At 46.5% G+C, this 72,089-nt stretch overlaps 4 protein-coding genes and 2 pseudogenes across 4 annotated transcripts; 1 reads left to right on the forward strand and 5 right to left on the reverse strand.

The window, feature by feature from the left end:
• Nucleotides 1–298: 298 nt before the first annotated feature.
• LOC146342794 (olfactory receptor 6E1-like) lies at nt 299–1,240 on the reverse strand. The gene has a single exon (XM_084807993.1). It carries the CDS (start codon nt 1,238–1,240, stop codon nt 299–301), a length of 942 nt encoding a protein of 313 aa, XP_084664119.1.
• A 12,107-nt stretch (nt 1,241–13,347) lies between these two features.
• LOC146342795 (olfactory receptor 6E1-like) lies at nt 13,348–14,298 on the forward strand. Its single transcript, XM_084807994.1, has one exon. The coding sequence runs from the start codon at nt 13,348–13,350 to the stop codon at nt 14,296–14,298; it is 951 nt and encodes a 316-aa protein (XP_084664120.1).
• Nucleotides 14,299–21,398: 7,100 nt separating this feature from the next.
• Nucleotides 21,399–22,349, reverse strand: LOC146342796 (olfactory receptor 6E1-like). Its single transcript, XM_084807995.1, has one exon. The coding sequence runs from the start codon at nt 22,347–22,349 to the stop codon at nt 21,399–21,401; it is 951 nt and encodes a 316-aa protein (XP_084664121.1).
• Nucleotides 22,350–36,887: 14,538 nt separating this feature from the next.
• On the reverse strand, nt 36,888–37,835 carry LOC146342797 (olfactory receptor 6M1-like). Its single transcript, XM_084807996.1, has one exon. The coding sequence runs from the start codon at nt 37,833–37,835 to the stop codon at nt 36,888–36,890; it is 948 nt and encodes a 315-aa protein (XP_084664122.1).
• Nucleotides 37,836–51,348: 13,513 nt separating this feature from the next.
• LOC146342798 (olfactory receptor 6M1-like) lies at nt 51,349–58,905 on the reverse strand (annotated as a pseudogene).
• Nucleotides 58,906–67,278: 8,373 nt separating this feature from the next.
• Nucleotides 67,279–70,148, reverse strand: LOC146342799 (olfactory receptor 6M1-like; annotated as a pseudogene).
• Between the last annotated feature and the right edge of the window lie 1,941 nt (nt 70,149–72,089).

Raw genomic sequence — 72,089 nt, forward strand, 5'->3', positions numbered from 1 at the left:
TGCCACATTGTCTGTTATGGCTTAAGAATGTTGTCTTATATTTATATCTCTGGGTAGGGATCTTTAGTATACGTATAGGGGAGGATCGCTCTCACACCTTTAAAGGACAAGTGACAAGGGCACAGGGATACATGGGATCCTTCCACCAGCCAGCCCTCATGTGCCTCTGGGCCATGAGTTCATTGACTGAGGATGGGCACTGTCCACACATATCAATATGAAGGAGTAGTTAAGCCCTGGAAAACCCTTTCAAGAGCTTTGCATTTCTGCGTCCCCAACCAATATATTTCCTCCTCCATCATAGTCTCCTTTTGGTGGTGAATATCATCCTCCTAGCATCTCTTAGCACTTCCTGTACTTGCTTGTTCCTGAGGCTGTAGATGAAGGGGTTCAACAGTGGGGTGACCACAGTGTTGAGAATGGCTACCCCTTTATTCAAATCAATGCCTTCACTTTGCAAAGGCCGCACATACATGAAGATGCAGCTGCCGTAGAAAATGGTGACAACAATGATGTGGGAGGAACACGTGGAGAAGGCTCTCTGTCTCTCCTTAGCAGATGGCAGGTGGAACACAGTGAAGATGATATTAACGTAAGATGCGGTGGTAATGGCCAAAGTGCCCAGTAAGATGATGACCGCTAAAATGAAGTCAACCAGTTCGATGAGCTGTGTGTCAGTACAGGCCAATCTGAGTAGGGGTGAGTTATCACAGAAGAAATGGTCTATGACTTTGGGACCACAGAATGGCAGGCGAGTGATTACAATAGTTGTTAGAAAGACGAAAAAGAAACTGCCCAGCCAACAGCTCATCACAAGCTGGATGCACATTCTGTTGTTCATAACTATGGTATAGCGGAGTGGATTACAAATGGCCACATACCGATCGAATGACATTGCAGCCAGGAGGAAAAATTCTGCAATGCCAAGGAGGAAATAGAAGAAGCACTGGATGAAGCAAGCAGTCACTGAGATGGTCTTCCTGGAGGAGAGGAGGTTGGTGAGCATCTTGGGGATAATGACCGTGGTAAAGCTTATTTCCAAAACGGAAAAGTTTCGGAGGAAAAAATACATGGGGCTGTGGAGACGGTGGTCCAGCAATGTGATGGATATGATGAGAAGGTTCCCTGTTAGGGTCAAGAGGTAAGTAATTAGGAGAATAACGAAGAGGATGACTTGGAGCTCCAGGACATCAGTGAAGCCCAGAAGGATGAACTCTGTCACCATGGTTTGGTTCTGCATGGCAGCTGTCCAGAGGGACCGCAACTGTTCAATGGAAAAAGAACATGTGATGAGTGATAGTCCAGAAAGTAAATGGATGCTTTTGAGTTCATCATATCATTATTTGCCTGCATGTGTACTCTACCTTTAGCCACTTATTTATTTAACAGAAAATGCATTAATAAAAACACTTTTGGTTGAACATGGTGTGTTTAAGGGCGTTCCATGTCCACTCAAGCTCCATAATGCAGGGAATAACAGCTGTTAAGGATCACACCCTTAACCAATGCATTCTTTAGGCAATATGCATGTGGTTTGGTATCCTACGTCGTATTTAGTTCCAGCTTCCGCGCTACCTTGGAGCTGGATGGCTGTCAGTGGCAGAGTGGTGGACCTAAGTCCCAGATATGTCTGTCCACTGGAAGAGACACACGGCATCTATGCAACTGAAGCTATCATGCAACTGAAGCTACCATTCCACATTACAAATACCCACCTGTCAACCAATACTATCCACGTAGAATGTTGGAGTGGAAGAGTCGTTGAAGGACATCTAGAGACTGGGCAGAAATTTTATATCTAATTTCTCACTTTCAAACCAGCATACAAACAGAAACCCAGTCATGCTTTGAAATTTGCCCTGCAAAATTTACAGTGGTATTTTTTAACCACAAAATGTAAACAACAAATGCAGATATTAGGGAGAACTACATGGAGCAATGCATGTATTAGGGAAAATGACATTCAACAACAAATTATATTAGAGACACTGCTTGCAAAAATGTACATATTATTCAAACTCGCATACAAAAATGGATTATTAGGAGTAACATGCAAAAAATGCATATGAATATTCCTACCAACAGTCTTTAAAAGAAACAATTCAGTGTTCAAGAGGAATTAAACTTAAGACTGGAAATATGAGAAGCTGAGAGGAACCAAAATGGACGAGTTTGTAATATATCTCTACCTGAATGCAAGATCTGATCTGGAAGCCAAACATCTTGTTCCACCCTTTTAGGAAGACAGAAACCTGCCTTATACCGAGTCGGACTCAGGCCATTGTTCCATCCAGCAAAGTATTGCTGATACTGACTGGGAGTGGCTCTCGAGGGTCTGAAGCAGGAACTGGTCCAGTTCTACCTGGAGATGCCAAGGATGGAACTGGGGACCTGCAGCAGGCAAACCTTCAGGTCTACCATGGCCCCTCCCATTAACGTCCATTCATGTTAAGAGTCGCATCAGGAATTGGTGCACTACTGCAATATTGTTTAGCATTCTTGCCATCAGAATAACCTATTCACTTCAATCACCTAGTCACTCAGGGTGCTAACACAGAGAAAGTCCTGCCATTCAGCTATATGTGGGGCTTATTTATTTTATTTTATTTTATTTTTTATTTATTTAATTTCTATACTGCCCAATAGCTGAGGCTCTCTGGGCGGTTCGCAAAAATTAAAACCAAACACACAATAAAACAATTTAAAATATATAGAACATTAAAACCACAATATTTGAGGAAGGTCTCAGAACATGATTTTCTGGGAAAGGAATGTAATGTTCATAAAGCACTCTGCCTCCAGGTCATTTGTGGTGTTATAGATCCAATGCAGCATTTGTGAATTGCACCCAGCAATAAAGGGGGAAGCCAGTGCTGATATTTAGACACGCGCAGAATAGGTTTCTTACAGTGGAGCCCTATGAGTACCCACACACATGATCTTCAAAGACAGTCCCAAGAAGACACATTGCAGTAGCCAACTTCTCTAAAGGATCTGGTACTTCACAAATCGTTCCCAAATAATGTAAAACAATATAAAATGTAAGACTCGATGTCACCTTTATTCAGGACCAAAACATGAGCTCTCAGCAAAATACTCACCACTTACAACCCCACACAGACAAGAGGGCATTCCCACTGCTCTCCCGCACCACTGCATCTATGGTTTTCTTTCTGCTGATGAAATCCCAGCTCCTAGAAGGTCCAGACCATCATGAACAACCTTAAAGCATTAGCTTTGCTGAGGATGACCATCTCCGGCTGCCCAAGCAAGCAGAAGGATTGTAAAAGTTACATTCATTTGAACTTGTTCTACATCCTCAATGCCTTCGAGACATTTCTTGGCTTTCTTGGCCCAGAAACAGGTGATTTCAGCAATTTCATTATGTGTATTTCTCCCCTCCTTCATCCTTGGAGGGAACACAGAAGCAACTTCTCACAGATAATGGTGCAGGATTGTATCCCCAGGCATGTAGTGCAAAGGGTATTAGCACTTTGCTTGTTAGGATACCCAAGGGACATTGGATTGGCTTCCATGAGCAGCAGAAAACCAACTGAGCATCACATGCAATTGGCTCATGCTACAACAATTGATCCCTTAAGTATATTAGGTTGCCAGTCTGCTTTCTGTGTGGCTACTGTTCTGGTATCCGAAGGAGCACAAAACTAGGGATGAATGAATCTCTCAAATTTGGTTTGGCTGAGCTTAACATTCCCCCCCCCAAAAAAAAAACAATTGAGTTCATATCATCCCATTTCCAGTCAGTTTGCGATGTTTTAAAGAAGACTGGATAGAAATGTATATGCATTTACCACCTAATATATGAATGTTTGCAAGCAATTAATAAAATGCACTTGAACATAATTTTCACTAATATACAGATTTTTGTGCATACAGTCCTTTAATACACTGAGTTTTGTACACATTTTCTGATGGGAGAATCATAGAATCATAGAATAGTAGGGCTGGAAGGGGCCTGTAAGACCATTGAGTCCCACCCCCTGCTCAATGCAGGAATCCAAGTCAAAGCAACCCTGACAGATGGCTGTCCAGCTTCATAGAATCATAGAACAGTGGGGCTGGATGGGGTCTATAAGACCATAGAGTCCCACCCCCAGCTCAATGCAGGAATCCGAGTCAAAGCATCCCTGAGAGATGAATTGCAGTGCAAATTGTGGAAATGAGTGAATTCAGAACAGAACCAGCATCAGCCCGCAGAGCAAGAACTGTGCCAGCAGGGGATTTCACCTGAGAAGCAGGTGGAAGGCGTTTTCCTCTGGCCAGAGTCAACTCTCTGCTCCTTCACCGCTGCTACCGCAGCCTGCCTGGCCTTGGGAAGGGCTCATTATTTTCGGCTGCTGGAGCAGCTGAGGACCTGGTTCCTGGCTGGGGGAGAGTTTGGCATCCAGCCATTGGCTGTCCCTCCAGGGAGCTGGACTTAAGGGAAGCAGAAGTGGACCGTGGCGCCCTCGGTGAGGTGCCACAAAGGGGACAACACCAAAGGTGGGTCGCCCCTTTGGGGTCACCGCTTTGGGGGCAGTGAGGGCCATATCCCTTGTTTTTCTCTCCTCTCTCTGTGTTTCCCTTTTTCCCCCTCCCCTTGTGGGGAGTGGGGGGGGGATTTCCAGGGCTGTTTGCGGGGGTGGCTTTTGAACGTGTTTGTTTGTTTTCAAGTCAGGCTCTGTATTACTGTGTGGATGAGAGGGAAGTGATTTTATACCACAGGGTGAGAGCCTGCTGGTATTGCACTGTGCCCCCCCACCCCCAGGGTGAGAGAGATGGCAGGAAAGTGTTTGTTGTACATTCCAGGTGAGAGACGGGATGTTTGACTTGACTGTTTATTTTGCTGAATGCTGCTGGGTTTGACGTCTTTTTTTAAACAACGTCAGCATTATGGGTGTACGGTAGGGATGTACGAAAGTGACTTACCTTTCACGGATTATGTTGATGGGGGGGAGGCATTCCGTCCCTCCCCCCGGAATCCTGGTCGGGGGGGAGGTGCTCCGTTCTTCCCCCTGGAATCCTCGAATGGCCGGCTGTGCTCTGTGGAAGCTCCGCGGAGCAGCTGGCCAGGCCCGACCAGGCCAGGCCAGGCCAGAGCCATCCGCAGCTGGATTTCTGGCTGCGGAGGGCTCTGGGTAAAAAGAAAAGAAAAGAAAGAAACCGCGTATGCAAATGGTGGCGGCTATAGCCGCCGCCATTTGCGTTCCTTCTTTTTGGCCGTCTTAATATACGTAAATATTTATGTAGACTATGACAGCGAAAATAAAGGGGAATGCAAATAGCATAGCGGGTGCTATTTGCGTCCCTTTTTGATTCACCATTTTAGCCTACGTAAATCTTTACGTAGGCTAAAATGGCGAATCAAAAGGGGATGCAAATAGCGCCCGCTATGCTATTTGCATTCCCCTTTACTTTCGCCGTCATAGTCTACGTAAATATTTATGTAGATTAAGACGGTAAGAAGAAGGAATGCAAATGGCGGCGGCCTTAGGCGCCGCCATTTGCATATGCAGTTTTTTTTTTAAACCCACCCAACCATGATAGGCTACGTAAAGATTTATCTAGCCTATCACATCTTTTTCTTTTTTAAAAAAACCTAGCCATGATAGGCTACATAAATCTTTACGTAGCCTATCACGTCTTTTATTTTTTTTTTACACAAGCCTGTAAATGGCGGTAGTGGCAGCCGGTCGGAAGACCGGCTGCAGCCGCCACTGAAGCCGCCGCCGGAGCCACCGCCACCCGGAAGATCCGCCTCAGTTGAGTCTTGTCCTGGGGTGGATCCACGAGGTGGCAGGGGGGTGGCAGGCCATTCCGCCACGGAGTTCAGGGGGCCGAATGCACTGGCATTCGGCCTCACCGAGATCCGTGGTGGAATTCTCTGACATCCCTACCCTACACTAGGGATGTCAGAGAATTCCGCCACAGATCTCAGTGAGGCCAAATGCCAGTGCATTCGGCCCCCTGAACTCCGTGGAGGAACGGCCTGCCCCCCCGCCCCCCTGAGGATCCCCCCCGGGACGAGACTTACCTGGGGCAGATCTTCCGTGCAGCGGCGGCTGCGGTGGCTGGTCTTCCGACCAGCTGCCACCACCGCCATTTGCAGTCTTGTAAACAAAACAAAACAAAAAAATGATGTGGTAGGCTACGCAAAGATTTACGTAGCCTATCATGGCTGGGTTTAAAAAAAAAGAAAGAACTGCATACGCAAATGGTGGTGGCTACCGCCGCCACCATTTGAGTTCCTTATTTTTGGCCGTCTTAGTCTATGTAGATATTTATGTAGACTACAACGGCAAAAATAAAGGGGAATGCAAATAGCATAGTGGGCGCTATTTGCATCCCATTTTGATTCACCCTTTTAGCCTATGTAAAGATTTACATAGGCTGAAACGGTGAATCAAAAAGGGACGCAAATAGCACCCGCTACGCTATTTACATTCCCCTTTATTTTTGCTGTCATAGTCTACGTAAATATTTACGTAGATTAAGACGGCCAAACATAAGGAATGCAAATGGCGGCGGCCGTAGCCGCCACCATTTGCGTACACGGTTGTTGTTGCTTTTTGTCCCAGAGCCCTCCGCTGCTCGAAATCCGGCTGCGGACGGCTCTGGCCTGGCTGGGCCTGGCTGTCTGCTCCGCAGAGCTGCCACGGAGCACAGCCAGCCGTGTAGGTTTCCAGGGGGGGGGGGAGGAACAGATTGCTTCCCCCCTTGTCGAGGATTCCAGGGGGAGGGGTGGAACGCCTCCCCCCCACCATCAACATAATCCGTGGAAACGTAAGTGACTTTCGTACATCCCTAGATGACTAGAGTGCCAATAGTGGAAAACTCAACTTGAATCCGATAAGACACATGATAGGGATCATTTGAAGACCTATGAGGTGGCAATATGTTCAGCTAAAAGAGTTTTCTACTCTGCAAGTATTGCTTTTGCAAACTCACACCCAGCTGAGCTGTTCAGTGCAGTTAGGAAGCTGAGTCCGCCGCCCCCCCCACCCCGCATCCAGTCTTAGAGCCTTCAGTCGCTTGCTGTGATGCCTTTAGTTAATTTTTCATGGATAAAATCTCTCAGAAACTAGCCAACTTGGACGCTGTCATGGGGACAGAAATCAATAGCGGGGTGTCCAGCAACTCTGCTGGCATGATTAAACTGGATCATTTTCAGCTTGTGACTCCTGATGATGTGGACAAGCTGCTTGGCTTGGTCAAAAAGACAACTTGCTCTCTCGATCATCCTGGCGTGCAGTCCAGGGAGGGGAGAAGGTAAAGCAATTTTTGCTGAATATTATTAATGCTTCCATAAGGGAAGGTAATGTTCCATCATGGCTTAAGAAGCAATTTTTAGACTGCTTCTGAAGAAGCCTTCCCTTGACCCCCTAGACTTCCATAATTATAGTCCAGTAAGTAATCTACCATTTTGGGGCAAGGAAATCGAGAAGGCAGTGTCTATTCAACTCCAAGCAGTCTTGGATGAAACTGATTATCTGGTAGGGATGTCAGAGAATTTCTCCATGAATCTCTGGGAAGCCGAATGCCAACGCATTCGGCCTCTCGAAATTGGTGGGGAAAGTCTCTGACACCCCCCCACTCCCACGGGATGGGACTTACCTCGTGCGAATGTCCTCACGGTGGCGGGTCCCGGCGGCGGTTCGGCTGCGGTTCGGCGGCGGCTGGTCTTCCGATCGGCTGACACCACCGCCATTTCCAAGTAAAGTAAAAAAAAAACCAAAAAAGTGATAGGTTACGTAAAGATTTACGTAGCCTATCATGGCTAGATTTTCAAAGTCAGCCATAATAGGCTACATAAATCTTTATGTAGCCTATCACGGCTGACTTTGAAGAAAAAAATAAAAAGCGCGTATGCAAATGGAGGCGCCCATGGGCGCCTCCATTTGCATTCCTTATATGGGCATGGGTAGTCTACGTAAAGGTTTACGTAGACTACAGCGAAAATAAGGGCAACACAAATAGCATTTCCCTTATTTTCGCCGTAGTCTACGTAAATCTTTACGTAGACTACGTGTGCCCAAATAAGGAACGCAAATGGCGGCGCCCATGGGCGCCGCCATTTGCGTACGCGCTTCTTTTTTTTTTCAAAGTCAGCCGTGATAGGCTACGTAAAGATTTACGTAGCCTATTATGGCTGACTTTGAAAATCTAGCTGTGATAGGCTACGTAAATCTTCACGTAGCCTATCACATTGGTTTTTTTTTTACTTTACTTTTTTCTTTTGCGGCCGGAGTGGCGGGGCACTCCTCCCCGGCCAGAATTTCGGCAGGGAGGGATGGGGCGCCTCTCCCCCGGCCAGAATTTCGGCAGGGAGGGGCAGGGCGCCTCCCCACCCTCCAAGAATTTCAGGGGGAGAAACGGAGTGCCTCCCCCCCCGAAAAAAGCTGCGGGACCAGGTAAGGGACTTTCATCCATCCCTATTATTTGGACCCATTTCAAATCGGCATCAGGGTGGGATATGGAGTTGAGACTGCCATGGTCATCTTGGTGGATGATCTTTGCCTGGGAATTGATTGGGGAAGGGCATCCCTGTTGACTCTTTTGGATCTCTAAGTGGCATTCGATACCATCGGCCATGGTATCCTTCTGGATCACCTGAGGGATTTAGGGGCACTGCTCTGCAGTGGTTCCGCTCCTTTCTCTACGGACGGTTCCAGATGGTGTCACTCGGCGATAGTTTCTCCTCAAAAAAGGAACTGTTATGTGGAGTCCCTCAGGGCTCTATTCTATTTCTATCCCTGATGATGTTCAATAAGTACATGAATCTGCTGGGAGAGATCATCTCCCCATTTGGGAGGTTTGGGGCTGAGTGTTATCAGTATGCTGATGACACCCAAATCTATTTCTCCTTAACATCTTTATCCAAGGAAGGTATGACTCCTCTGAATGATTGCCTGAAGTCGGTAATGGGCTGGATGAGGGAAAACAGGCTGAAATGGAATCCAGGCAAGACAGAGTTGCCCATTGTGAAGGAGGATCCCAATTCAGGTACTGAGGTATGTCAACCAGTTCTGGATGGGGTTGCCCTCCCCTTGAAGGAGCAAGTTTGTAGCTTGTGGGTGCTTCTTGCCCAACCCTACTCCTGGCACCCCAAGTGGAGGCAATGATGAGAAGTGCCCGTTATCGACTTTGGCTGATGTGCCAGCTATGCCTGTTCCTGGAACATGTCGGCCTGGCAATGGGGGTGCATGTGCTGGCAACCTCCAGGCTTGATTCCTGCAATGTGCTGTACTTGGGGCTGCCTTTATATTTAGTTCAGAAACTTCAACTGGTACAAAATGTGGCAGCCAGGTTGGGCTCTGGGACATCCCGCGGAGGCCATATTACACTGGTTTTAAAGTCTTTACACTGGCTGCCAATTTGTTTCCAAGCAAAATATAAAGTGCTGGTTCTTACCTTCAAGCCTTACATGGTCTAGGTCCAAGATACCACAGGGAGCGCCTTCTCCCCTATGTCCCAGTCCACCACCAAAGGTCCTCTGAGGGACATCTCTGCTGTGGCTTCCTAATGTGAGATTGGCATCCACACCAAGAGGACCTTCTCCTTTTCCGCCCCTCAACTGTGGAATGGCCTGCCAGTTGAAAAGCACCTGCTGACCTCATTGAAGGATTTTAAACAGGCATTAAATGCACTATTAGTCTGGCAGGCCTTCCCCTTTTAGAACTCTTGTTCCTTTTGCAGACTTTTTTGTATACTGTTTTAAGCAGTTTTGTTTTAAGCTGTGTTTTATTCTTGGATTCTTTAAAGTGTTTTTTTGTTTAAAGTTGTTTTTAGTTATATGTTGTTTGTATGTTTTATGTACATGGTTTTTAAACTTTGTGTATTGTATTTTAATGTTTTAACTTTTGTAAGCCACTCAGAGAGCTTTGGCTATGGAGCGGTATAGAAATAATAATAATAATAATAATAATAATAATAATAATAATAGAACCATGTTTCAGTTGACGTATTGGTTTGGGAAGTGTGAATTAAGTACGTTCACATTAAAATGGAAACTGAGTGAATTTCTTCCCCACTCCCACCCCAAATCATTGTGTTCCCCAGAATGCCCCGCTGTGGTACTTTATGTTGAATCTTGGCTGGGATAACCTTCAAATTGGTGAAAATTAATATCCCCTATATTCATTGACACCGCCCCTCCCACCATTGACACCACTGTGCCCCCTTCGCTGCCGCATCTCCGTTCCTCCTGCCTGCCCCTCACCCATCTATCTATCTCCCTCCTTCCCTGCACCACTACTTTTGCCATTGCTGCTGCCGCCCGCTCTGTCGGCAGATCCTCTCAGAGTGAGCAGTGGGTGGCTGAACTCCCTGAAGAGCTGTGTCAGCTGCAAAAGCAGACAGCGCTTCTCTTCAGAGAGCCAGCCAGGCCAAATGGTGGAGTTCACTGAGCTTTCAGCAGCTTGACCCCCTGGACTTTGACTGACACCCCACCCCTGATTTGATCACATCAAGTTGGGCCAAAAATCTGGTGAGCCCCCAAAGGGCTGGGTTTCCCCACAAGGGACATTCCTATTGTCAGTTCTAATTGGAGTTCAGGGCTTGGACTAAAGACGTGAGTTTAAATGCATTCTCTCTTCTGGTGTTCAGGAACGATAGCAGTGTCCCTTGGAAGGGCTGCAAATCCCAAGGAAGACTGCTCTGAAATCCTTGATGCACTGGGGAGGGGGAGGTGGGAGAGAGAGAAATCCTCCCTTCCTCTGTTCTCTCAGTGGCACTGCTGCCAAGACATCATCCTGAGTTGGAGGTACAAAATAAAGAGGAGTCTGGAGGGGATGGCTTGGGGGTGGGAGGTTTGTCTCCACCAGATATTGATCTGATCTAGAGAAGGGTTCGGGCTTTCAGAGGCAGGCTCTTAACAGCCCACACATCCTTTGAGGTGGGCTTCTTAATTAATGGCCGGCCTTGGGTATGTTAATGCAGCTGAGCACTGAATAGGAAATGTCATAATTTCTGAGTCGTTAAGTACTCTCAAACATTCAGTATCAGTCCACAGCAGCTCTGGAATACCATCAGGTATCGATTGGCCAGTTTCGGATCTTCAAAGCAATTCATGGGATGCCAGGTACAGGTATTTTATTTATTTATTTATGTATTGCATTTATACCCCGCCTTTTTTCTTCTTGCAAGGAACCCAAGGCGGCTTACATTATCCTCCTCCTCTCCATTTTATCCTCACAACAACAACCCTGTGAGGTGGGTTGGGCTGAGAGAGTCTGTGACTGGCCCAAAGTCACCCAGTGAGCTTCCATGGCCAAGTGGGGACTAGAACCCAGATCTCCCAGCTCCTAGTCCAACACTTTTGCCACTACACCATACTGGCTCTGAGATATTGGACAAAATATTCAGATTTTCATAGACTATTCTGGCCAGTATTTAAGTTCATAAAATTCACAACTTACAAAAATCTGACAGAAGAAGATTGGAGATGGGGAAAGAAAATGGATTTCAACTTTGTTTGGATTCCAGAGTGGATAGCAGCCACATAGATGCCACATATATTGTCATTATAACCCTTACAGACCAGTTTGGTCCATAGCTTGAGCCTCTTTCATCCGGCATGCAATACATTGCCTGCTTCGTAAGGAAGCAGCACTGATGTCCTGTGCATATTTTAACCTTCTAGAAGCTAATATTTCTGGTGCTGTATGCTTAGGTATATCAGCATGTACCATCACCTATGAGAGGTTGCTTTCATTTTCACTCCCAGTGTAAGGAGATAGATGCCATAAACATTTACAGAGGTTGGCAAGGAAGTGAAATCTCTTCTGGAAGGCATTAAGGTAAAAGATGCGACAATCCCTGAAAAAAGACTTTGTGGGATGGAACTCAGTCCTTGGCTTTGCTTGGATAGCAGGAGAAGCTCACCTCCATTGACCCTGGGATTGGTCTTCCCATTAATGTGGATTAAGGGAGGTGAGTATTTTCTTGAGAGCTGATTTTGGAGAGGTGAATAGAGAGATGGCTTTAAGTATTCCATTTTCTACATGCGATAGTGCTGTTTCCAATGGAGTCTGGTGGCTATGATTTCGGTAGGGCTGTGAATACATGCTGGCTTTCAGTCAGAACGAGCCAGAACTCTAAAGAGCTATCCAAGGTGTTGAACCTACTTTGGGGATAGGGTTTAGCACCGTGGATAGCTAGTTTAGAGTCCTGGTTGGTTCTGACTGAAAGCGAGTATGGATTCACAACCCCACTGAAAATGGAGCCACCAGCCTCCACGGCCTTTTCACAACACCATTTATAAATGGCATTCCTGCATGTCCATTGTGCCTTTGTTACCAGTGTAGACAGGAGAACGGGTCTGGTATGCGCAAACTAGACAAAATGAACATTCATCATGATTGATGGATTATTCTTTTATTTCATTTATTATTATTATTATTGAAGTTATAATAAAAACAAAGGATCAAAGCTTGTGAACAGCAGCTGAACAGAAGGTGAAGGGGGCTGTGTGGGAAGGACCACAGGTCTGGATTTTAAGCAGACAAAATGTATGGAATACAAATTAAATACCGCAAACTCTGGTCATTCCTCCTTCTCAAAAGCCTAATTTCAAAACTACTGCCAAACCTTACTTCTATTCACATTTGATTCGAATTCTGGAAATTACATTTCAATTCTGAACAATTTTCTGAATATGACATTTATGTGAGATTAGTTTTAATTCCAATACCAGTCATTGACTGATAGTCTCTGTCCTGCCCTCTATATTTCAACACACACACACACACACACGCACACGCACACACACACACACACGATTTAGTCTAAAATGGAACTGGCATTTTGATCAGACAAGTATATTGTACAAGAATGTTCAACATATTCCTTGTTTGTCACTGAATTTGGCCTAAACCGGCCTTGTCCTGGGTTTCATATGTTGTTGGACTAAAGAGCTCAAAATCCGGATCCAGTGGTGAGATGTTTTAGGGGTTCGGTACTTACCAGAGTACAGTTTCCTTTGGAATTAGGCCAGTAGAGGGTTACTGGCATTGTGTAGTAACATTTGCATCAATTTATAAGAAATACGGGTTGAGCATAGGTGGAGAGGGTCACATCTGGATCTGAATACTCAGAAAGTCTGCTGTATCCATCAGTCTTCTGGTGATGGTGGTGGAGGCCTGCACCCTGAAGATGCTTTGAAACAGCACAAGCTCAGTTCTCTCCCTCAATATGATCATCCAGATGACCTCCCTCCAAATTCACAACAATATATTCAGAGACTGTGTTGATTTAATCTCAGTGAATCAAAGATGATTGACTCAACACAATCGAAATACAGGCCTAATTATTCATTTCTCTTCACTTTTCTTTTAGGGGTGCCCTCAAATGCAGAATATATCCATGGTGGGGGAATTCATACTCTTGGGCTTCACTTGCAACCGTCAACTTGAAATCTTGCTTTTTCTCCTACTGTCCTTCACATATCTTTTGACCATATTGGGGAACACAGTGATTATTGTCATCACGTTGGTGAGTCCACAGCTCTACACTCCGATGTATTTCTTCCTCCGACACTTTGCCATTCTGGAGATTGGGTTCACCACCGCTGTTATTCCCAAAGCTTTGGCCAACATCACTCTCGGTCAAAAGACTATCTCTTTACCTGGTTGCTTCACACAGTTCTTTCTGTACTTTGTCCTGGGGACAACAGAATTCTTTCTCCTGGCAGTAATGTCCATTGACAGATATGTGGCCATTTGCAATCCTCTTCACTACCAAACTATAATGAGTGATAGAATCTGCTCATTGCTGGTGCTTTGCTCTTGGCTTGGGGGTTTGTTTTTCATTATGGGTCCAGCAGTCGCATTATTTCAGATGCCATTCTGTGGCCCAAACACCATCAATCATTTTTTCTGTGACAATGGGCCATTGATCAAACTTGCATGTGTTGACACCAGTGTGCTACAATTAATTGATTTCCTCACTGCTACACTCTCCCTCTTTGGGACTTTGACCATAAACACTGTGTCCTACATCAATATTGCTTCCACTATCATGTGCATCCCATCCACCACAGGGAGGTGGAAGGCCTTCTCCACTTGTGCTTCCCATATCACTGTGGTCTCCATCACTTATGGCAGTTGCATTTTCATGTACATCAAACCAAGTTTAAGTAACAGCAACTTAAACTTCAGCAAGGTTGTCGCTATTCTTAACACTGTCATGTCTCCTCTGCTGAATCCATTCATCTACTGCCTGAGGAACAAACAAGTCCAAGGTGCCTTGAGAGATATGTTCAGACTGTGCATTGTGTTTTGTAAGAACCAAGATGACTGAGGATAGGACTGACATCAGCACAAGCATAATACATACGTAGTGTAATACAATATATATACATAGTATAATAATTGGTATCTATACCAGGCTATACAGATTTCGCAATGCCCCTGTCCCATATGCATTTCAACCTAAACAGTCTTCATCAGTGGGAAAATAAACACAAATTACAGCCCATATAATCAGAAATTGCAAATAATGTCTCATAATTGCAGAGATTCTACAGAAAGCCTGTGAAACAACAATAAACAGGTTTAAATATATCTGAAATAGTAACACTGACACAGTTACTAAAATAGCTCAAAAACAACTAAAAAAAATTAAAAGTATATTTACCAACAGTTTTTAAACTAGTAAGATTGTTGGCTTCTCACCAAGCAATATTTATGGACGTCTGCTGGATAAGGGAGTCTAAACATTTCCTCCTGTACCTAATACATAAAAAGGCAAAACGCCTAATAAAAATTCAAGGGCTATCATCACCATTATCATCATCCCTTATAACAAAAGGAACAACCCACCAGCTAAAAACCCTTAAGACTTTCTTACTCAAGATGGTAGAGTACTTCCATCAATATATACTGAGCAGGACTAGGGATGTACGAAACACTTACCTGGTTTCATCCAGGGACATCTGCGTGGGGGGGGGAGGCGCTCCGTCCCTCCCCCCAAAATCCTCCCCAGCTGGCTCTGCTCTGCAGTGACTCCTATCACGGCAAAAGGCAAGAATGTAATATATATACGTAAATATATATGTAGCCTATCACAGTAGCGGCCGCCATTTCTGTTCCTGCCTATTGCCATGATAGGCTACGTATATATTTAAGTAGCCTATCATGGCCTCTGCAGGGACGCAAATGGCATCCCCACATTAGCCGTGATAGGCCACATAAATACTTATGTAGCCTATCACGGCCATTCGTGGGAAGGCGAATGGCAGCCACAGAGGTGGCAGCCATTTGCAGAGCACTGGATGGCCACAAACAGGTAGGCTCCATTCTGGGCCCATTTCGGGGGGGCAAGGGGGGTTGCTTCATTCCACCACGGATTCCGGGGGGCCAAATGCACTGGAATTCAGCCTCCCTGGAATCCATGGTGGAATTCTCTAACATCCCTAAGCAGGACTGTATCTAGCTCTATTCCAAGAAAGAAGAAGATTTTTAGCACTACATCACACTCCACCATACAGCTTGGATGCTGTGAGTCGCCATCTACTATTGTAATCTGGGTTGCTAAATAATGGCCTTAATCAAGGCTCAGGTGTGTTATCAATTTAGCAAAGGGTGAGTATCCATAATTGTCTAATGCTAAATGTGTTGCTCCCAGAGTCAAGGAACCTAAGAAATTTTAAAGCCACATACATACCAAGAAGCCAATCATCATCATCATCATCATCACCATCATCACCATCATCACCATCATCACCATCATCACCATCATCATCATCATCACCATCACCATCACCATCATCATCATCATCATCACCATCACCATCATCATCATCATCATCATCACCATCATCACCATCATCATCATCACCATCATCCTCATCATTATCACCATCATCACCATCATCATCATCATCATCACCATCATCATCATCATCACCATCATCATCACCATCATCATCATCATCATCATCACCATCATCATCACCATCATCATCATCATCACCATCATCATCATCATCATCACCATCACCATCATCATCATCATCATCATCATCACCATCATCATCATGTTAAAACCCATGTAGGGTACAGACAGAACTGCTTAAAAACATAGTACAAATAAAATTATCCTAAAATCACAGTCAGAAAAACAAACTATATTACTAAGATACAACAAGCAAGTAATAAAATAAAACAGTGGCAAGTATAGGGTGGAACTAATTAGAAAACCAACACAGAGGAAATTATAAATATGACACCCAACTGAATTCCACATTAAGCCCATAAGGCAACATGGTCCTTAAGGTATATATCCAGAAAGTTTCCTTTCTCCTCAGTAGGTGGTGTAGCCTGGATCCACAGCCCCGAACCTTTCCAGTAATTCAGAACCTCAGATCATTTTCATCACGTCTCAGATCCATGAAATGTTTCACCTTTCTGGCTTGTAGTAGTCTTCTGGAGTGGATATGCTCACGAATTCTTATCCTGACAGCTTTAGTAGTCATCCCAACATATATCAGATTGCAAGGACACAGAAGAGCATAAATGACCACTTCGGTGTTACAATTTACAAATTCCTTAATATGGTATCTGTTGCCAGAAGGATTCTTGAATGACTTAAGTTTAATGCAATTGATACTCACTCTGCAGTGGCCGCATGGATAATTTCCAGTAACCTCAACACCACCTTAACTATTTTTTAGTTACTTTGCAGCTATTTTACTAATTGTGTCAGTGTTACTCTTTTAGATATATTTAAACCTGTTTATTGTTGTTTTGGGTGGCTTAGTGGTTAAGACGCTGAACTGCAGACCGGAAGGTCGACAGCAGTTCGAGACCCGACTGCTGCATGACGGAGTGAGCTCCCGTCTTCAGTCCCAGCTTCTGCCAACTTAGCAGTTCAAAAGCAAGAAATTGCAAGTAGATAAATAGGTGCCACCTTGGTGGGAAAGGTAACAGCGTTCTGTGCACCTCGGTGTTCAGTCATGCCGGCCACATGACCACGGAAGCGTCTTCGGACAGCGCTGGCTCTTCGGCTTAGAAATGGAGATCAGCACCACACCCTAGAGTCGGACACGACTGGTTGGGGACACCTTTACCTTTACCTTTTTATTGTTGTTTTACTGGCTTTATGTAGAATCTCTGCACTTAAAACACATTATTTGCAATTGGTGATTGTATGGGCTGTAATTTGTGTTTATTTTCCCACTGATGAAGACCATTTAGGTCAAAATGCGTATGGGACAGGGGCATTGCAAAACTTGTATAGCCTGGTATAGATACCAATTATTATACTATGTATGTAGGGAATACTCGAGGACTGTTAACATCTCTTTTTAACCTTGTTTGTAATATTTTATTAAAACCTCATTTTTAATGGTATATTAGATTTGGAGTTTCCTATGAACTATATTGTTTGGTGGCTTTTATTTGTGGTTTAGGATATTACCCTTTTTCTGTGAGTATCAGCACAAGCAAGAAAATTGAATGCTAACTTTGGAATGAGACATTTACCATTGCCACCCAATAACACTGGATTTCTTTCAAGGACTGAATGTCATGTACAAAAGGATACTACGTGTGAAAAAAATATCTAATACAAATACAAAACCAATCATTTTTACTCTGAAATAATAGGGATGTTAGAGAATTCCGCCACGGATCCCAGGGAGGCCGAATTCCAGTGAATTCACCCCCTCGGAATCCGTGGCAGAATGGAGCAACCCACCCCACCACCCCGTGAAAGCCCCACGAAATGGAGCCTACCTGGCTGCAGCTCTGGCGGTGGCGGTGGTAGTGGCGGCGGCTCTGGCGGCTCCAGCTGCTGCCAGGCTGCGGCCGCAAATGGCGGCTGCTACGTCGGCCACCATTTGCATCCCTGGCAAGTCGTGATAGGCTACATAAGTATCTACATAGCCTATCACGGCTCAGCAAAGGGACTCAAATGGTGGCCGCTATGCCGTCTGCCATTTGTGTCTGCAGACCTGCCGTGTGGATGCACCCGGCTGGTGGCTCCTCAGAGTCGCTGCGGAATGGAGCCGGCTGAGGTAGGATTTCGGGGGGAGGTACGGAGTGCCTCCCCCCCACCGCAAATGTCACCCTTCAAAAAGGTAAGTGACTTTCGTACATCCCTATGAAAGAATAAATACAATTTGCCAACAGATGGGGAGTGTGAGTTGTTAAAAAAATAAATGTGAATATTTATATAAACGTGACTTGTTGAAATCAATGGGAGTTAAGATATTTATTAATTACATACATTCTCTTGATTTCAATGGTCTCCTCTACATTTGACTATCTCTGGATCCAGCCCTCTATTTGCAACATATGCAGAGTGCATCTTATAGAAAAGTGAATATCAGGTATTGAATATTCTGGGTTTGATCCGGACTTTTCCATACTTGACAGTAAACTTGTTTACATCAGTGGGAGTTAAGATATGTATTAATTGCTTACATTGATTTCAGTGGGACTCTTCTAGATATGACTATGTCTGGATCCGGCCCTCTGTGTGGAATGTCAAATACTATTTAATAACAGATAAAATCCTGGCCCTTAGCAAAGGTAGCTGAAGCAGGACGGTCAGCACTGGTCAACTGATTTGCCTGGTGGGGGCCAGTGCCGTGGAGAGTAGAGGACATGGACAAGGGTGAAATTACCAAGGATGAAGACATGAGACAAGATGTCAAGAGCAGGAACAATACATCAGTGTCGACAGTATCAGGCTACATGGGCCAATGGTCTGCTTCAGTAACAAGCAGATCCCTATGTTCCACTAGATTTCACTACTAGTCCTGGGATCTTTAGAGATCCTCTTTTTTTGGGGGGGGGTGTCTTTTTGCGAATACTAATCGGTATGCAGGACTTAGATTGAAAGCAGATTTCAGTTGAAAAACATTCTCTCTTCTGGTGCACAGGAACTATTGCAGTGTCCCCTTGAAAGGGCTGCAGATGCACCTTTGTGCAAATGCATTTTCACTCTTTACGTAGGGATGTACGAAACCCCACTTACCTGGCTCCGCCAGCTGGGGGTGGAGGCGCTCCATCCTTCCCCCTGGAATCCTGGCCAGCCGGCTCAGCTCCGCGGGGATACCGTGTAGCCGCCGGCTGGCTCCGCCAGCAGCCGGACATCCGGCCACTGGCTAGCAGGGACACAAATTGCGGCGGCCGTAGACGCTGCCATTTGTGTCCCTCTATTCAGCCGTGATAGGCTGTGTAAAGACTTACGTAGCCTATCACGTCTGGGTTAAAAAACAAAACAAAAAAACAACACGTACGCAAATGGTGGCGGCTACGGCCGCTGCCATTTGCATTCCCTATTTTTGGTTGTCTTAGTCTACATAAATATCCACGTAGACGAAGATGGCAAAAATAAGGGGGAGCGCAAATAGCGTCCGCTACGCTATTTGCGTTCCCCCTTAGTTTTGCCGTCTTAGTCTACATGAATATTTACATAGACTAAGACAACCAAAAATAGGGAACACAAATGGTGGCGGCCGTAGCCACTGCCATTTGTGTACGTGTGTGTTTTTTTTTAACCCAGACATGATAGGCTACGTAAGTCTTTACATAGCAAATGGCGGTGGCAGAAGCCGGTCGGAAGACCAGCCGCCGCCGCCGAAGCCGCCGCTAGAGCTGCTGCCGTCCAGAACATCCGCCCCAGGTAAGTCTCGTCCCGGGGGGATCCGTGGGGGGGGGGGTGGCAGGCCGTTCTGCCACGGAGTTCGGGGGGCCGAATGCACTGGCATTCGGCCTCACCGAGATCCATGGCAGAATTCTCTGACATCCCTACTCTGTAGCCTTTGGGAGGAAAGGGCTCATTTGGTGTGTGTGCTTGGGAAAGTGCACCTTTTTCTGTGTTCAGTAATGCACACTTTGCCTTTTTAAAACACACGCGCGCGCGCGCACACACACACATGTCCAGACATTGAGGTGGAAATAGATAACCTTGACTGGCTGGACCTCCCAGTAGATGTAGATCTCCCCTGGAGCAATGTATGGTGTTGGTGGTGGTGGTGGAGGAGGAGGAGGCTTGAGATCAAAGGCTGGAACATCGCTGGCTCTCCTACCCCAGTCGGAAATCCATTGGCAATCTGTCAAATCATCCAGACAAGTACCAGTAGACGTAGATCTCCCCTGGAGTAATTTATGGTGCTGGTGGTGACAGAGGAGGAGGAGGAGGAGGATTGAGATCAAAGGCACAGGATGCAGGGAACCAAAGAAAGAAGGTGCAAATGAAACCTCACAAATTATAAGGAATTTTGGCATAGAGTGAAAGGAAGTGGGACAACAGGCAATGAATGGGAAGCAGGAACTTCACACACCAGATCGAGCAAACCACTCAGTTCTTTACCTGCAGGATTCCCATTGTTCTTCCAGTTGACACTTTGCTTCAATCACCATTTCTCTACCCAGGTGATTTCTGGACATTTCTGAAATGGCTGCTTGCCATCATTACCAAGAAGACAGATCTCCAATGTTGATGAGTCTGTCTGAGCTGACAATGCTAGGGGTACTATTTAAAGTCACACCAGTATTATTTGACCTTCCAAAGATAGAAGGTAAGATTTGATTCTCCCTGTTGAATATTTGGCACATGGAATCTGGTCACATATACCAAACCCAATTCATAATCAAGCTTTCAAAGTTTTACGCTGGATAATTTTCAGATACACCAGCATTGACATTTGGATGGCAATCCTGTATTCAGAGAGAGAGAGAGAGAGAGACAGAGAGAGAGAGAAAGAGAGAGAGAGAGATGCATATTCCAGAGAGAGAGAGAGAGAGAGAGATGCATATTCCAGAGAGAGAGGGAGGGAGAGAGAGAGAGAGAGAGAGAGAGAGAGAGAGGCATAAAGTAGTCCTATTGAGATCAATGGGGCAAGTCAGTCAGGAAAAACTTCAGTCCTATTGAGTTCAATGGGTCCACCGCAGGGGAGGGCAACCTGTTTGGACCATGGACACATTTGGCAATTTGAGAAACTGTCGTTGGAATCACTATAAAATGGCTACCATGGGAGACATGGGAAAGGGCAAGTCACCTGGACCAAATAGGCTGCAAGCAAGGCAGAGGTGGGGTCTGAGCCCCAACAGATTAAACAGCTCCTTTAAACCCACAGTTTTCAGCCCCAACAGAAATCTATTTCCAAGTCATCCCAGCTTCCAGTAAGAGAATGTGGTAATTGGGAAAGAAATGGGAGGGGTAAGACACCTGGTGGGTGCCAAGAAAAGTGTTTGGGGAGGTGCATTGGGCCCGACTGGTACCACCGTGCTCACCCCTGGTCTGTTTGAAGGATGACCAGGTCTGGATCCACTCCAATGTCATTGGAAGCAACAGAAAACTGTCATTTGATAAGAACCATTTCTGATGGTTGTAGAAAAGGCTTCCAAAGTTAGCATTTAATGTACATTTTTGTGCTGATGATAATGCTATTTCCAATTGCTTTGCGTTCTGACACAAGCCATCACATTTAATGCAGCTTTCAGGGCACCCTGAACCTGTTGGTTCTTCAGGCAGTATATCAATGGATTTAGAAGTGGAGCTACAATGGTGTTCAGAACAGCTACCATCTTGCTGAAGTCTAACTCGGTGGTGCCTTTCAGTTTGATGTACATGAAAATGCAGCTGCCATATGTGAGTGAGACCACCGTGATTTGAGAAGCACAAGTGGAGAAGGCCTTCTGCCTCCCTGTGTTGGATGGGATGCGCATGATGGTGGAAATGATATGGACATAGGACACAATGTTTACAGCCAAGGTTCCAAGGACACAAATAACAGCAATGAGGAAAACCATGAGTTCTAGGAGACTTGTGTTCATGCATGCAAGTTTGATCACAGAACTGATGTCACAGAAAAAATGGTCTATTGTTTGTGGGCCACAAAATGGCATCTGAAATAATGCAATTTCTAGACCCAGAATTAACAAAAATCCCCCAACCCAAGAGGAAAGAACTAGCAGTGAGCAGGTTCGACCATTCATGATGGCTGAGTAGTGAAGAGGGTTGCAGATGGCCATGTATCTGTCAATGGACATAACCGCCAACAGTATAAATTCCGTTGCTCCCAGGGCAAAGTACAGATACAGCTGCAGGAAGCAACCAGGTAAAGAGATTGTCCTGTAGCTATTGACCATGTTGGCCAAGGCTTTGGGAGTGACAGCACTAGTGAACCCAATCTCCAATATGGCAAAGTGTCGAAGGAAGAAATACATGGGGGTGGAGAGTTGTCGATTCACCAGTGTGATCACAATAATCACTGTATTCTCAAATATGGTCAAAAGGTATGTGATGAACAGGAGGGATGCAAGCAAGACTTCAAGTCGACGGTTGTCTGTAAAACCCCAAAGCAGGAATTCACTCACTGTAGTTCTATTCAGCATTTTTAGCAAATGCCTAAAAATAAAAGGAAGAAAAACACAGGCTGTATTTTTATTAGTCATTCTCAATACATTTCTGCTACTAAACTTTGAATCTCAGCAATTAAATCAATGTCAACTTTGCTATTAAGAACTGGCTTGCAGAATTAAGCCAACGTCTGTCTAGTCCAGTATTCTGTCTCCAATGATGACAAGCCAGATACACATCTCACTTTCAATTCTGGCTGCCCCCTCCCCCACCTGGCTGACAAACGATACTGGTGCTGACTCTGAAGTCCAGGGTTGCATTTGGATTTCATGCAGTGCTGTGTGAACTCACCCACTCCCTGTCATATAACTTCACCACTCTGATTTATGTTTTTTTGGCTTCTCTCAAAATTCCTTATGTGCTTCATTTGAGGAAGAACTTCCAGATTCAGTTCCATTTGGATTTTGACCAAATCCAGTGTGAACTGAGGGATGTGATCACCCCAACTTCCAATATACCTGGATGGGACCTGAGCTAGCCATGACTGGCCAAGAAAGAGATCTGGGGGTTGTTGTGGTGGACAGCTTGAAGAAAATGTCAACCCAGTTGTGTGGCTGCTGTAAAAATGGCCAACTCCATGTTAGTCACAATTAGAAAAAGGAATTGAGAATAGAACTGCCAACATCATACTGTCCTTATACAAATCTATGGTGTGACCACACTTGGAATACTGTGTACAGTCCTGGTCACCACACCAAACAGAAGATATTGTAGAGCTGGAAAAGTTGTAGAAAGGGGCAAGTAAAATGATCCAGGGGCTAGAGCATCTCCCCTATGAGGGAAAATTACAATACCTGGGATTATTTAGCTTGGACAAAAAATAGGGTAAGAGGAGACATGATAGAGGTATACCAAATGATGCATGGTGTGGAGAATGCAGATAGGGAGATTCCCTCTCTCAAAATACTCGAACCCAGGGTCATCCCATGAAGCTGATTGGTAATTCAGGACAGATAAAAGGCAGTACTTCTTCAGACAGTGCATAGTTAAACAATGGAATTTGTATGTAGTGATGGCCACCAATTTGGATGGTTTTAAAAGGGGGTCAGACAAATTCCAGGGAGAGAAGGCTATCAATGGCTAATAGTCTTGATGGCTAAGTGCTACGTCCAGTACCAGAGGCAGTGAGCCTATGTACACCAGTTGCTGGGGAACATGGGTGGAAGGGTGCTGCTTGGCGGTTCCTGGTAGACAGCTGGTTGGCCACTGTGTAGGGATGTACGAAATGTACTTACCTTTCCGATCCGGGGCGTCTGTGGTGGTGGGGAGGCGTGGTGGGGGGAGACATATAAATGTATACGTAGCCTATCACAGCCTCCGCAGGGATGCAAATGGCGGCTCCGTTTCCGCGGGATGGGCGATTCCGCGGGATGGCAGGGAGGATTGCTCCATTCTGCCATGGACTCTAATGAGCCCGGCCTCACTGGAGTCCATAGCGGAATTCTCCAATATCCCTACCACTGTGTGAACAGAATGCTGGACTAGATGGACACTTGGTTTGATACAGCAGGGCTCTTCTTATGTCCTTATCTTCACCTACTGAGAGATTTTAGTCTTTTGTTCCAAACTCCTTTGGCTCCTCTCAAAATGCCTCTAATGCTTTGTCTCTGCTGGAACTGACAAATTCATTTTGAATTTCTCTTTGGATTAACTCTTTGTGTTGACTCTACCTCCCTGCCATGGCCAGTGGCCACTGGTCAACCTTTCCATCACAAATTTCTCTAGATGTACATCTGTGTGATATATCTGCAGGTAACCCACTTCCAAACACACATTGCCCTTCCTGGATCTCACCACCGTGTACACTGAGACAAAATATATTGTGGGGACAATCTCTAAGGGAGGGGTAGACAACACGTGGCAGGCAGAGCACATGCAGTCCCCAATAGCAAAATGCCCGCATCCAGTGGAAGCCCCCCTCTGCCACCAGATGTGCTACTGAAGGTTTGCTGCCAAATGTGGATGGCATGGCAGCTTGAAAAGGCAATTTGGCTTTAAAACAACAGGCACACTCCTCACCCACACCCCTTATTGTAAAGCACAATTGGTCTTTCAGGGCAGTACCACTGCCACACCCCCAAAATTCAGTGGCGATGTCTTTGCTGCCACATTTCAGCAGTGGAAGGTGCTGAAGGATGCAGTTTCCAATGGGCTCCAGGGTGGGGTGGGGTGGGGGGTCATCTCCAAAAACTCTGGAAGCTGCTCACCCCTGCTTTAAGGCCAGGCTCAAGGTTCTAAGGGAAACCTGAAAAAGAAACCAGAGTTCGTTTGTTCTTTCTTTCTTTCTTTCTTTCTTTCTTTCTTTCTTTCTTTCTTTCCATCCCTCTCCCTCTTTTCTCCCTTTTTTTCTTGAAAAACTGCTTTAAGAATTGAAAGTGACCACCAGGAATTTTAGAAGGAGGAATGTCAGGATGTTTGTTTTAAGAAAAGCAATATTGGAGGCCTTGATAAGGAGCAAAAGAGTATGGGGGAGGAGAAGGATGCTTCACCCTTTCTCTTCCTGTCATTTACTGTATCTTGCTCAGAATCAACACACACACCCCATACAGATAAGATTTCCCTCTTTTCAAATGCTTTTCACCTCATATCTTTTCTCCCATCCGCTGGTGGTGGTGGAGGTGGTGGAGGTGGTGGTGTGTGCGTTTGTGTATAGGGTGCGTGTGTTGATTCTAAGCAAGATACAGTAAATGACAGGAAGAGAAAGGGTGAAGCATCCTTCTCCTCCCCCATGCTCTTTTGCTCCTTATGATGGCCTCCGATATTGCTTTTCACTTAAAATGGAAAGAAAAAAAAGAAGACCATTCATGCATCTCACAAATATCATCTCAGTTTGCTGTGACAGGACTGCTTTTGAGTTGTGTTATGGCAGCAGAAGACACAATGCAGACACCAGTATGCAACTTGTAACTGATATTGTACGCCATACTAGTCATTTTCCAGGGTAAAACAAACAAACAAACAAACATAAAACTTCAATTTCCCTCCATTCACCACCCAAGATAAAATTCTTGGAAAAATAATTATCACTCACAATCCACATCAAAGGGAGTACATTCACATTGCTTTTCTGGTCTTCTGCAATGTTGTGTCTATGATTTTATTTCTGCAGATGAAAAGGAAACTCTTAGGAAGTCCAGGACAGAGCCGATAAGGTTACAGAATCAGCTGTGAAGAAGCTGATTTTCTCCAGCTATCCAAGGAAGTTGAAAAACTGGAAGTTTCACTCTCGGCCTTTCCTTTCCTTTCCTTTCCTTTCCTTTCCTTTCCTTTCCTTTCCTTTCCTTTCCTTTCCTTTCCTTTCCTTTCCTTTCCTTTCCTTTCCTTTCCTTTCCTGAGCATGCAGCTTTCTAGATCCTTAATGCCACTTAGCAGGGGTGTGTGTGTGTGTGTGTGTGTGTGAGTTTGGGATGGGATGGGATGGCATGGGATGGGATGCTTACTTGCCTCACAAAGAAGCTGCTATTTCACCACATGCATTTCTCCATCTCTTTGCATCTGGAGTGAACCCTAAGAGGGGCAAGTAACCCCTAATAGGTAACTGTCCCTAACCATACAGAGGAAGAGATATTAGCTCTTTGCTTCCTGATACACAAGGGACATCAGCTCTCCTTCCCTAAGGGAGTTTCTTTTATATGCATCCCATGTGGCTATTTTTCTAGAGTCCAAAAGTAATTGACGCCCCCATGTATGTATTGCGTTTCTATACCTGCCAATAGCTGAACTCTCTGGGAGGATCACAATAGTTCTGTGATGAAAATGTCTCCCATCCCATGTTTGTTTGTTTGTTTGTTTTTACCATTCTCACTCAATGTGATAGAAGGGGCCATAGCTCAGTGTGATAGCACACATGCTTTGCATGCAGAAAGTCCCAGGTCCGATTCCCGGCTTCTCCAGGTAGGGCAAGGAAAGAATCCTGCCTGAAACCCTGGAAAGCATCTTCCAGTCAGTGTCGACAATACTGTGCTAGATGAACCATGGTCTGACTCAGTATAAGGCAGCTTCCTATGTAAGAGAAATTGCTTTTGAAAAGAAATTCAATGGTGAAGAAATTTTGGAGAAATTCTCATGGGTTGGGTCTGGTTTTCTTGGGCTTACCTTACTTAGGAGGTGGCTGAGGACTGAGCACAAGTGTCCTGTTTTTCATTGTCTCTGGCCTCCTGTAGCCTCCTCAGCTTCGTACACTTCAATTAAAGCCCAGTTCAAGGCATCATGAGGTAATTCCTCCCATAGGGCCTTTTTCAGATCAGGATGTACAGGCAGCCTGGGAGGCTTGTTGTGATTAGCCAAGCTCAAAAACACCACAAATGTAAATGATAAAACATTCTGAATAAGGCAGAACAATTTCCTGAAAGTTTTCTCCCCCCTCTTTCATGGTGGGAGAAAACTTTCAGGAAATTGGAGGACAGTTTTTGGCAGAGCACTAACTCCACCTCATCCCTGGAGGTAGACACAACACTGCCCCTACTTGCCATGGATGAAGACTGGGGGCCAGCCAGCCAAGACAGTTGATGTTGTTGCAGTACAACTCCCCACCCCCCAAAAAAAACCCTTAGGAAAAAAGACAGACAGACAGACAGAAGCTGTACTACAAGCCCTGTCAAATTGGGAGGGGGGGGCTGCCTGGGAGATACTGTGGATAATTTCTCCTCTCCCTGGAGAAATGTGCTGAGATTGTCTCCCAAATTTCTCTGCCCACAAGTAAGGTGGAGAATTTCAAGAGGCCATTTGTGCACAGCTCTAGTTCTAAGGATGGACAAACTCACTGCAGTCCGAGCCCAGTGGGCACTCAAGCAGTCGCTGCTGCCCTCCCGTGTGAGCCAGGCTGTGCGAGCCTCTGGAGAGCTCGGGCAAGCTGTCCAGGTGCGTGTCACAGCTGCCCACTCCTCTGAATGAGTCGCCATCTTTTACGCAAGATGGGGCTTTCTTTTCATAGATGTATTGTTGCGCACAATGGCTGCTGGAAAGGGCCATTTCTACAACATGAAGATGCTTTGAATGTTGCAGAACCGGCCCTTTCCGTCCACACTTTGCACAACAATAAATCTACGAAAATATAGCACTCCATATTGTGTCAAAGGAGCTCTGTTTTTGGACTGGGGTGAGGTTGGGGGGGGGGGAAGGATAGCTCCTGTCTCCCTCTCCCATCCAGGAAGAGTGGCTTGACAGGAAGAGGAAGGCGAGAAGATCTTCCCTCTCGCCTTCCTTCTCCCATCAAGCCACTGCCTTTGCGTAGCTGGGATGAGAGGGGGGAAGCAGATCGTTCTGGTCTCCCCCTCCCAATCTAGGCCAGCTATGTGGGGGCAGGAGCTTGACAGGGTGAGGAAGGCAAGAGGGAAGTGCCTCTTGCCTTCCTCCTCTTGTCAAGCTGCTGCCCCCACATAGCTGGCCTGGATTTAGAGAGGGAGACTGGAAAAATCTATGGGCACATAGACTTATACGCAGTGCTATTTTGCTTATAAGTCTATGGGCACATACTGCCGATTGCCATGTTTTTTGAAAACATGGCAATCTGTCCGGAGGCGGACGGGTCTGGGTAAGTAGCAGGCCAGTCACTGAGTGCTGGAGAGCAGTCCAGGGGCAGCCCGGGGACCAGAGATCAGGGGGGAGGGCTCGGGGGTACAGCTTGGGAAGCACGAGCACTGGCGATCCAGCAGTTTTGCAGACCGAAACAGGTGCCCGCACCATCCCTATCTAGTTCATGACACTTATCCTTTGTGAGTTCATTTTTATCTGGAGCATTGGCTGGGATCTTGCACCCACCCCTGGGATAAAGACATGGAACACTTGACCTTAGGGCCACAACTTTATTAAACCTGTGCAACAAGGGTGATCTGCAATGGGTGCTTGTTAATCCAGGAGGCAGGTACTTCTTGCACCAGCCAACTGCATGGGTTGATCCAGACCTGACCCTAGAGGCTTGGGGGGGGGGTTCTGGGGGACATTTTGGGGGTGGCATTTCCTCCTAAATTTTCTGAAAATCCCTTGGTAAAAAAAAATGGATTTAAAAGAAAATCTGTTTCCCTTCATTTTTCTCTGGCTTTCTCTGGTTCCCTCCTCCCAGCCCTTCAAATCTTTACCCATCTCTGACTCTAGGAATGGTGCACCATCTTCCTCTGTCTCCCTGGACACATATTTTCAGAACATAAGAATGTAAGAAGAGCCCTCCTGGATCAGATCAATGGTCCATCTAGTCCAGCATTATGTTCACACAGTGGCCAACCAGCTGTTGACCAGGAACCCACAAGCAGGGCATGAGCGCAACAGCACCCTCCCACCCATGTTCCCCAGCAACTGGTGTACATAGGCTCACTGTCTCTAGTACTGGTAGCACATAGCCATCAGAACTAGTAGCCATTGATCGCCTTTTCCTTCAGGAATTTGTCCGACCTCCTTTTAAAGCCATCCGAATTGGTGGCCATCACTGCATCCTATAGTGATATAGTTATCCTGTGTGCATGACAATCATCCTGTGTGCATGACTGAAACAATTTCCTAAGGGGTTCCTTTTCCTGCCCTGGCATTCCACAGGCTTGAGTGGAATGCCCTTCCAACTTCTTGGTGCTTTCTGCGTCTGTGGAATCCCCTTCCAACTTCTTGGTGCTTCCTGGTGTTCATCAATGACTATGTTTTGCTCCTTCTTCCTGCACTGCTCCGCCCACATGGCCAATTGACCTACTGTACTTAGACCACTCCACCCCATGCTGTTAGCCAGTTCCCTCGGGTTAAGCAGTACAGAGTAGTAGTCTCTAGTAGTAGTCCCAGTCTCTTTACAATAGGCCATGAGGTGTGTGTGTGTGTGGGGAAATCCATCTCCCACAGCCAATTTAGGTGATAAGCAAACAACCACACACACCCCACCTCATGGCCTTTTGTAAAGAGACTGGGAGAGAGATAACTCTTCCTCCTGGTGGACCCCTTCTTTATGTGGGTCCCCCAGAAAAGGACTCTCTGATAGGCTGCCACCAGTCAGGATGAACCTCCTGACACAGGCTAGTCTGCCCAGCTGCTTGGGGAGTTTCTGAGCCTTATTGCCAAGGATCCCTCCCTTCAGGCCAGACCTGGGATGTAAGAAAAATGAAAGGTGCTTTGGACTTGCCTTCCCAAAGCCAGAGAAAGAAAGCTTACCAAAATCTTAAAACACAGCCAGTAGCTTTGTAACCATGCCATCTTCCACATGGGGAAGAGTTCAGTGAGAAAACATTTAAAAACACACACACCACCACCACCACCACCACCAACAACAACAATGCAGCCAAATTTCCAAATATATATAAAAAGGGGAATTTATTCAGGGGACTGGGAAGGGGGGAAGCAGGGAAGGCAATAATCATGCACATAATTCCAAATTAAATCAAAACATAATTCTATTTAATCGCATTACCTACTTGAGTACAGTTAGGGATGGTGGCATGGTTTGGCACCGAATTCCATCTGGGAATCCGATCCAATGTGTTGACAGGTGTGATCCAAGGTGCTGATCCCAACCCCCCAAATGGTTCAGCACCTTGGATAGCATCATTAGGGTTGTGGCTGGTGGTAACTAAAACCCTGAATCGACTCACAGCCCCCCTGGAACTGGAGTTACCATCTGCCAATGCTTGTATTCACTGACCAGCAGCTGCGTTGATGCTTTTGCTTTTCTCTCTCAGACACCTGTTTTTTCTCCCCTTGTTCTCTTTTCCCCCTCTTTGTTTCTCATGCTTTATGAACCTTGCTCTGCTATCATTGTCCTTCTCTCAAAATGATTTGAAAGGAAAGCAAGCAAACAAAAGAAAAAGAAAGCATGGGACTACTGGTCACAGAGAAACCTACCAATTAAAGATGAATGATCTGCATACTTACCTGAGCCATGCAGAGATATCTGTACTGCAAGGGGCTTCCTACAATCAGTGTTGCATGAATGAATGAACTGATGGATAGCCTTGCCTGCTGGCAAAGCTTTCGACTTGATGACAATTCCCCCCACCCTCCTATATCTGTAGTTCAATGAACGATCTTCCCATACAGCACATCAATGAACAGTCCAACTGTACTCTGAGCACCCATCACTGCAAACCAGAAGAGTAATCCCTGTTTCATTTTAAAAGAAAAATCAATTTCTTTTAAAATGATTTAATTGTTTTAACATGGTGGTTTATTCTTTTATCTTTGTTGTTCCCTGCTCCGAAATCTTTTGATGTAGAGCAGTATATAAATATTGCAAATGAAAATAACATAAAATGAAATAAATAATTCCTAAGATGTTCACACACATTGTCCACAGGATCTTTGGGCAGGCAAGCAGATCTTTTATTGATCAGGCAAAATATATGCAGGGATATTTGGGGGGTATTTGGTATGTAGTTTATTCACTCTGGGGGAAACCAACAAACAAACCTATGTCTCTGAGTCCCCTGAGTGCCTCATCAGGAAAGCTAAATTGAGAACTTGCATTGCAACATACAAACCAAATAGGAGACTAATGGTGTGTTTTCCAAATATATCTTCTTTTTCTTCTGAAGTCAGGGAATTTACAGTGCAATCCTATTCATGTCTACCCAGAGGTTAATCCCATTGAGTTCAATGGGGTCTTACTCACAGGTAAGTGTGAATAGGATTGCAGCCTTAATGAATTAATACATAGTAACATTATTCTGCTTTTCTCACACACACACACACACACCGGCCCATGCCAAAGAAAATGACTCACAATTATTATCGAAAATAATTGGAGGGATTCCATCTTTTTGAAGAGGTGGTTAAGAGAATTTTTAGCAAGTAAGCATTTACTATTCACACACAGTACTACCCTATAAGGTGGCTCTGAAGCTCCCTTGAAGAGTCAAACTTGAGGAATAGAAGTCTAAGAGAGAGGAGCGAGAGGGAGTGTAGCTATGTTAATGAATTGTTGGAACTTCAATAGCATAGCTAAATTCAGATCCCTTCTGAGGGACCAACTAGACATGATGTGGTTGATTGGACCTCTCAGTGTATTTTGCTTTTACTAAAAGCAGGGTGATGAACCTCTGATTTGGATAAAGGCGACAGTGCAGGGTGAGGTTAATGCTTTCCTTCTCTGCCATGGCCTTAATACAAATCACACACACAACACACACACACACACACACACACACACACACACACACAGGGTTCCCCCATTCCTAGCTAATAAGCACATACGACGCTCCAACTCTCCATGTATGCATTTCCTTTTTGCTTGTTGTACATCGTACTTGTTATACAAGTTGATATTGGGCTGGATACAGGCTTAGTTATAATTAGAGTAGACCCACTGAAGTCAGTGGGGCTTAAAATAGTTGTTGCCAGCTGAAGTTCCTTAGATTTCAATGGGTCTGCTCTATGTATGAGAAAGTCTGGATCCAACCCATCCCATAGTACTTCTTGTACATTGAAGTGAATTGTAGTCTAGCAAAGTATCTTTTTCTTTTCTTTTTTAGTCTGGGTCTCTGTACTTGCTTACAGACAGCTGCCCAAACTAAAACGTACCTTTGCCCTTATTCAGCCCACAGGAAATAGAGCTGAATCTCTTGATGAATTGTACTTCGGTAATTCCACATTGGTTGCTAGCTTTCAAATTCCTAGCAACATCAGCAAAAACAGACCTTGCAATGGAGATTCAGACATGGGAGATGGACCCTGTGGCAGACCCAGATGCCAACTCTGCCCCATATCTTCTCTGGCAACACTAGTATATGACCTAATAATGCCAGCCACAATATCAGGGGTTCATACACCTGTTCATCTTCCAATGTCATACATGTCATCATTTGCCAGGCATATCCTGCTGCATTCTACATAGGGCAAACAGGCCACTCTCTATGCAGAGGAATAAATGGACAGAAAACTGATAGATGGCAATGTTCAGATACTGAGGAGGAGGGAGGGGAGGACATTTCATCTTCCAAGGACACTTAATGAATGATCTTAAGGTTGCCATTCTTGAACAAAGGAATTTCAAAGACAGCGACCAATGTGAAATTGCTGATGTACAATTCATCAAGATTCAACTCTGTTTCCTGTGGTCTGAATAAGGACAAAGGTGTTAACAATACACTGCATCTGTTAATCAGTTCACCAGTGCAATGATGTCTGTGTTATCCCCCAACTTTGGGAGAATGGCTACTACTGTTAAGATAACCACCGGGCAGTGCTTGCACTTTTTTGGATTTCAGTTCCCTCTGACAATGCAGTTAACATCTCCCACCCACCCTCAAGCTTGTGTAGATAGATCTGCCAATTGGATTGGAGGTGAACACTTCACATATCTGATGAAGCGGAATGTGTCCATGAAAGCTTATGCCAGAATAAGGGTGCAATCCTATGTATATTTAGAAAAAAAAAAAGTCCTACAAGTCCCAGCGTTCCCCAGCCAGCTCCATTTCTGCACATTTTTGTATGCAATGTTGCCTAATTTTGCAAGCTATTTTCAATGCTTTTTAAAACACTATTTTCACTACTGTATGCATTGTGTATGCACTTTTCCTATTATACATATTTTAACAAGTGTTTGGAGAATTCCATTGCAAAATTCAGGAAAAAGTATGGATTTTGAAGAATGATTTGAGTTTTAGTTCATGCATTAGTTTGAAGGTGTGTTATTAGGTATGCCTGCATTAAAATATGAACTGAAAGGGTATCTCCCTAGTTGAGACCATTAGCTGGGCAATCCAATATTTATGAAGTATGGTAGAATAACTTAGAAGGATACACTGATGTATTAGTGAGGTAAGGATGGGGGAAAATTAATTAATTTTGCACTTTCAAATCACTACAAACTGAGGCTCGGTTATCTTTTGAAATCCTCACTTTTCTTAATTTTTTGATTGAATTTTCCAATAGGCATCTGTACAAAAATGCATATATTAGGGAAAATAGGATTTAAAATGCATTATATTAGAAACTGCTTTCAAAAATGCATATATTAGGCAAACATTCATACAAATTCCATGCAAATATGCATAATAACTCTTATGAATTTTCATTTGAATTTTTTTTGAAAAAAAATATTCTAAAAGATCAGGACAAACCAAACTAAGAATGGAGAAATTCTCAAAGTATGAGATGAACCAAATTTAAGACTGGAAAAAAAGAGAAACTGAGAGAAACTGACATTTCCAGATTCATCCACCCCTTGTGTGAGGACATCACATTCAAGGGGACGTAGGGGGTGGGGCAGAGGTATTGTGTGTAGAACATTACCCATTTTATCATCTCTCCTGTGCACGTAAGGGATGAAAAAAAAGCCATTTTAAAATACATTTTTTTAAAAATAAAAAATGTCTTCACCTTGTCCCATCACATGAAGGACAGAAGAAGCTCCCAGTGACTGTAGTAAATATACATTTTTAAAAACTAATAACAAAAATCAAGGTGCGTGGAAAAATGGAGAGCTGTGTTCTTTTGACAAATAATTCAGTTCGCAGAGCATATTTCTCAGATTTGGGGTGATGTTCAGGTGTTACTTTTTGTGGAAAGAAAAAGAAAAATCGGGGTAATAGTGAGGAGGGCAAAGCAAGAGAAGAGACTCATGGCATTCTACACTAGCCTGAAATCCTGCATTTAAAATGGGGCTTTCTGCTTCTGTTTTAAATGCAGGATCACCACTGACTCCCTTTACATGTGCTTCCTCCCCCTGGCCCAGCTCCCTTCTCCCCATATCCGAGTCTTCCATTATCTTTTATTGATTTCGCTCCTCTTCTTGCTGCTTTAACTCTTTTAATGGAGGAAACTGAAGCGGAACACCTACCTGGCTCCGCGCTGGGCAATCCGCGGTGGGGGGGAGGCGCCGTCCCTCCCCCTAGAATCCTCAATGGGGGGGAGGCAATCTGGTCCTCCCACCCCCGGAATCCTGCCCAGCCGGCTCCGCTCTGTGGCCAAGCTGAGGAGCCGCCGGCCAGCTCTGGCCGCCCGCAGCTGGACATCTGGCCGCTGGGCAGCCCTGCAGGGATGCAAATGGTGGCTGTCATAGCCACCGCCATTTGCGTCCCTGTACTGTGCTGTGATAGGCTACGTAAATACTTACGCAGCCTATCATGGCAGGGGGAAAAAAACCCAGCGTACTCAAATGGCGGTAGCCGCCACCATTTGCATATGCTGGGTTTTTTTCCCCCCTGCCATGATAGGCTGCATAAATACTTACGTAGCCTATCATGGCTTCTGCAGGGACACAAATGGCATCCCTGCATTAGCCATGATAGGCTATGTAAGTATTTACATAGCCTATGATGGCTATGAAGAGGAGGAAGTGAATGGCGGCCACAGGACGGCAAAGCAGCGCGAACGGGAGCAGGTAAGTGCTCTGTTTCGCACACCTTTTGTGGGTTGGGGCAGGGGGGGGGCTTCATTCTGTGATGGATTTCGGGGGGCCGAATGCACTGGCATTTGGCCTCACCGAGATCCGTCGCGGAATTCTCTGACATTCCTAGATCTATTTAAAAACAGAAGAAAGGGCATTTAGTACAGGAGAGTCATGGCAGGGTCGTGGTGTCATGTAAAGAGCCCACAAGCTTCCATGAAGGAGCAATCTCAAACGCAGGATAAAAGCTCCATGTAGATGTGATGAAGAACACTGAGTAATCCATACTGGGCTAGAAAGACCGATATCCCCACAAAATTAAAGGATGATTTCTACAAGATGTGTTGAAATGACATACTCCCCAGGTCAAAAAAGATGGACCATGTTTTAATACATGGTGAATGCATTACAAAAATAATGGTTTATTATTGAACATAATCAACTATGTTTAGAATAATGTAAATAAGTTGTTGATTTATTCAAAGGCAAGCCAGATACTGATATTCCCGAATTATCTTCTCCAATCCTTTCAGAGACTTTATTGGGTCACTGACTGTTAAAAGCTATAGCATTTAGAATAATAGAATAGTAGAATAGTAGGGTTGGAAGGGGCCTACAAGGCCATCGAGTCCAACCCCCTATTTCCTAAAGTTCCTAAATTTATATTTTGTCCTGAGAATAGCTTCTCCTCACATCAGGAACTGTTGTTGTGTATGGGAATAAAATATATATTCTAGACAGATAACAAATTCATTAACAGATAGGGGACACCACTGCTTTTCTCCCCTACTTAAACAGAGAACACATGTCAAAATGTGACCATGAGTTGCCATTTTTGCTTCATGATCTCTGAGCATATGAAATAAATATATAAAGTTAATTGACAACAACATCACTTGGCACTTATGTATCTTCTGTTCTGGGGTTCAATTACACATGTATAATATTATTTTACACAGGCTAACTTACATCCTATTGATTTCAGTGGGATGACCCTAAGTATGACCAGGCCTGAACTCAACCCACTATGTTCTGTCTACACTAGCACTCGTATGATGAGGTTTAATCAATTTACTGAGTCAATTATTCATTTTGGGCCATTATGCTCTCACTCACAACCCCCTCTCTTTTTTCACAGATACGTGCACACTCACCTCTCTCACATACATTCTGACTCCATTTGTGCCCTTCCGTGGCCTTTTCCACTTTTTAAAAAATGAACATAAAATCTGTATTAACTGACATATTAGTCAGAGAGCATTGAACTTTTACCTCCAAATATTCAGCCCCTTCAACAGCATTGATGTGTGGCACAGAAGATGAGAAGCGGGCTGAAATGTGTTTTCATTGCCCCAGAACACACTTGTCCTCACCGCTGCATACAAAAACAGAGGGAGGATCTCCATTTGTATAGATGCAATCATGACAGAAAACTCAAGTATTTTCAAGCCAATATCAATGTCAAAAGGCCGCTAACAGCCTACAAATCCCTTCCTTGGCGTCCCTCCAATACTAGAGAGTGGGGGAAAATAAATGCCATATTTAGGGATGTGTGAACACACAACAGCTCAGGTTCTCTGGGCTCCCGCTGAAGCATTGCCCCTTCTTGCGCCCCCCCAAGACCCACGCTCGAGCCCTTACGATCTCAGTGATTCACCCGCACTCTCCATGATGCCATCCGGTGAGCGCCCGCCATTTTGCCACCTTTTTTCTGCATAAAAAAGGGAGTTCTAAAAATGTGCATATTTAAATATGCACAGTTTGGGAGCCGGGGAAGCGTAATAAGTGCAATATTAGTCCAGGAGGGTGTGAGTGGGCGCACGTGAGGACAGGGGCTCAGCGGATGAAGTCCAAGGGTTGTGTGGGGGGGCACGGACACCTGGACCCAGTCGGATGCCCACAACATTCCTACCTATACTACGTCCTTAACAGGAATATGAAATGATCCATAGAACAGCCAATCCACCTTTTCAGTCCTCCATTTTCTATCATTGCTGGCTGTCAGGAAATATCAACTGACAGAGGAAATTGGTTTGTGTTATGGTGATTTTATTACCAGCCTTGAGGTTGTCAAATGAAGGCGGGATATACATCTTCATACCTAAAGTGAGGTCCATCATTCCAGCAGAAATGACACAAACCCCATCCTACAGCCATCTTCACATCCCAATCAACCTGTACAAATGGATCGATGAAGATCCAAGATGTTCTGTCATTCTCATAGTACCATTTTTTGCCTCTTCAGGCAGTCCTTTAAGGCCTCCTTTACCTTTTCATTCCTCAGAGTATAAATGAAAGGGTTCAGTAATGGGGTAACAACTGCTGTGAGTACAGCTACTGACTTCTGGACATCTCGAGAATGTCCCTGGCTGGGCAGTGAGTACATGAAGATTGCACTGCCAAAGAAGATGGAAGCAACTGTGATGTGGGAAGCACAGGTGGAAAAGGTCTTTTGTCGACCCTTGGCGGACTGCATATGCAAGATGGTGGCAATAATGTAGAGATAAGAAACAACAGTGACAAACAAGGAGCTGAGAAGCACCAGTGCAGACAGGATGCCCTCCAGAGCCAGGAGAAGATGCACATCATTGCAAGAAAGCTTCACAATTGGAGCATAGTCACAGAAGAAATGGTCTATGACATTAGAGCCACAGAAGGACAGTTGAGTCATCAAAATCAAGGGGGCAAAGTTATTAATGAATGCACCAATCCAGCATCCCAGCATCAAGTTAGAACAGACACGGCCACTCATGATGATGTTGTAGCGGAGTGGGTGGCAGATGGCAGCATAGCGGTCAAATGCCATAACGGCAATCAGGATGATTTCGCAGGTCCCAAGGAAGAAATAGAAATAACACTGAGTGACACAGGCCAAAAATGAGATGGCTTTGTTCGAAGAGAGCAGGTTCACCAGCATCTTGGGAGTGATGGACATGATGAAAAGGATCTCCAAGAAGGAGAGGTTGCTGAGGAAGAAGTACATGGGGGTTTGGAGGCGTTGGTCCAAGCATACCAGTACGATGATGGTGATGTTCCCAGCTAGCGTTAAGAGAAAAACAACAAGGAGCACCACAAAAATGAAGGTTTCCAAGGGTCTGGGAAACTGAAATCCTATTAAGATGAATTCTGTCACCTGCTCTATGCTGCTTTGATTCCTCAGTCCCATGACCAATTTGCAGTTGTAGAATGATCAAGCAAACAAAACACACACACTTCATAATTCATGCGATTCAAATATGGCCATGTTTTGTCCTTTCCAGTGTTGCAATCAGAGATAAGAACACCCTCATTCCCAAGAGTGCAGAAGAATTCCTCTCCTGAGACCCAACTAGCTCTTCAGGCTTTTAATTGCCTTCAGCAGAGAAGTATAACAGCATTTTGGTTGCCTTCTCCCAAGCATTACACAGAAGTTTAGAACTGATAGTCCAAAGACAGTGTTCCTTCAGGATATGACTCTGCAAATGGCTGGACCCCTGCCACTCCACCCAAGGAAAGTGAATAGCATACCATAATAGACATCATCTTCTTGTTTCTTTATGCAACAAAAGCTTGACGACTATCAACACTTCCATGGACCTATATAAAGAAAGAAAGCTGAGTATGTGTGTATTTGTGTGATACACACTGATGATATGAAGTCCTAAATCACGAGACTTACCTCTAATTAAAGCTCTAAAAAGTGTGCATATGTCAGTGCAAGCCTTAACAGATGTGCCTGTGATCAGTAATAATTTTGTCCAATGTCAGAAATTGTTCTTCTTTGCCACTTGCCCTCCATGCACCCACATATTTCTTTGGTCTTTCAGGCCAAATCTAGAGGGGGAGGATGGGACCAGCAAAGATGCCCCAACTTGCCCTGTTTACATATTGTCTTACAAAGCAGATGCACTGGATGTCCGTAACGTAGGGCTGTGAATGGACCCACCCACTTGTGGCTTTTAACAGCAATCCAACCAAAACATGGACACCCTGTACATGCACAATATATTTACTTTACTCAACATATAAAAATAAATTGAATACAAAAGTGTGATTCACACACACACACACACACACACACAATTTCACCAACACATAAAGAGTGGTGATTGCAGCGGAGATAAATTAAGCTGAGTTTAGATCTGCATTCAGTCTTAGGGATGGCAATCATTGCAGGGAAATCCTCTTTGCTTTTAGCTTGCTGGATCCCCACAGTGCCTCCAACTAGGTGAGCACTTGCAACCCAAGTGGTGGGTCAGTTCCTGAAACTCGGGAACTTTTGCGCCTTTAAATCCATCCATCCATCCATCCATCCATCCATCCATCCATCCACGAGCCGTGATTTGTGCAAAATGGGGGCAGAGTTTGGATGCCGAAGGCAATGGCGGCGTGATATTGGAGCTCCCTGCCTGCGGGAAATATTTCAAGCCAAGAAAGGTTATCTAAGAAGAAAATAAATCCTGGAAACAAAATTCCAGACAGCCGTTAATGAATCTATCAGGGAGAACGGAGAGAGGAATAAAGTATTTTGTTAAACCAGCAAAGAAATAGCTGCGTGAAGATAGGGATGCTGGAGAAATTCGAGATGGATTGAAATGAGCTCGGATTTCTAAGAATCCAACCTGTGGAATCCACTGTGAAGCGACCCCCTCAGGCCATGCAGAATCTGTGGGCTGTCAGATGATTTTTTTTACTTTCCCGAAATGTACGCATATAAATCCGTAGAAAAATACGTAAGTTTCTCCTGAGGACACATTGAATGGAATGGGAGGACAATACACTAAATGTTACATACTGAGGTAAATTGTGTAAATACTTACATAAATACTTATGTAAATATTTACGTAATTACTTCCGAACTTTTCTGTATGACAGAAAAAAAACGTCACATCCGTCTGTGGGCGGATGATGGAACGAAAGGCTCCTGACAATCCGCAAAACACAGACGGAGCAGATTTTACACTGTCCGTGCATCCCTACTGTAATGTAGGGCTGTGAAGGGACCCCTCCCCCACGATCTGACTTGGAGGCCGCTTTGGGGTTTCCAAGGTGGGCTCGATTTGCTTCAGGCTGCTTTGGGGGGCGGCTGACTCGCCTTGGCCCCGAAACTGAAGTGGGATTTGGATGGCCAAATCCTGCTTCGCACCCCCCCCAATACCCCCAGCAGCTCCTTACCTGAGCCCCCAGGACAGGCACCAGCAGCCATCACATTCTGGGGAGGAGGAGTCACCAGCTTAGTCAGTGCTGCCACTGCCACTGTCATTGCCATTGTCATTTGCAGCGCTGCCGCCGCTGCCACCACCAAAGCCATCATCACCGCTGTCATCGCCACTGTGGCCACCAACTCCTGCACCCTCAGGATGCATGCCAGCTCTTGTTGCAGGGAGCTGCCATTTTTAAAACAGCAGCTTCCTGTATTCCCGGAAATATAGGAATTTGCTAGGGATGGCGGAGAATTCCTCCACGGATCTCAGTGAGGCCGAATGCACTGGCATTTGGCCCCCTGAAAACTGTGACGGAACGGCCTCCCACCCACCGCCACCCCACGGAATCCCCCGGGACGAAGCTTAGCTGGGGCGGAGGCAGTGGCTCCGATGGCGGCTCTGGCAGCGGCTCTGGCAGTGGCTGGTCTCTCAGCTGGCTGCTGCAGCCACAAATGGCGGCCGTAGTAGCAGCCGCTATTTGCATCCTTCCAGGCTGCTGTGATAGGCTACGTAAGTATTTACGTAGCCTATCACGGTAAAGGTAGCCATGCAAATGGCGTAGTAGTCTTACTTACATAGCCTATCATAGCCTTATACTTACATAGCCTATCACGGCAAAGAGCAGGGGTGCAAACGGCATAGCGGCCACCATTTGCGACCCTGCTCTTTGCCATGATAGGCTACGTAAATACTTACATAGCCTATCATGGCAGCCTGGAAGGACGCAAATGGCGGCTGCTACGACGGCCGCCATTTGCAGCCGCAGCAGCCCAGCTGTGGCCGGAACTCCGGAGGGAGGGACGGAGCGCCTAACCCCCACCGCGGATGCCCCAGCGCAGAGCCAGGTAAGTGTTTCTCACATCCCTAGAAGTTACTATTTTAAAAATGGGGGCTCCCTGCAACGAGAGTCAGCGTGTTTCCTGAGGGCTCCGGTAAGGGCCTGGAGGCACCAGTGTGGCTGGGCTGCGCTGCCAAATCTCTGAAGTGCACCAAAGTGCTTCGGAGAGCCCCCAGGTCCCTTCAGGCCTCTTTATGTCCCCTCCACTTCGCCTCAGAGCTTAGGCCGAAGTGGTGCACAGCCCTCTTCTAAAGCATCTCTTTATTGCTTGGAGATGTTTTGGCCCACAACTCCCATCAGCCTTAGCCAGTATAGCCAGGGATGAGGGACTGATTTCCTTTAGGATTGACTGATTTGACCTCCTTGCAGTCCAGGGGACTTGTAAGAGTCTTCTCCAGCACCACAGTTTGAAAGCATTAATTCTTCAGGGCTCAGCCTTACTTATATAGTCCAGCTCTCACAGCCATACATGTTGGGGGCCAGAACATACCGAGGATGGGCGGCAGGCACTGGCAGAGCGCTAGGGGCAGGCCATGCCAGGTAAGGGGAACAAAGGAGACATGTGTAATATCTGTCCCCTGCTCCGGGCCTGTCCAGAGCCACAGGATGGTTGGGGGAGGCATGACCCCATCTTCTGGCCTTCGTCTGCTGCTCTGCAATGCCAGGTCTGTTACCCAGAAAACCTCCCTCATCCATGACATGATCCTGGATGAGGGTGCAGACCTGGCATGTATTACGGAGACCTGGCTGGCCGAGGCTGCTGCTCCAACCCTTGCAGCCATGTGTCCAGCTGGATTTTCGTATGCACAGCAGCCGAGGGCTGGGGATTGGGGAGGGGGAGTGGCTGTTATCTACCGAGAGTCCTTGGTCTTCACCAGACCCCCTCTCTGGGAGACCAAGGTTGCTGAGTGCATGTACTGGAGGTTGGGCCCGAAGGGCAGTCTGGGGATTCTGCTTGTGTACCGTCCACCCCGCTGCACGACTGACTCCCTGGCCGAGGTGCTTGAGGTGGTCTCTGATGTGCGTGTGCAGTCCCCTAACTTACTGGTGTTGGGGGACTTCAATGTACATTTGGAGGCCATCCTCACAGGAGCACCTCGGGACTTCATGGAGACCATGGCCTCCTGGGAGCTGCACCATATTCTAACTGGGCCCACCCATGTAGCCGGTCATGTAATAGACCTTGTGTTTGTTTCTGGAGAAGCGGGGAGTGATCTAGAAGTCGGGGGTATATCCACCCCCCTTGTCATGGTCAGATCACTATCTGGTGACGTTGGACTTCTCGGTTCCACAACCCCTCTGCAGGGGTGGAGGACCCATTAAAATGGTCCGCCCCGGGCGTCTTATGGATCCACATGGATTCCTGAATGCGCTTGGGGATTCTCTGGGGCATGCCAACGGCCACTCGGTCGAGACCGTGGTGGGTGGCTGGAATGCCGCAATCACTGGGGCATTAGATTGGGTGGCTCCGTAACGCCCTCTCCCCCTGAACAGGGCTCGGACTGCACCATGGTTCAATCCGCGGTTACGAGCTCTGAAACAGGAGGTGAGACGGCTAGAGCGCCGGTGGCGGAAGTCTTGCTCCAAAGACGATCAGACATGGGCTAGAGCTGTATCTTCAGCCTATCACGTGGCGGTGAAGGCAGCAAAACAGGAATATTATGCTGCCTCTATCGCGTCTGCAGAGTGCTGTCCCAGGAGCTCTTCCAAGTGGTCCGGAGCCTGGTCGGTCCTGTGGCTCCGGAACCACTGGAGCATTCTAAGCCCTCCTGTGAGGCCTTGGCAAGGCACTTTGCAGATAAAATTGATCAGATTAGGTGTGTTACTCTGCACGCTGTGGATACAGTTAGTGAGCAAGAGGCAGCCTGTGGCAAACCGGTTTTGTGGGATTGGTTCCAGCTTCTTCCTCCTGATGAAGTGGGCAAGGTGCTTTCATCTGTATGGCCGACCACCTGCTTACTTGATCCTTGCCCATCTTGGCTCATTATGGGCTGCAGAGAGAGACTGGGTGAGGGGATCAGGGCGGTGGTGAATGCCTCCCTTGAGGAGGGAGTGATGCCATCAGCCCTCAAGGAGGCAGTGATAAGACCGCTCTTAAAGAAGCCCTCCTTGGATCCTCAAGTTTTGAACAACTTTCGCCCAGTCTCAAATCTGCCATTTTTGGGCAAGGTGATTGAGCGGGTGGTGGCGGTGCAGTTGAAGAAGGCACACTTGGAAGAAACTGATTATCTAGACCCATTTCAGTCAGGCTTCAGGCTTGGGCATGGGACAGAAATGGCCTTGGTCGCCTTGGTAGATGATATGAGGAGGGCTCTGGATAGGGGTGAATGCTCCTTCCTTGTTCTCCTCGACCTCTCAGCGGCTTTTGATACCGTTGACCACGGTATCCTCCTGGACCACCTGGAATGGTTGGGCATTGGAGACACCGTATTGCGGTGGTTCTGGTCCTTCCTCTCTGGCAGGTACCAAAGGGTAGCACTGGGAGAGGAGGTTTCGGACCCGTGGCCACTCACTTGTGGGGTGCCACAGGGTTCCATCCTCTCCCCGATGCTATTTAACATCTATGTGAAGCCGCTGGAGGCTATCATCAGGAGGTTTGGGGTGCAGTGTCATCAATATGCGGATGACACGCAGCTCTACCTCTCATTTAAATCTTCACCAAGGTTGGCTGTAGAATCCCTGTCCAAATGTCTGGAGACGGTGAGTGGCTGGATGGGGAGGAATAAGCTGAAGCTGAACCCTGACAAGACCGAGGTACTTTTGTTGGGAGACAAGAGGAGGTTGGGGGATGTTGACTTGGTGTTGAATGGGGTACGGCTACCCTTGAAAGACCAGGTCTGCAGCCTGGGGGTCATTTTGGACTCCCAGCTGTCCATGGAGGCTCAGGTGTCAGCTGTGAGCCGGACAGCGCTGTATCAACTCCATCTGATACGGCGGCTACGCCCCTTCCTTCCTGACCATCTGCTCCCATCGGTAGTACATGCCCTGGTCTCCTCTCGTTTAGACTACTGTAATGCGCTCTACGTGGGGTTACCCTTGAAGACGGTTCGGAAACTGCAGCTGGTACAGAACGCGGTGGCTCGCCTGATTAAAGGCAGCCGCCGGCGAGATCACATCACTCCAGTGCTGAAGGAATTGCACTGGTTACCAGTTGTTTTCCAGGCCAAATTCAAGGTGTTGGTTTTGACCTTTAAAACCCTATATGGTTCCGGCCCAGCCTATCTTAAAGAGCGCCTCCAGCAGCACCAGACAGGCCGCTTAATAAGATCAGCCTCGGATGGCCTTCTCTCTGTCCCATCAGCCAGGACAGCTAGACTGGTGGGGACGAGGGAGAGGGCCTTTTCTGTGGTGGCCCCCACTCTGTGGAACTCCCTCCCTAGAGAACTCCATCATGCCCCCTCTTTAATGAGCTTCCGTCGTGCATTAAAAACGTGGTTGTTCAGGCAGGCATTTGGGGTGGGTTAGGGTATTTTAGAAAATGTTTTTATTGTAGAATTTTATTGTTTTAAACTGTTTTATTCTATGTTGTGCATCGCCCAGAGTGGCTGGGTGACCAGCCAGATGGGCGATTAATAAATTTAATAATAATAATAATAATAATAATAATAATAATAATAATACATTACTACTGGGAAAACCATAGCTTTGATTATGTGGACCTTTGTCAGCAAGGTGATATCTCTGCTTCTTACTATGCTGTCTAGGTTTGCCATAGCTTTCCTCCCAAGGAGCAAGCGTTTTTTAATTTCATGGCTACACTCACCGTCTGCAGTGATCTTGGAGCCCAAGAAAATAAAATCTGTCACTGCTTCCATTTCTTCCCCTTCTATATGCCAGGAAGTGATGGGGCCAGATGCCATGATCTTTGTTTTTTTAATGTTGAGTTTCAAACCAGCTTTCGCACTCTCCACTTTCACCCTCAACAAGAGGCTCTTTAGATCTTCTTCACTTTCTGCCATTAGGGTGGTATCGTCTGCATATCTGAGGTTGTTGATAATTCTCCCGGCAATCTTAATTCTGACCTGTGATTCATCCAACCCGGCGTTTCTCATGATGTACTCAGCATATAAATTAAATAAGCTGGGTGACAATATATGGCATTGTCGTGCTCCTTTCCCAAATTTGAACCAATCGGTTGTTCCATGTCCGGTTCTTACTCTTGCTTCTTGACTCTCGTACAGGTTTCTCAGGAGACAGGTAAGGTGGTCTGGTACTCCCATCTCTTTAAGAATTTGCCACAGTTTGTTGTGATCCACACAAGCAAAGGCTTTAGCGTAGTCAATGAAGCAGAAAAAGACGTTTTCCTGGAATTCTCTTGCTTTCTCCATGATCCAGCGAATGTTGGCGATTTGATCTCTAGTTTCTCTGCCTCTTTGAAACCCCGCTTGTACTTCCAGTAGTTCTCAATTCACACGCTGCTGAAGCCTAGCTTGTAGGATTTTGAGCATAACCTTGCTGGCATGTGAAATAAGCGCAATTGTGCGGTAGTTTAAACACACTTTGGTGTTGCCCTTCTTTGGAATTGGAATGTAAACTGACCTTTTCCAGTCTTGTGGCCACTGTTGAGTATTCCAAATTTGTTGGCATATTGAGTGCAGTGCTTCAACAGCATCATCTTTTAGGATTTTAAATTGCTCAGCTGGAATACTATCATCTCCACTAGCTTTATTGTTAGGAATGATTCCTAAGGCCCACTTGACTTCACTCTCTAGGGTGTCCGGCTCAAGTTCAGTGACCACACTATCATGGCTATCAGGGACATTCAGATCTTTCCTGTATAGTTCTTCTGTGTATTCTTTCCACCTCTTCTTAATCTCATCTACTTCTGTTAGGTCCCTGCCTTCTATGTCCTTTATCATGCCCGTCTTTGCACAAAACGTTCCCTTGAGATCTACGATTTTCTTGAAAAGTTCTCTAGTCTTCCCATTCTATTGTTTTCTTCGATTTCTTTGCATTGTTAATTTAAGAAGGCCTTCTTGTCTCTCCTTGCTGTTCTCTGGATCTGGAACTCTGCATTCAGTTGGATATGTTCCACTTTCTCCCTTGCTTTTCGCTTCCCTTCTTTCCTCAGCTACTTGTCTCATCAGACAGCCACTTTGCTTTCTTGCATTTCTTTTTCTTTGGGATGGATTGAGTTGCTCCCTCCTGAACAATGTTATGGACCTCTGTCCACAGTTCCTCAGGCACTCTGTCTATCAGGTCTAATCCCTGAAATCTATTTTTCACCTCCACTGTATATTCATAAGGGATATGAGTTCGGTCATACCTGAATGGTTTAGTGGCTTTCCCTATGTTCCTCAATTTAAGCCGAAATTTTGCAATAAGAAGCTCATGATCTGAGCCACAGTCAGCTCCAGGTCTTGTTTTGACTGACTGTATAGAGCTTCTCCATCTTTGGCTGCAAAGGACATAATCAATCTGATTTTGATATTGACCATCTGGTGATGTCCATGTGTAGAGTCACCTCTTGTGCTGTTGGAAATGAGTGTTTGCTATGATCAGTGTGTTCTCTTGGCAAAACTCTATTAGCCTTTGCCCTGCTTCATTTTGTACACCAAGGCCATGCTTGCCTGTTATCCCAGTGATTTCTTGACTTCCTGCTTTAGCATTCCAATCCCCTATGATGAAGAGGACATCTTTTTTTGGTGTTAGTTCTAGAAGGTGTTGGAGGTCTTCATGGAACTGATCAACCTCAGCTTCTTCAGCCTCAGTGGTTGGGGCATAGACTTGAATTCTTATGATGTTGAATGGTTTGCCTTGGATTCGTACTGAGATGATTCTGTCGTTTTTGAGATTGTACCCCAGTACTGTTTTTCCCACCTTTTTATTGACTGTGAGTGCTACTCCATTTCTTCTAAGGGATTCTTGCCCACAGTAGTAGATATAATGGTCACCTGAATTACATTCGCCCATGCTTGTCCATTTGAGTTCGCTGATACCAAGATGTCGATGTTCAATCTTGCCATCTCATGTTTGACCACCTCCAGCTTACCTTGATTCATTGATCTGACATTCCAGGTTCCTAAACAATATTGTTCTTTACAGCATTGGACTTTCTTTTCACCACCAGACACATCCACAGCTGAGTGTCCTTTCGGCTTTGGCCCAGCCGCTTCACTCTTTCTGGCGCTATTTGGAAATTCCCTCTGCTCTTCCCCAGTAGTATATTGGACACCTTCCAACTTGAGGGGCTCATCTTCCGGCATCATAACATTTAGCCTTGTGATACGTTCCATGGGGTTTTCTTGGCAAGAATACTGGCGTGGGTTGCCATTTCCTTCTCCAGTGGACCACATTTTGTCAGAACTCTCCACCATGACCTGTCCATGTTGGGTGGCCCTGCACGGCATAGCTTATGGCTTCACTGAGTTATGCAAGCCCCTTCGCCACAACAAGGGAGTGATCCATGAAGGGGGTATAGATACATATTAAATCAGAAAAAGAACATTGACGTCCCAGATTTTTCAACAACACAAGTTATTTAAAAGTGGGGACTATAACCCAGGTCTCTTGAGTGTCCCAGTCCAACACTCTAACTAGCACACCACACTGGCTCTAATGCTGGGTGATTGTGTTATGAGTGGGTTTATCACATGAAATGTGGCCTGGTTGTCACAGTAAAAAATGTATGGAGAAATTGGCTCATTTGTCCACTTTTACCAAGGCTGCCTCAATGATGGGGGCAGGGGGATCCATTAAGTTTGAAGTCTCTAAGAAGATCTGCCTCCACCCAATTGTCTCACCATGATTCAGTGTCCCAGAAACCCCTAAAATAAACCCTCCAAACCATGAACCCCAGCTGTAGCTGAGCACACCTGAAGCTCCACCTGAAAGAATATGTCCTCCCTCCCAAAAGAGACAACATTATATCAGTTAGGACACCCTTGCCAGATTCCCACATCTAGTTTTTCATCCCATGTATCTTGCAGTCTATGTCAGGGAAGTGCGATTCCCTTCATGTTATCACAAAAACAACACAGCCCTACAACTACACAATTAATGGTTTATCAGACACTTGCTTTTACTAAATTAAATACCCAATCAAGAATTTCAGGGGGAAAAAAGTGGCTTTGAACAATGAACAATTCCCAGTTTTTGTCAACTCTCTAACATTGTTTTCTTTCTTCCTCAGTTTTCACACAGTGACATGGTTTGGACAGGACATACACCAGGCCAGGTGTTCTTGATCATCCCAGAGTGCAGGACACAGAATAATGGGCTCAAGTGACAGGAAGCCAGATTCCGGCTGAACATCAGGAAAAACTTCCTGACTGTTCGAGCAAGATGACAATGGGACCCATTACCTAAGGAGGTGGTGGGCTCTCCCACACTGGAGGCATTCAAGATGAGGCTGGACAGCCATCTGCCAGGGATGCTTTGACTTGGACTCCTGCATGGAGCAGGGGGTTGGACTCGAAGGTCTTGTGGGCCCCTTCCAACCTTGCTATTCTATGATTCTACATATACATATTATTTTCTTATTATTCTATTGTGAGTACACTTCTTAAACTCCAGTATTTGACATACATTGATAACTGGCAAATAGAGGGAGAAAACGTGGAGGCAGTGACAGACTTTGTCTTTCTAGGTGCAAAGATTACTGCAGGTGCTGACTGCAGCCATGAAATCAGAAGTCGTTTACTTCTTGGGAGGAGAGCAATGACAAATCTGGATAAAATAGTGAAGAGCAGAGACATCACACTGACCAGAAAGGTCCGCATAGTGAAAGCAATGGTATTCCCCGTAGTAACCTATGGCTGCGAGAGCTGGACCTTAAGCAAGGGTGAGCGAAGGAAGATAGATGCTTTTGAATTGTGGTGCTGGAGGAAAATTCTGAGAGTACCTTGGACTGCAAGAAGATCCAACCAGTCCGTACTCCAGGAAATAAAGCCAGACTGCTCACTTGAGGGAATTATATGAAAGGCAAAACTGAAGTACTTTGGCCACATCATGAGAAGACAGGATACCCTGGAGAAGATGCTGATGCTAGGGAAAGTGGAACGCAAAAGGAAGAGGGGCCGACCAAGGGCAAGATGGATGGATGATATTCTGGAGGTGATGGACTCGACCTTGGGGGAGCTGGGGGTGGTGATGGCTGACAGGAAGCTCTGGCATGGGCTGGTCCATGAAGTCACGAAGAGTCGGAAGCGACTGACCGAATAAACAACAAAATACTAGTAGGTGTCATCATATATAACAGTTCCTGAAAAGTCCTATGTTAAGTGTATATATATCTCATAGATTCAAATTTACATTTATCCAAACAATTTCTTAAACTGCTAACGAGTAGACAATTCCACTGTAGCTGATGCAAAGTTTCCATTGACTTCTTACATTTCCAGTGTAATGGGTGAAGTTTCAGCCAGATTTGGAGGTATAACAAACAACCTAGATATTTCCTTATCATGGTTTCTCCTTAAACTGGGACAGAGTGAAAAATTACTGCCATGCATCCAGGTACTTAGTCAGTGGTTCATTTCGAGTATTCATGTTCACATGTTCCCTAGCCATCTCTCATAAGTATACAAACAGTCACATCTCATCCATATTCTCCTATGTACACACACACATATACACACGTTTTTGCATGCAAGACTTAAGTTACTACAAAGATAATAGCTAGCACACAGGCTTAAAGAGCAATCCTATGGCCTCTAGACAGTGTCTAGACCACCATAGAGTTTTGGGGTTTCTGGGAACTGAGCTTGGAGCCAGGACTCTGAGCTAGGGATATACGAATCCCTTACCTAGTTCTGGTTGGGGCATCTGCTGGGGGGGGGGAGGTGCTCCATCCCTCCCCCCGGAATCCTCGATGGGGGGGAGGCAATCCGGTCCTCCTCCCCGGAATCCTGCCCGGCCGGCTCTGCTTTGCGGCGGCTCTGCGGAGAAGCCGGCCAGGGCCGTCCACAGCTGGACTTCCAGCCGTGGACGGGCTGCTGCGGACTCAAATGGCGGCCGCCGTAGCGGCCGCCATTTGCATCCTTCCAGGCTGCCACGATAGGCTACGTAAGGATTTATGTAATCCTTATGTAGGATTATCTAATTATGTAACCCTATGTAATTATGTAATCCTACGTAAGGATTTACGTAGCATGATAGGCTATGTAAGGATTTTTTCTTTCTTCTCTTTTCGCCATAAAAGCCTACATAAATATTTACGTAGGATAAAACAACGGAAAAAAAAGAACGCAAATAGCGCCCACTACACTATTTGCGGTTCCCTTTTTTTCCCACCATAATTGCCTATGTAAATATTTATGTAGGATAAAATGGTGAAAAATAGGGAATGCAAATGGCGGCCGCCATAGCTGCCACCATTTGCATACGCCGTTTTTTTTTCTTGGCTTGCCGTGATAAGTTACATAAATACTTACCTAGCCTATCACAGCAAAGACCATAATGCAAATGGTGGCCGCGGCAGCTGGTCGAAAGACCAGCCGCCACCGCTGCTGAAGCTGCCACTGGAGCTGCCGCCATCTGGAACATCTGCCCCAGGTAAGCTTCGTCCTGGGGGGAATCCACGGGGGGGGCAGGCCATTCCACCATGGATTTCAGGGGGCTGAATGCCAGTGTATTCGGCCTCACTGAAATCCCTGGCAGAATTCTCTGCCCTCCCTACTCAGCTGGACAGCCAGAGATGCTTTAACTTAGTTTCCTGCATTGAGCAGGGGGTTGGACTCGATGGTCTTACAGGCCCCTTCCAACCCTACTATTCTATGATTCTATGAAAAGGGGGCATTCCTGGCAGCGGGGTGGGGAGGATATCACAAAAGTGTCATTATGACACTTCCTATGTGCTGTCCAGCCTCCCCCACTCCTGCCCTGATGTCCCCAACTAGACAGCCAAAATTGGCTGTCAAGCCAAAAATGGAAGATGGCCAGAGCATGGAGGAGAGGAACCACAACATGCTCCACCCACTCCTACATTGGATAGTTGGCCACTTCTGAGTTCGGAGGCGGACAACTATCCTGATAGGATTATTCCCTAAGTGTCTAAAAAAAAAAAAAAAAAAGATTCCTCATTGATCTAAAACTGCAAGGGAAGAGGACTCCCAGTACATCATCAGGATGTGTTTTGGAGCTTTCCATGTTCCATTACCTCCCATAGAACATAATCTGACAGCATTAGTGTGAGGAGGCAAATTTAGGACTCACATTTTTCCATGTAGAATCATTTTGCATACAGCGACTAACAGAAAAATCCTACACATGTCTACTCAAATTTCAAGTTTCAATGAGTCTTACTCTCAGTTATGCATGGACAATGTTGCAACCTTATAGTGGAATCCTATATATGCCCAAATAGAACTACGTCCAATGGAGTCCAATGGGGCTTAACTCCCAGGTAAGCAGGTATACGATTTCAGTTATATTTGTACATGTTTCTGTATTACATTCTGTGGGGTGTTTATTTTTGTTCGCTTTTTGGATCCCATTGCTTTGTTGAATGGTGAATTTGTTAGCTGCCTTGCTATGCCGATAGAAAGGTAGCAAAACATGAAATAAATCATATGAACACAAGAACATCATCCCACCAGAAATAACAGCACAACCACCAGTCAATTTGCCCATGACCTACTCCCAGTGTGCCTGTATCATCCTAAACACAAAGATATGACTTGCAAAGTGCAGGCCTCTCCAGCTGGTCTCCACTTTTATCACTGTGAAAATTTCATACTCTTCAGACATCCCTTTAAGGCCTCTTTAACTTTCTCATTCCTCAGGGTGTAAATAAAAGGGTTCAGTAATGGGGTAACCACAGCTGTAAGTACTGCATCTGCCTTCTGAACATCTCGGGAGCATCCCTTGCTGGGCAGGGAATACATGAAGATGGCACTGCCAAAGAAAAAGGAGGCTACCGTGATGTGGGAAGCACAGGTTGAAAAAGTCTTTTGCTGGCCTTTGGTGGAGCACATACGCAGGATGGTGGCAATAATGTAGAGGTAAGAGACCCCATTGACCGACAAGGAGCTGAGCAGCACCACCGAGGAGAGAATGGTTTCAACAACCAAGAGGAAATGCACATTCTTGCTGCAAGAAAGCTTGATTATTGGGGCATAGTCACAGAAGAAATGGTCAATGAGATTTCAGCCACAGAAGGGAAGATGGAACAGGAGGCATGGGATCAAAGAGAGCAAGGAAACCACTGATCCAGCAGCCCAGGACGAAGATGGTGCAGAGACGTCTGTTCATGATGCTGGTGTAGCGAAGGGGGTAGCAGATGGCAACATAGCGGCCAAATGCCATCACCGCGATCAGGCTGCTCTCACAAGCACCAAGGGAGAAATAGAAATAGCACTGGGCAATGCAGCTCAAGATGGAAATAGCTTTGTTCAAGGACACCAGGTTCACCAGCATCTTGGGAGTGATAGACAAGACAAACAGGGTCTCCACGAGAGAGACGTTGCTGAGGAAGAAGTACATGGGGGTTTGGAGGCTCTGGTCAATGCGCACCAGTGCAATAATGGTGATGTTCCCAGATAGCGTTAAGAGAAAAACAATAAATAACACCACAAAAAGGAAGAATTCCAAGGGCCTAAGTTGGAAGCCAACTAAGATAAACTCTGTTACCTGCTCTGTGCGGTTCTGGTTCCTCGATCCCACGGCCAATTAGCAGTTGCAGATGAATTAAGCAGGCAAAAATACACAGTTCAGTTTATTAAAATCAAAACAGCCCACCTGTCCCCTCTTCCCAGAGTCCAACCTTAAGCAAACACCTCCTCCCTCCCTCATGGCAATGCACAAGAAATCCAACCAATTTGGAATTCTCTGCATGCCTTTTCTCAGGAGTGTATCATAGCAGTTGCATCTACTTCTCCTAAAGCCATGGGATGTTCAAAACAGATTGTTGAACGTTACATTTGTTCCAGTCTAGAGAATGACTTTGTATCTTTTCAGAGATCTGTCTGAGATATCTTCAGAGATCTCAGAGATATATGGCATGGGCCCAAAATGCATGGAACTACTTAAAAACAAACAAAGCATCAACCATACACACACACACACACGTGTGTGTGTGTGTGCGTGTGTATATCAGAAGTTTTGTACACACCATTATATGGTTTCCTTGATTTCCCCCCCCCCACACACACACACACTTTTGCCCTACTTCATCAGCAAAACGAGATGTTTATTTCAAAATGTATTCCCAAACAGGGAGACACATATTAAATATTATGGCGACTTTGTCTTAGATTTCTGGTTGATTCTATACCAGTTGCATCTTTTTCTCTGTTGCATCCCTTTTATTTTATTTTTATATATATATTTATTTTGCATTGCAAGTTGCTTTGAATCTGCTTTATAAAAGCATAAAATATACTTATGCATATTAAAAATGGAAACGAATATCACAGGGCTAGCCCGGTTGAACTGCAATGGCATTTTCCCCATGATAAAGCCAAGAACCTGGAGAACAATGAAGCAGAGAGTCTTTTTAGTCCTTTCATCTTACCATGGCTGAGTCTTCTGCCTGCATCCTCTCTATAGAAAGAGATTCCAGCTAAGTAAGGCTTATAAAGGTACCTGGGGAAGATAGTTCTTCGATAGTATTAAGGTTAATCTGCTCTCAAGTTAGAATCCTTTGGGTAGCGGTGGTACCGTCCACCACGTCATTGGTGTCTGGGAGCCCTCTACTGGCTCCTTGTAGAAGTGCACTCTGCACTTTTGACTGTTTTAAGAAGCATTCAGTGAAATGTGCCTGACTGATGTGCACTCCGAAGAAGACACATGCACCTAGGAAGTCTGGGCTTCATCTCAGCAACAATTTTATGGTTTCCCTGTTCTCCAGGATCCTGTCCCAGGCCTCCTGGCTCCCCTCTGCCATTAACTTCAGGTCCAGATGTATTGAGCATTGGGCCTTGTTTTGCAGGCTGGTTGAGCAGTGGTTAAGACGCTGAACTGCAGACTGGAAGGTCGGCAGGACAGCAGTTCGAGACCCGAGTGCTGCGTGATGGAGTGAGCTCCCGTCTTCAGTCCCAGCTTCTGCCAACCTAGCAGTTCGAAAGCAAGAAATAGCAAGTAGATAAATAGGTACCGCCTCGGTGGGAAAGGTAACAGCATTCCGTGCACCTCGGTGTTCAGTCATGCCGGCCACATGACCATGGAAATGTCTTCGGACAGCGCTGGCTCTTCGGCTTAGAAATGGAGATGAGCGCCACACCCTAGAGATGGACACAACTGGTTGGGGACACTTTTTTTTGAGCAGTGGTATTTAGGAGGTCAAATCAGTCCATCCTAAAGGAAATCAACCCTGAGTGCTCATTGGAAGGACAGATACTGAAGCTGAAGCTGAAATATTTTGGCCACCTAATGTGAAGAGAAAACTCTCTGGAAAAGACCCTGATGCTGGGAAAGACTGAAGGCAAAAGGAGAAGGGGATGGCAGAGGATGAGATGGCTAGATAGCATCACGGATGCAATGAATATGAACTTGAGCACGCTCCGGGAGAGAGCGCAGGACAGGAAGGCCTGGCGTGCTATGGTCCATGGGGTCACGAAGAGTCGGACACGACTGAACGACTGAACAACAACAACAAAATTTAGAACTACCTTGCCTCTTGTCAGCAATACCTTGGGACCACCATTCTGACCACTGGCTACTGCTGCCTAGCCCCAATAAATGCATCTGAACTATTTGTGGTAGCCACTCCCTTTTCTCCTTTCACCATTTGAGTATTTGCTAAAAGTCCTTTGAAAACCACAGGAACTAAATTCACAGCCAACCAGACCTGGCTGCTGGGTAGCAGTGAGAGCAATTGAGGGCAAAGCAGAAATGTGGGCAGTTGAGTGTGCAGGCAAGAGATGGCAACTTCAACAAATAATGAAGCATTGTGTGTCCAAGGAGCAGCAATACTGAACAATGTACAATAAAAGTGATTTTGAGAGTGTCAAAAATATTTGTGAAACATGGTGAGAAGTTTTATTTCAATCTCAAGGGAACATCTCCCCCCCCCCATAAATAAATGATACACAATTGCTGGAAAGAGATATTAGCTTAAAATGAAAATGTCTTCATGTTGATGTCTAAGCTGAGGAATCTTCCTACACATTTACCCAGGACCTTTGTAATTTGTTTCATACTGACTTTTTCAGAAGGAAGTTTACATAAAGGGATTGCAGGATTCTTTGTGAGATAATTAAGCTCAGACTTTTTTTTTTTTAAATTTAAGAAACTGATTAGTTCCCAAGCTCCAACTTTACTTATTATCTTCATTAACAACAATAAAACTAACCAAACAATGAATCTAAGTTGAGATGCCTCGAAGGACCAGAATGTGTCTCTTATTTGTTATCAACCTGATAATTAATTTTCTAGGGAATAAACTTAAGGAGGAAACTTATTAAACCTCTTTACTAGTTGTGACCTCTAGTAACCTTAGTTGACACTTGACAGCAGATCAGAAAACTAAGAAAAGGATTTCAGTTTTAAAGCTCCTAAACCAATATGGAGTCAAATGTGTGTGTGTTAACTTTTTTAAAGGCCAAGCTGTATACAGCACTTTCATGAGATCTCCTGTGAAGGTGAGGAGAACATGAATGACTTTCAGGAGTGGGTGAGTGAATTCTCAGAACTTTGGGGTGGGCATGGCATAACCTTTAAAGACAAGGTGGCTGTTTTGCTTGTTTGTTTTGTTTGTTTACAGAAGGAAAAGCTTTGTCACCACTTCAAGTGACAGCTTGGCTGTCCTCAGGAGGCCTGCAGCAGTATTCCCATATGATCTGGAAAGAGAATGCCCCAGTGGGATCTTGGCTTTATCATGATGTGTTGTCATTCTAGGAGCATTGTTTGGTAGTGGTGGGGAGTTGAGATGACTGTGGACATTGGCCCAACTGGAACGCTTGTATCAGCCAAATTTCTAAGCAAGAAAAAAACTGCCTGAGCTCCCCACCGTTACATGGACTCTGCTCCATCTTCTGTATACAGCATGCATTTACTCATGAAGTAGCATTATTCCCAAGGGGCATTCCTGGGGAAAGCAATATGGCTGCCACTATGGTCCTATCCTTAATAATAGTAACCTGAGTAGGCTTTTCTGAGTCCCTCATGATTATCAGATGGGACTTTCTTCTCTTGGTTGAAAATATGGATTCCTTCCCTTTATGTACCTGAGTCTCCATGCCCTTCATAGCCCACTATAAGCTGATACGTAAATGAGCTGTGAACATCAGAACCTCAAGGGGTGATAGACAAATGGTTGCAGAGGTGGAACACTGAAGATGAAGGATATAAATTGGGATGTGGTGGGGGAAGAAAAGTACCTGTTATGCCTTTGGTCTCCTCACTATTAATGTAATCAACTAGTCTGTTTATACATAGTGAAGGACAAGGGTACTAAGGCTGTGTTGGAATGGTCCTCCCCCATATTGCCCTTTAAGGGTAGAGAAAAGGTGTGGTCATCTCAGGTAATTTTCAAGGGTGTGAAAAGTATCTTTTAAAAGTATCAGACTTGGTTGCCCTGTATGATGACCTATGTCAGGAGAGAGACAGGGGGAGTGTGACCTTATTGATTCTGCTTGATCTCCCAGCAGCTTTTGATACCATTGACTAGGGATGTTAGAGAATTCCACCACGGGCTCCAGTGAGGCCAGATTCTTTAGAATCCGCCCCCCACCGGAGTCCGTGGTGGAATGGAGCAATCCCCCCCCCGCCACCCTGCAGAATCTCCCCAGGACGGAGCCTACCTTTGTCGGCTGTCCGCTGCCCCACGAATGGCTGCCCCAGTCTGCAGCCGCCATTATCATTCCACTTTAGCCATGATAGGCTATGTAAGTATTTACGTAGCCTATCATGGCCAACGCAGGGATGCCATTTGCATCCCTGCAGTAGCTGTCATAAGCTATGTAAATATATACATTTGCGTCCCTGCCTTTTGCCGTGATAGGCTACATAAATATATATGTAGCCTATCACTATGCAAATGGTGGCCGCTATGGTGGCTGCCATTTGCAGCCGCAGCTCAGCAGTGGATGGAAGTCTGGCTGTGGGCGGCCCTGGCTGGTGGCTCCGTGGGCTCCCTGTGGAGCGGAGCTGGCCAGGGAGGATTCTGGCGGGGAGGGATGGATCGCCTCTCCCCCCCAGCGGGCAGCCCCAGCAGAATGCGGTAAGTCATTCCTACACCCCTACCAGCGACCATGGTATCCTTCTTGGATGATTATCTGAGCTGGGAGTGGGAGGCACGGTTTTGCTCCTACTTGGATGGTTGGCTCCAGAAGGTGGTGCTTCGGGAATATTACTTGGCCCCATGAATTCTCCAGTATGGAGTGCCACAGGGGTCAGTTCTGTCCCCCATGCTACTTAACATCTACATGACACCGTTGAGTGTGGCCATCCGGAGTTTGGGGGCATGTTATCATCAGTGTGCTGATGACATGTAGCTCTATTTCTCCTTTTTCATCTTCTTCAGGTGAGGCTGTGGATGTGCTAAATTGGTGCCTGGCTGTGACAATGGACTGGATGAGTGCGAATAAACTGAAACTCAATCCAGACAAGACTGAGATGCTGTTGGTGGGTGGTTCTTCTGATTGGATGGAAGTTGCTCAACCTGTTTTGGATGAGGTAGCACTCCCTCTGAAGGAGCAGTTTTGTAGCTTGGGGCTTCTCCTTGAGACATCTTTGTCACTTGAGGCTCAGGTGGCCTCAGTGGCATGGAGATCCTTCTACCCACTTTGGTTGGTGGCCCAGCCATGCCCCTATCTGGACAGGGATAACCTGGCTTCAGTTGTCTATGCTCTGGTAATCTCCAAGTTAGGTTGCTGCAATGCACTATACGTGGGGGTGCCTTTGAAAACTGTTCAGAAACTGCAGCACATGCAAAATGTGGTGGCCAGATTAATAACAGGGACCAGAAGGTCCAAACATAAAAGACCAACTCTGGCCTGCTACCACTGGCTGCCTGTATGTTTCTGAGCTGATTCAAGGTGCTGGTTTTAACCTATCAAGCCTTACACTTGGGACCACAATACCTGATGAAGGGCCTGTCCCGACATGAACCTACCCATATACTACGCTCAACATCTGAGGCCCTCCTCCGGCTGCCTACACCGAGGGAAGCTTGGAAGGCGGCGACAGGGGAGAGGGCCTTTTCAGTAGTGGCCACCAAATTATGGAATGATCTCCCAGATGAGGCCTGCCTGGTGCCAACATTGTTATCTTTTCAGCACCAGGTTAAGACCTTTCTCTTCTCCCAGGCATTTGGCAGTATATGATAAGTGTTTAATCGATCCTGGAATGGCAAATGGTTATTGTTGTTGTTTTTTGAGATTGTTCATTTGAAGGTGTTTTAGATATATGTTTCTTTTGTGTATATTGCCTGTTCATGGTTTTTTTTTTTAAGTAAATGGTTTTTAATCTCTGTATATTTTATTTTTAATGTTTTTAATCTTTGTAAACCACCCAGAGAGCTCCAGCTATTAGACGGTATAGAAATGTAATAAATACTACTACTACTACTACTACTAATTTTTACTATTTTCTTCCTTTACGAGTTGAAAGGTGGTTTCCCAGGATGGCCATGTCATGCCCCACTGGAGCAATCCTCTTCATTGAAAAAGCTCAAACTCCCAGAACTTGAGGGCACCCCAAATCAGTCACTGTCACCAGACCAGGAGATGCCTGCGCCCTCGAGGGAGATGGCTGCAGGTCCATTCCTCTCAGCTGGAAGGGAATGGAGGGGCTGAGCAACTACCTGGCCCCTCGGAGCATAAGCAGCTCAAGCAACAGGTCAGTAGGGCTCCTGTGAGAAGGACTGCTTGCTTGCAAATCAGGTCTCCTCAAGAGAAAGTGACTCCTTGTGAGTAGGGCTCTGACCAGAGAGCTCTAATGTACTGCAGCTGAGCCCAGGATGAGGTTCATCAGGCTCTGTTGTTAAAAAACCTTTAGTGTCTAACTAGTCACCGCTAGAAACAATGCCATTCTTTAAGCTCCTGTGTTTTCTACCTTATCTCTAGGACCTCTCCCTGTGATCGTTGCTTTCTGCTACTGACCCTTGGACTCCTTCTTCACTCTGCCTCCTGACTCTGTAATGGATCTGACTGCCTCACTGTGTCTTGACCTCTGCCTGCTATCTCAGCCACTCCTGCCTTAGCCTCAACCCATGTATCTGACTGCTTGCTTGTGCTTCGACCTTTGCCTACTGTCTTCTCCACCACTGCTGTATCCTGGACCTCATCTGACTGAAACTTGTCTGCTTCAACATTTGCCTGCTTCATTACCATTCTCTAAGGTTCACCTCTTCATTCAGACTCTGCCACAGCCAATGCATGACAGGTCAGCTGCCATGTTCCAATGACATTTTTCTCCTCCCACAAGGCACTGGAGCAATGCTATGCCTTGATGAAAGTATTGAGATGTGGCACCATCCTAGTATTTTCTGGAAGAAGAACAGTGGCAGCCTGGCAATCAGGAGAGAACATATTTTAAACTGTGAAGAACTAAAATAGTAAATCATAGAATAGTAGAGTCGGAAGGGGCCTACAAGGCCATCGAGTCCAACCCCCTGCTCAATGCAGGAATCCAAGTCAGAGCACCCCTGACAGATGGCTGTCCAGCCTCGTCTTGAATGCTTCTAGTGTGGGAGAGCCCACCACCTCCCTAGGTAATTGGTTCCATTCTTGTATTGCTCTAATAATCAGGAAGTTTTTCCTCAAGTTCAGCCGGAATCTGGCTTCCTGTCACTTGAGCCCATTATTCTGTGTCCTGCACTCTGGGATGACCGAGAAGGGATCCTGGCCTTCCTCTCTGTGACAACCTTTCCAGTACTTGAAGAGCGCTATCCTATCTCCCCTCAGTCTTCTCTTCTCAAGGCTAAACATGCCCAGTTCTTTCAGTCTCTCTTCATAGGGCTTTGTTTCCAATTATTATTATACATAATAATAATGAGCACCTTCCCCCATTATTGGCTTGGGCTATCTCCCCCAGTTATCATCATCCTCATCCTCATCAGCCTATTTCCTCACTGAAGTGGATGCTGAAATGGTGTTGATTCTGGGCTGAATTGGTTTGGCAGACAACTAAGAACTACCCTTCTAGGAGAAAAGCACTCTCTTAGCACCGTAACATGTACAGGATGATACAGTTCGTACCAACCGCCCTGAACCTGGTGCCTTCCAGGTTGCCTCTCTGGTCATTCCCAGCCAGTGACGATGCTGACTGGGAATCATGGGAGTTGCAGTCCAACATACCTGGAGAGCACCAGGTTGGGCAAGGCTGGCTTGCACCATTCGAAGAGCCAGAATGGTGTTGTGATTTGGATGACTGCAATGTGTTATACATGGGGCTGACAGCCTTTTCAGAATAGGGTGGCCTGATTGCTAATGGGAACCGGTCAATCCCACCATGTTATGTCAGTGCCTCATCAACATTACTAGCTTCCAGTCTATGTCCGGGCACTGGAACAGAGGAAGCTGCTTTATACTGAGTCAGACCATGGTTCATCTAGCCCAGTATTGTCTGCACTGACTGGCAGCAGCTTTCCAGGATTTCACCCGGGATTCTTTCCTAGACCTACATGGAGATGCCGGGGATGGAAATTGGGACCTTCTTCACGCAAAGCAGGGGCTCTACCACTGCACAATTCAAAGTGTTGGTATTAAGGTCTCAATGGCTCAGGGCTCAGTTGACTGAAGGATCGTCTCACCGCATATTGACATGCCAAGACTCTAAGATCACCTTCAGAGGCCCTCTCCAAGTGTCTCCACCAAAAGAGGTGAAGCAGATGGCTACTTAGGAGAGGGCATTCTCAGTGGTGGCACCCTACTTGTGTTATGTTATGCCCTTCCCAAAGAGGCTCTCCTGGAGCCTACATGCTGATGTTTTCAGGAAGGAGACATGGAGGTGAAGACCATTTTCAGGAGTAGGTGAAGACCATTTTAATTCCCCGGGCTTTTTAGTCTCTTAGTGATGTGTTTTAAATGTGTAATTGTGTGTTTAGATCTTTACGCTACTGATTGACTTTACTCTGCTTTGTACTTTGGTTTCATTCTGTCTTAAAAATTTAAAGGTTTTATATGAGACGATTTATCATATTGGATTATATATGGTTTTAGTTTTCATGTGCTGTCCAGAGATCATAAATAAAGAAATGGATAGATTTCTCCTTTGTGCCTAATATTAAAATCTGGATTCATCCAATGAAGCTGGATATCGAGAGGCTGAGGATAGATAAGAGGAAGCACTTCTTCACACAGTGACAGTTGAATCAAGGAATTCATTACTGCAAGAGGTAGTCATGGCCAGGAACTTTGATGGATTTAAGGGAGTAGGGAGTGGAATTAGTAAATTCATGGAATATTGGTTTCCCATGTGCATTTCTTTTAGCAAAGGATTACGGCTTGGCCAAATCACCCATAAGGCACAGGATAGCAGATACACTGTGCCAAAAGGACACAGCCAAAGTAGCTAATTGTAGATCAAATGAATTATATAGCGTAGAAGAGTTGGAAGGGGCCTATAAGACCATCAAGTCCAACCCCTGGTTTTATTGGTCCATACAGTCCAGTATTGTCAGCACTGACTGGCAGAAGCTCTCTAGGGTTTGAGGCTCCTTCCTTCCTTCCTTCCTTCCTTCCTTCCTTCCTTCCTTCCTTCCCTTTCTTCTTCTTCTTCTTCTTCTTCTTCTTCTTCTTCTTCTTCTTCTTCTTCTTCAACATTTCCACATGCCCCAGTAGCCCAAGGTCTCTGGGAAGTTTATCGAAGTTAAAGCATGAAATACAATATAGACGTTTACAACCCATTTACATAAAAGCACACAGACAATATACACAAACAACTTATAACTAAAAACAATTTTGATCTGTCAGTCATAACTAAAGACACATACAGGACTGATTAAAACTCATCACATGCTGCCAAATGGCTGGGGCGGGGAGTGGAATTAGACAAATTCATGGAATATTGGTTTCTCATATGCATTTCTTTTAGCAAAGGGTTACGGCTTGGCCAAATCACCCATAAGGCACAGGATAGCAGATACACTGCGCCAAACGGACACAGCCAAAGTAGCTAATTGTAGATCAAATGAATTATATAGAAGAGTAGGGTTGGAAGGGGCCTATAAGACCATCGAGTCCAACCTCTGGTATGCTGGATGACGAGCTACATTTAATCAGGAAGCATAATATCGGGTACACCCATGTCCCTATCTGTTATGGGTTCTGATGACTAAATGTTGACTGAATCGGATTCCCTTGAGGGAAGATTTCACAATGTGCCCAGGTCATGGTGGTGGTCGTCATGTCGTGTCCAGACCAAACTCCACTCTGCCAAAATGTAGCCACCGCCACACCGCCGAGCTGCAGTTCGATCAGGTGGTAGAAGGATTAGCTGGCGCAATGCACTGTTACCAGGCTACGCCTGATTGTACAACAAACTTCGAGGAGGCTCCTTCCATGTACCCCGGTCATGGTGGTTATGTCCATTCACATTCAAGACAGTAGAAAATCAAATTCACTTTCTGCTAGAGTGGGCTAACTACGATGACTAGAGAGTCAAATATATGTTTCCACTCCTGAAGAAGAGGTCGAAAACACCAGGGGATAAGGTGTTTGTGTAATTAACTAGATTGGATTATTGTGATGCTTTTTGAGTGGGGAAATATATTACTTCTGCTCTGAAAGTGAGGCAAGAGGCTCTGAATTCAAACCCCCAAATTTTATGTAGTTCAGCATAAAACAAGCCAAGATGGGTTGGCCTCAGGTTTTAAATATTAAATTTTAAGGGTTTTGAGCGAAGTACCCCCCCCATGAAACACCTCCTCCGCCCCGTGTATTCGGAGCTCTACTACATGCCTGAGCAGTCCAGTCATGCTGTCTCCAAAATGTATCAACTTCTGAACATTCACGTGGAGGGGCATGAGGAGGAGGAGGGAGGGATGGAGGGGGAAGGCACGCTGGAAGGCAGGGGGAGGCAGGGAGGCGAGCGCGGGTGGAGGGAGTGTGCTTTGGCAAATAGGAACTAGGGGTGGACGGAAGTCACTTACCTGTCGTCGAAGCTTGTTCACGGTGGGGGGGAGGCGCTTCGCTGTTCCCCCCGCAAAGTTCAGGCCAGGGGGGGAGGCTTCCCGCCTCGCCCAGCCGAAATTCAGGCCAGGGAGGAGGCTTCCCACCTCGCCCGGCCACGAACTCCATTTAAAAAAAAAACAAAAACGCCCCCGTGATAGGCTACGTGACGATTAACGTAGCCTATCACGGCTAGATCTGCAAAGTCAGCCGTGATAGGCTACGTCATTCGTCACGTAGCCTATCACGGGTGACTTAAAAAAAAAAAAAAGCGCGTACGCAAATGACGGCCCCCATAGGGAGCCGCCATTCGCGTTCCTTATTTGGTCGCTGTAGTCTACGTAAAGATTTACGTAGACTACGGCGAAAATAAGGGCAACGCAAATAGCGTTGCCCTTATTTTCGCCGTAGTCTACGTAAATCTTTACGTAGACTACAGCGACCAAATAAGGAACGCGAATGGCGGCTCCCTTTGGGGGCCGCCATTATCCATACGCGCTTTTTTTTTTTTTTTTTTAAGTCACCCGTGATAGGCTATGTGACGATTTATGTAGCCTATCATGGCTGACTTTGCAAATCTAGCCGTGATAGGCTACATTAATCGTCACGTAGCCTATCATGGGGGCATTTTTTTTTTCTTTTCTTGGAATGGCGGTGGCAGCAGCCGGTCGAAAGACCGGCTGCTGCTCCCACCCCGCACGAACACCCGCCGAACCGCCAGCCAGACCCGCCGCCGGGAGGGACATTCGGCAAAGGTAAGTCCCGTCCCAGGGGGGGGGGTGCGGAGAATTTCTCCCCGAAACTTGTTCGGGGGGCCGAACACGTTGGCGCTCGGCCCCCCGAAGTTTTGGGGAGAAATTCTCCGCCATCCCTAATAGGAACTCTCAGCCAGAACCGACGCCAGCAGTCTCCAACCAGAGGGAGTGCTAGAGGAAGGGGGTATATACTTCGACGAAAGTCTGTGTTCGGTTATTGCACTAGCTGTGTCTTTGGGAGAGGGCTGGTGTGGGTAGATGGTCGTGTGTCTGTGTGTGTGCATGCACGTCCATTCCTAGGAGTTCTTCCTTCAGTTTATGAGATCTTGATTGCCATTAGGCTTTCCTCAAAACTTAAATAAAAAGGAAACAGCTTGGTTGTACTGGGAGCATTCCCTCGCTCCTTGCTCGTCCGTCCTCTTTGGGACAGCGTCTTCCAGCAGCCTTCTCCTATTTCTTTCTACCTCTGACTCATGTGTTATTTGTATTTGATTAGAGTCACATCTCCTTTCTGTATTTTTTTCAAACTAACATTGTTTTTCCTCACTTGTTGCTGCTAGGCTCTCCCCTGCCCCGCCATTCCTGTGTTTGTTTATCTCAATTTTGGACTCCAGAAAAGGCTGTGTTTGTTATTTAACATTGATGCTTACTTCTGCTTTCTCTGTTCTATTTCTTTGTCATTTTTGCCAGTCAATTCTGTCTCTTTTAGATTTTTACAAACTCAGTCTTATTTTGATTTTTCAAAACAAACATTGACTTCTGGGCATGTCCCTCCCCCCGCCCCTTTTAAGTCATATTCAAGCATTTCATTTTTTCTTTCTAAATTCTCAAAGAAAGGCACATTATAGTAGCCTATGTGAGTAGTGTTTGTTTCCCACCGCCCCCATGCTGAAGTGAACCGTCTGTTTCTTCTGTGTGTTGATCATCCCAAAACAGAATCTAAAGAAGTGTTGCTGTTGTTGTTTTAAATTATGATATATTATATTAATATATTATATTATTATATATTTAATTATTTTATTGCTCTTGGCTCTTATCTTATCGCCTCAACTGTCATCCTGTATTTCTTGAAGTTAACCTGCTTTCCATAAAAGGACATGATATATAAAACAACAAATTAAAGACACCTGCTATTTGCTTAGATAGTTCTGCTTTTCTTTACCCCTTCTGTGTCTGTGTGCATGTGTGTGTGCATGCGAGGTTGTTGTTCCACCAACACTATATGTCCAAATTTCAAGACAGTGTTGAAAAAGTGCAAGACACATACTATTTATATTAGTTACCTTCTTAGTCCAATAACACTCCACTGTACGACAAAGCAATCCAGCACAATATGAGGCATCTTCGGGGTGTTGGCGGGGAAGAGGTGGGGAGAAGTTAGAGATCCTTGCTTTTGGAGTTTTCCTGCAAAAAACTCAAGTTTCACCTGCACTTAGCAGAAAAGCCAGTGTGCCACACACCCCAAGCGTTGGAGGGTGCAATGCCCTTGAGAGCGGCTGGGAGGGACAAAGGTGTCACATGCATGTGTGGAAACAGACTGCAAATCAAATGCATCAGAAAATCAAAACATGTGAAAATCAAAGACTATATGACTTTGATCACTCAGAGGCATATAGTCATGGCAGACATTTACACGCACAGTCACATACATGCACACACGCAAGCATGCAGCAAAAGCAACTCATAAAATGCAGGATGACAGAGCGACAATGATTACCATCAATACAACCATTAAGCAACATCATTGGCCACCACCAACACCAAGCTGTGGTGGCTCAAAAATTCCCATAAGACATGGTAGGGATGTACAAAAGTCCCTTACCTTTGACGAAATTTGATTCGCGGTGGGGGGGAGGCGCTCCGTCCCTCCCCCCAAAATTCTGGCTGGGGGGGAGGTGCCCTGTCCCTCCCCTCCAAAATTCTGGCCAGGGGGAAGGTGCCCTAAAAAAACCCAACAACGATGTGTGTATGCAAATGGCGGCGCCCATGGGCGCCGCCATTTCCGTACGTGGGTTTTTTTTTTTTTAACACAGCCGTGATAGGCTACGTAAACATTTACGTAGCCTATCACGGTATTTTTTTAACATCTAGCTGTGATAGGCTACGTAAATCTTTATGTAACCTATCACTTTTTTTTTTTTAAACTTGGAAATGGCGGTGGCGGCTGGTCAGAAGACTGGCTGCTGGAGCCGCTGCCGCCAGGGAGATTCGCCCAAGGTAAGTCCCATCCCAGGGGGGCGGGGGGGTGGCAGACCGTTCCGCCACCGATTTCAGGGGGCTGAATGCGCTGCATTCGGCCTTCCCGAGATTCGTGGCGAAATTCTCTGACATCCTTAGAAATGGGCAGAATCTGGGAATGGTCTTGTCTGACTGTAAAGAGAAGGACTTTTTTCTGGTGGTTTATTAGTTGTGCCAATATGTAGCAGGACATTTGCTTGTGCATCGCAAGTGCATTGAGAATCGTAAACTGCAAATCCATTCATGCAATGCATGAGACACCAATAGATTGGTAGTATTGGTACTACTATCACTCACAATAGATTGTGAGTGATAGTAGCTGTCAGTTTGGCTCTACAGACTTCCAAATAATTTGCAAATGAATAAGACATTGCTGACATTATGTCAAGTCTGGTATGGTCTCATCCTAATGGCATGGTTGAAAGGGCAATTCTATATCTGAATACGGTATTTGAATAAACCAGATCTTGGATGGCTCATCTTAAACTGCTCAGTGCACCCCTATGCATGTAAGATTCCCATGCTACATCAGGGGCCTTATAGGTTAAAACATCCCTATTCCTTTGAAGCACTGGCACCAAAGTCAGTTCTATCTAAAGTAGACCATCATTCCACTCATCTTCCATTGATTTGACTTCAGAGAAGAAAGAGTTGGAACATTTTGTTTATGGACAAAATTGTAAGTTATAAAAATCTCTGGAAAGGAAAGAGTCAGTGAACAGAGACATGGGGTGGTAAAACTGGTCCACTCCACACTTGGGTTGTGGGATTTGTTCTTACATGTTTTGGCATGCGTTACTTTCTCAAACTTTCTTAAGATGACACACATTAGATACCTACCTTTCATCTGTCTATATATCTACCTATCTAGCTATCTATCTATTTCTCTACCAACACAAACACACATGCACATGCACACACACACTAATCACACCAAAAAGAGTGTCACTGTCAGGGTGGAAACTGAGCCCAGAGAGCCTCAGAGCATTTTGGATTCTGAGGAGAAACAGCTATACGTGGGAGAGGGGCCAGCTCATCCATCACAGGCTCAGCACCTGCCAGAGATTCCTCCTGCCGGCATTCCAGAGATAGATGGCGACCCGGGTAGTGAGGGAGTGTGGGAGGGGGGCTTCTTAGATGCTCGAAACAGATGCAAAGAGCGATGAGTGATGGAAGGCACAGAAAGTAGGCGTAGATCCCGTTTGACACGCAAGCAACAGCCGCCTCCCATGGACCCAAGGGAAAGAGGGAGAATCTCTCCCTAGCCCATAAGTTCTGTGTCTTCAAGTGACTCTCCTTCAAACGGGGATCAACTGCCTACTTGAAGCTTAGGCCACTCTGCTGTGCCTTGCTTTAGTCGCTGGTGATTAGCATCTGAAAGAGTCATTAAGTTGTAAAAGGATTAAAGCTTTGAAAAGAAATCCTTTCGTCTGTGTCTTGAGTTGGCTATTGGAATCTACTGGGAGAAGCCGCCAGAGCGCTCCTGACAGTCACCAACAATCCATCAATTACCAACCTCTTTCCGAAACCAATCTGTATAATCTGTTTGATTTAAATGACATCAGTCGACAATAGGTAGCTTTGGGTGGATCCATTTTCATCAGATTGAAAATTTTTGCCTCTTCAGACAGTCCTTTAAGGCCTCTTTGACTTTCTCATTCCTCAGGGTGTAAATAAAAGGGTTCAGTTACGTAATGGGATAAGCATGGTTGTAAATACTGCAACAACCTTCAGGACATCTTGGGAGTGTCAATGTTAGGCAATGAGTACATGAAGATTGCGATTCCATAGAAGATGGAGGCTACCATAATATGGGAAGCACAGGTGGAAAAGGTCTTTTGCTGGCCCTTGGTGGAGTGCATAGGCAGGATGGTGGCAATAATGTAGAGGTAAGAGACCCCATTGACAAACAGGGAGCTGAGCAGCAGCACCACAGAAAGAATGGTTTCAACAGCCAAAAGGAAATGCACATTCCTGCTGCAAGAAAGTTTGATTATTGGGGCATAGTCACAGAAGACATGATCAATGAGATTAGAGCCACAGAAGGGCAGATGGAACAGGAAAGGCATGGGACCAAAGAGAGCAATGAAACTACTGATCCAACAGCCCAGGACCAAGATGGTGCAGAGACGTCCATTCATGATGATGGTGTAACGAAGGGGGTAGCAGATGGCAACATAGTGGTTAAACGCCACCACCATGATCAAACTGCTCCCACAAGCACAAAGGGAGAAATAGAAATAGGGATGTACGAAAGTCACTTACCTTGAACAAAATTTTATTCGTGGTGGGGGGGAGGCGCTCCGTCCCTCCCTCCCAAAATTCTGGCCGGGGGGGAGGCACTCTGTCCCTTCACCCCCGAATCCTGGATGGCTGGGACGCAAATGGCGGTGGCTGTAGCTGCCGCTGTTTGCGTCCCTGCAGTCAGCTGTGATAGGCTACGTAAATGTTTACATAGCCTATCACGGCTGAGTAAAAACAAAAAAAAAACCCCATGCGTACGCAAATGGTGGCGCCCATGGGCGCTGCCATTTCCGTCCCTTATTTTGGCACGTCTAGTCTACGTAAACATTTACATAGACTACGGCGAAAATAAGGGGAACACAAATAGCATAGATGCTACGCTATTTGTGTTCCCCTTATTTTCGCCATAGTCTACGTAAATGTTTACATAGACTAGATGTGCCAAAATAAGGAACGCAAATGGCGGCGGCCATGGGCACCACCATTTGCGTACGCGCAGTTTGTTTGTTTTTTTACTCAGCCGTGATAGGCTACTTAAACATTTACGTAGCCTATCACGGTATTTTTTTTTTTAAATCTAGCCATGATAGGCTACGTAAATCTTTACGTAGCCTATCACTTTTTGGGTGTGTGTTTTTTTTTACTGGAAATGGCAGCAGCGGCAGCCGGTCGGAAGACCGGCCGCCGCCGCTGCTGAACCGCCGCCGAACCGCCACCGGAGCCAGCGCCACCAGGAGGATTTGCCCAAGGTAAGTCCCGTCCCGGGGGGGGGGGGCACACCGTTTCGCCACCAATTTTGGGGGGCCGAATGCGCTGGCATTCGGCCTCCCCGAGATTCATGGCAAAATTCTCTGACATCCCTAAATAGAAATAGCACTGGGCAATGCAGCTCAAGATTGAAATAGCTTTGGTCAAGGACACCAGGTTCAGCAGCATCTTGGGAGTGATTAGGGGTGCACGAAAGTCACTTACCTGTCCTCGAAGCTTTTCGTGGTGGGGGGGAGGCGCTTCGTTGCTCCCCCCGCGAAGTTCAGGCCGGGGGGGGAGGCTTTTCGCCTCGCCCGGCCGAAATTCAGGCCGGGGGGGAGGCTTTGCAAATCTAGCCGTGATAGGCTACGTTAATCATCACGTAGCCTATCACGGGGGCGTTTGTTTGTTTTTTTCTTTTATTGGAATGGCAGCGGCGGCAGCCGGTCGAAAGACCGGCTGCCACTCCCTCCCCAGACGAAGACCCGCCGAACCGCCAGCCGGACCCGCCGCCGGGAGGGACATTCGCCAAAGGTAAGTCCCGTCCCAGGGGGGCGGTGCGGGGGGTGGGGGGGTGCAGAGAATTTCTCCCCGAAACTTGTTCGGGGGGCTGAACACGTTGGTGCTCGGCCCCCCGAAGTTTCGGGGAGAAATTCTCCGCCAACCCTAGGAGTGATAGACAAGACAAACATGGTCTTCATGAGAGAGAAGTTGCTGAGGAAGAAGTACATGGGGGTTTGGAGATGCTTGTCAGTGCATACCAGTGCAATCTGCAATGATGGTGATGTTCCCAGCTAGTATTAAGAGAAAAACAGAGAGGAACACCAGAAAAAGCAAGAATTCCAAGGGCCTAGAAAGTTGGAAGCCAACTAAGATAAACTCTGTCACCTGCTCTGTGCGGTTCTGGTTCCTCGATCCCATGGCCAATTAGAGGTTGCAGATGAATTAAGCAGGCAAAAATACACAGTTCAGTTTATTAAAATCAAAACAGCCCACCTGTCCCCTCTTCCAAGAGTCCAACCTTAAGCAAACACCTCCTCCCTCCCTCATGGGAATGCACCAGAAATCCAACCAATTTGGAATTCTCTGCATGCCTTTTCTCAAGAATGTATCATAGCAGTTGCATCTACTTCTCCTAAAGCCATGGGATGTTCAAAACAGATTGTTGAATGTTACATTTGTTCCAGTCTAGAGAATGACTTTGCCATTTTGTATCTTTTCAGAGATATGCCCTCACCCCGGAGCCAGCTTGTCTGGCTGAAAGAGGGGGGGCAGTGCGGGCGGGTGGGGTGACAAGACGTAAGGACCTCTGATTGGTGCACCCCAGTGGCACCACCATGCAAGGAGGGGCAGGCTGAGTTGCCTTAAACTCAGCCCCCTTCCCAATCTCAGCTCTCTGGCTCGACGCAGCTAGAGAGAACTACAGCTCTGCTGAGAAACAACGAAGGACACCTGCCTGCTGGAAACCGGCGTCGTCATCGTTCCAGCTGCTTGAACTCCGCATGCTATCAGCACGCCCAAGGCCTCACTGCCACGCCGGTGCTTGCCACAGTTCCGGGATTGCTGGTGCTCGTGGCAGGGTGTGCGCGCTCTGGCACGCCTCCCTCATAGCCGGCGCCTGTCCTGCCGGCGGGAGCGCCGGCGTTTGTGGCGGTGCACGCTGGGGGCCCCGGTGTTTGTGGCGGCAGTGCGCCCGCTCCCTCCTTCTCCTTGCCGTGGCTCGGTGCACCTGCCGCGGCTCCGGGTTTCCCGGCGCTCGCGGCAGGGGCGCACGTGGTCGGGCGCCGCCCCCTCCTCTACCCTGCACTGGCCTAAGGGCTTTCAGCTGTGCCGGCAGCACGCATATGGCCACAGCGCGCCCGCCCCCCTTCTTCCTCCTGGAGGGTCGGCGCGCCCGCCGCGGCTCTGGCTTTGCCGGCGGCTGCAGTGGATACGCACGTGCTCTTACGCCGCCCCCCTCTTTTCACCTCGTCGGGCGGTTGCTGCGCACCTGTGCCATCGTGGCTGCAGGGTTGCCTGCGCTCGCGGCGGGGGCGCGTGTGCGCGGGCGCTGCCCCTGCGGCCGGCGCTTGCCGCCCGACGAGGGCGCTGGTGGCGGTGACGGTGGGTGCTGGGGCGCAGTGCCTCCTCGTGCGCGCCCTGCTGTGGTGGCCATGCTCTGGGCAGCCGTGCGCCCCCCCGCTCGCCTCCTTGGAAGGATTGCCGCGCTCCTACACCACCGCGGCCCCGGGGTTGCCGGTGCTCATGGCGGGGGCGCGTGTGCGTGAGCGCCGCCCCCCCAGCCAGCTCTTGCCACCCGTCGGGAGCGCCGGTGGCTGTGCAGGCGCGCGCCTGGGCACGGCACCTCCTTCTGTGCTCCCCTGTTGGGGCGCCTGCACTTCCAGTGGCTGTGCGCCCACCCCGCTCACCTTCCGGGGAGGATTGCTGCGCGTCTACACCGCCGGTCTACACCGTTGCTGGCGTTTGCGACGGGGGTGCATGTGCGTGAGCGCCGCCCCCTCAGCCGGTGCTTGCCACCTGTCAGAAGCGCCGGTGGCTGTGCGGGCACGCGCCTGTGCGTGGCGCCTCCTACTGCGCTAGCCTGTTGCTGCGCCTGCACTCCCGGTGGCCGGGCGCCCCCCCCCCACCGGGGGTCGCAGCTCCATGGGGGGAGCGTCTGCTTTGATCCCCAGTGGCTCCAGGCAGGGCTAGGAAGAAATCCTGCCTGAAACCCTGGACAGCCATCGTTGATGTTCATTATCGACACTTGGGCTGGATGGCGCAATGGTCTGACCCAGCATAAGGCAGCTTCCAACGTTCAACCCCCCCAAAAAACCACTTTGAGGGGTGCCAGCACTTGTGGCGGCGATGTGCCAGCCCCCCCCTTTTGTCCTCGCTGACGGTCGCACGGGCCTGGGCGCCGAGCGAATCGGCGCTGGCTCTCGCTGCCTCCCGCGAGCGTAGGGCGCTCGCGGCGGCGGCACGTGCATCCCCCCCTAAAAAATACACAAACACAAAAATAAACAAAACAAAACAAAATAACCACCTGGGGCGCCCGCCCTCAGGAGCGGCTCCCGTGGCCGTGGGCTCTTGCTGCGCCTCTTTGGCGCTGGGCTTGCAGCAGGCAGCAACTGCGCCCCCTTCAAAGCCACTGTGTTGGAGTGGCTAGAGTGTTGGACTGGGACTTGAGACACCCAGGTTCTAGACTCCTTTCCAGGGGCATCGTTTAGGGCTGGAGCCCCGGCTGGGCATGCAGAAGGTCCCAGGTCCAGTCCCTGGTATTTCCAGGTAGGGCTAGAAAACCCCTATCTGAACCCCTGCAGAGCCATTGGAAGAGCCACAGATTCTCCACCCCTGCCCTATAAGCTAATAAGGTCAATGGCTAGACACACGGTGTCTTAAATGTGAACACACAGAGACATACAAAGAGGGGATCTATGT

This window comes from Heloderma suspectum, chromosome 6, assembly GCF_057233095.1.
Source record: "Heloderma suspectum isolate Gila_16-S chromosome 6, 16-S_ref, whole genome shotgun sequence".
NCBI lineage: Eukaryota > Metazoa > Chordata > Lepidosauria > Squamata > Helodermatidae > Heloderma > Heloderma suspectum.

Bases quoted from the DNA above. Each gene is read 5' to 3' on its own strand.
- LOC146342794 (XM_084807993.1), bottom strand. From the start codon at position 1,240: ATGCAGAACCAAACCATGGTGACAGAGTTCATCCTTCTGGGCTTCACT.
- LOC146342795 (XM_084807994.1), top strand. From the start codon at position 13,348: ATGCAGAATATATCCATGGTGGGGGAATTCATACTCTTGGGCTTCACT.
- LOC146342796 (XM_084807995.1), bottom strand. From the start codon at position 22,349: ATGCTGAATAGAACTACAGTGAGTGAATTCCTGCTTTGGGGTTTTACA.
- LOC146342797 (XM_084807996.1), bottom strand. From the start codon at position 37,835: ATGGGACTGAGGAATCAAAGCAGCATAGAGCAGGTGACAGAATTCATC.